Raw genomic sequence first — 72,089 nt, forward strand, 5'->3', positions numbered from 1 at the left:
AAGACAGGAAATGACAGACAAGACAGACAAAACCAGACTAACGTCTGGAGGCTGATGTGACAAATTCAGCCCGATTTGAACTCTTTTCTGCCTGTTCCTCAGTGTTTAGTGTCTTTGTAGATCTGATCCAGAATGCATATGGACAAATGATAAGTTGAGGAATAATATTGTTAAAATTGCACTAAATTTTCTCATGTTTTTAATTTAAATTTCAGTTTTTTCAGGTTTTTTCTTTTTTTGGATAGTTTATAAAAGTGAGTATTTTCATAATTTAATGGGGGTTTTTTTGCACTAAAACAAAGACAAAAATTTGGAGTTGTCACTATTTATAGGTTATTGTGTTATTATTTTTCTGGTTTGGCCCACTTCAGGTTAAATTTAGCTGAATATGGAACTGAACTAAAATGAGTTTGACACCCCTGCATTAGAATATCATCAAAACCTTTTTTTTTTTTTTCTCCAGTAATTCATTTCAAAAGTGAAATACATTTTTGTATATAGACTCATCACACACAGACTGATATATTTCAAGTGTTTATTTCTTTTCATGTTGATGATTATACCTCACAGCTAATGAAAACCCAAAATTCAGTATCTCAGAAAATTAGAATAATGTGAAAAAGTTCAACATCAGTTACTCCTGGTGTCACACTCTAATCAAATAATGAACTTAAAACACCTGCGGAGGTTTCCTGGGCCTTTACGTGGTCTTTCAGTCTGGATCAGTAGGACACACGATCATGGGGAAGACCGCAGACTTGACAGTTGTCCAGAAGACGGTCATTCACATCCTACACAAGGAAGGTAAGACACAAAAGGTCATAGTGAATACAGCTGGCTGTTCACGGAGAGCTGTATCCAAGCACCTTAATGGAAAGTTGAATGGAAGGAAAAAATGTGGCAGAAAAAGGTGCATTTCAGAATTGAAGAGTTACCTCGAACCACTAATCTTGTGGTGTCAGCTGGAATGCCCTCATCATCACCTGGGATCATAACTCGGCACTCAAACACTTTGTTATCCTGTAGTGTGATGGATGTAAGGTTCAGGTTGGCCTTTCCTTCAGCAGTGTCGACATCCACGGTCACTCGATGTTCATACAGATATTTGACATCAGTTACACCCATGGGAGAATAGTGGGTGAGGATCGAGATCTGATAGAAAATAACATCAAAGGAGCAGCATAAGAGGAAGAATGCACTGTTCTTTAGTTGTTGTAATGTCTAAATGAGATAGACCAGTGGTTCTCAATTTTTTTCTGTGGGGCCCCCCTTTGGAGGATGAAAAATCTCCAGGCCCCCCCTCAACCCCACCAACATTGTAACAGTGGTGCAGTTATAACTTTTATTGACAGAAACATCAATATTGTAACAATACTTTTTGCTTTTCCTTGAATAATTTATTGTACAAATTAAAAATAAGTTTAAGATTTTTGCTTGAATAATACAAATAAACTCAACCAGACTGCTCCCTGAGATAATATTTTTCCAAATAAAAACAGGAAATGCACAATTATCTTACAGCTATGACAATAAAGTTACTTTTTTTTAGAACAACAAACACATTTTGGTAACAAAGTTGAACTTTTTAACAATATTAGTGGCTGCAATGAGCCTGTTTACGTTGCACATCTCGGAACATTAAAGTGCAAAGCTGTACAAACTGTACAAAAACACAAACATTGCACAATTTTCTTTTCCAGTCCACTCCTTTTCCATTCTCTAAACCTAAACTCTTTGTCTAGTCACAGATCACCATGGCAGTTAATTTGTTTGTTGTACATCCCTAAAATGAGTCCAGGGTGCTCCAACGCTAAAACATTAGTTTCACCTGCTACGGGGAAAAAAAAACCCACCCAGGAGTGATCCCATGCCCCCCTTGGCTAGCCTTTGCACTCCCCCTAGGGGACCCGCCCCACAGTTTGAGAAACACTGGGATAGATGAACATACATTCATAGAATACAATGGCAGATTAAGAAAAACTGGAGGGGGGGGGGTGATGGGGTCCAGGGTCATAGCCCCGGTGGGGGATTCAAGGGGGTGAAGCGAGGCAAAATTAGCATTAAATCCCAATCACAAAACTTAAAATTTTTTAATCATCATGCACTAAAAAAATGAATAAAAATGAACCACACTAATGTGACCACTTTTGGAACAAAGCAAAGAGCTGGCTTTAATAAGACTGGATTCAGTTATGGCGTTGGATTCCACTGTATTCCAAATCATTTAAAATTAGAAACAACAGGATACAGTAGATCTATAGGCCTACTGTATGTTTGACAACTTTTGGTGCAAGAGATATTTTTTTCAATATCTTACTTGGGGGTGGGGTTAAATCCGTCATTGTCAATATACTGACCTCTGTCTCAGCCACAACAGACCACGATATAATGACTAATGAAGGTTTTGTCAGCCTGGTCTGAAAGCTGCAGGGCAGTGTAATGTTGTCTCCACAGGCAAATTCATACTCCTCTTGTGGAATGGTCACTCTGAGGCAACCAACACCTGATACAAACACTGTCATGGGTTTAAAAACAGAGACATATGGTCATATTGGTTACTACAGTTGAACACAGTCGGACGTATCACATATACAGTATATGGACAAAAGTATTCGAACACGGTGAATTCATGTGTTTCTTTTCTATATTATTATATATATTTTCTGTATTATATCTTGAATCAGCATGAACAGCACAACTTATGAGCTGGAGTCATGATGTGTCCCAATATTTTTGTCCATATAGTTTATAAACATCAAATAATGGCAGAAAATTAATATTTACAGTCAGAGAACAAAAAAAATATTTCAGATATTTAGCAGTAGAACATTTAAAATCCTAGTCATGGATTTAAAAAAAAAAAAAATCTGTGTGGATAGAAATGAAGTAAAAACCATCTCTGACGTATTTTGGAAGCAACAACAACAAAAACAGAGACATATGGTCATATTAATGATAATGATACACTTTATTTTGAGCATAAGTTGGAATAACATATAAAGTTGAACAAAAAGCAAAAAGAAATTACAAATTTAAACAGAATACTCCAGAATACTGAAGGTAGTAAGTTGACCAAAAAAAAGGAAAGAAATGTCACACAATGTACAGCTATTTCACTGTGGGTCTTTAACAACACTTCATGTCCAAATGGAATAGGAAGAAGCCGAGCTTATATTGTTCTGGCCCAGTTTTACATGATTTGGCTACTCAGCTAATGTGTACAGTCCATATAAAAAAGAATAGGTCAGTTATTAAATTATTGAAAAAGGAGAACAAATAATAACATTCCATTAATAACTATCTCCGTTGTACTCCAGTTCATTGATACTATACCTCTTGAAAATAAGGTTTTTATACCTCTTCTTAAATTTGATGATGTTTTCAGACTGATATTTTGTTCCATTGTATTCCACAAATCCCCTCCACAACATGAAATGCACATCTTTTTAAGAACACCTGAACGCCAAAGGTAGCTCAGAGGAGAAAAATGTAAATATTGCCAACTTACCTAAGCACAGAAGAGACAATGCAAAAATACGCCTTTCCATAGTCACGACCTTTATTTTCTTGATCTAACCTTTGCTGATTTGTGGTTTTGTAGATGTGCTACTAAAATTAAACAGGGAAACGGAGCCGTCCAAACATATAAGGATCAAAACCCTGTATGGTGCAATCAAAACGACGATGCAGGTAACACTGTTGTTCCACCAGAATGACTTGTTCCAGCCTGTCTTATCATCTGATAATATACCTGCAGGTTCAGAGACACTGTGTCCTGGAGTGAGACAATGTTTAACAGCAAATAGACATTTGCAAATAGATGCAGCTTTTCGTGGTTTTCAATATTTCTGGATTTAACCAAACAGCGTAAACCTTTTCTTTGGCTCCAAATTGTATTTATTCATTTACTTCTATCAAAACCCACACAATTAGAAATAAAAGGTTATATTACAGTGTCTGTCTTTGTTCAGCATTAACAAATATCTTTATGTTGCAATAGAAACAGAAAGAAAAGAGGCATTAGTAGTGACTAAACCAAACACTTGTAGGGGTGGTGTAGCTAAAACTGATGTGAACTGTTGGAACAAAAAAAGCGTTTTCCCCCGTCGAACTGGTTTGATGGGAATTTATAACCCAGGGCATCCATGCAAATAACTGAATGAAATTTTTATTTATTTTGCACCAAATCATAACAAAAGTTATCTCATGACACTTTAGCTGGTCAAGACCAGACTCTTAATAAGCAAATTCACAGAAACCCAACCAAGTCCTCCAGGAGGAAACACTTGATGACAGTGATGAGGAAAAACTAGGTCTTTTTTGTTATTTTTCTTTTAGCTGTTACAGTTAACTGTTAATACTACTACTCCAAGAACTATCAGAACCAACAATAGAAATCTCTACCATTTACTCAACTATATATTATAAACACTTTGCAGGAATCAACCGTAAACTGCAGAAATGCAGTCTATAACACTTTGAAACAGCATTAAACGGTCGATCAGATGATTAAGTTGTTCATGAAGAAAGTACGTACATTTGTGTTTCTTTCATCACACTCCTGCACATTTTGCTGTGTTTACCTCCATATTGCCGATGCCGATTTCAAATAGAATTATGGGAGATGTCTCATATGGTCCTGAAAAATCTCCATTTCGAGGGCCAAACAGCCCCCCCCCCCCCCGACCCTTCCCCTCTGACTCATTGAGAATCGGGACGCCCCTACCCCTTCACATGAACGTGCAAAATGGAGGGGTAGGGGTAAAGGGGAGGGCCAAGGGGGAGGGCCAAGGGGTGAATTGGGATTAGGCCTAAGAGTTGAGCAGGTTACAGATTCACTTATATCCGGGGTATTCAAATCTGGTCCTCGAGGGCCAGTCTCCTGCATGTTTTAGACATTTCCCTCTTCCAGCACACCTCGAAGCCATTACATTGTTATCAGGCTTCTGCAGAGCATGATGATGAGCTGATCATTAATTGAACCAGGTGTACTGGAAGAGGGAAATCTGTAAAACATGTCGGATACCAGCCTTCAAGGACCGGATTTAAATAGTTTATACTGTACTGTAAAGGTCAGACTACCAAGCCTCCAGAATTTTAACTTCCACTTAGGCATTTTCATCTGTTTGCTTGTTTGTTTGTTTGTTGGTTTGTTTGTCTCTCACCAACATCATACAAAAACTATCATACCGATTTTCATATTATGAACGTTTTGGCAGATCCACAAAAAGGTGGCAGACCCTGTATTTTTTCCTCCTACTTTTTCTAGTTATATTGATTTAGAAGACTGATTTAGAAGGCAGACATTGGTTGTTGTTGTCCTTATTTTATTTAATCTATTTTTTAAACAAGAAAGAGTTGAGGTTTTTACATTTAAATGGCAGTAAGAAACTTCAGCTGTAGCCTGACATCTTCCTCATCTGTCTGACACTCATACCAGCCTCATGATCTAAATAAAATATCATGCTTACATATTACTCAATAAATAAATTTAGATGTATAAATTGAGCCATGGCTCAAATGGTAGAGCGGGTCGTCCAATAACCAAAGGGTTGGTGGTTCGAATTCCGCTCTGTCCATGTGCTGTTGTGTCCTTGGGCAAGACACTTCACCCACCTCGCCTCCAGTGCTGCTACTCACACTGGTGTATGAATGTGTGTGAATGTTCGGTGGTGGTCGGAGGGGCCGTAGGCGCAGACTGGCAGCCACGCTTCTGTCAGTCTGCCCCAGGACAGCTGTGGATACTGGAAAGTCAAACTGGTTTTAATTCACTGTGGGAAAAACATGGAGAAAAGAAAAAAAGTCTGTGAGATTCAGAGGCCACAGTGCAGGTCAGTTCAGTCAGGACCATAGTGAGTTCAGCTGTGCGCTGTGTCATCATGCACACTGCTGAAAGGCTGCAGGTGTCTCCAATCAGACAGCAGCAGCAACTGATAAAAGGGCGGAGCAGACGCCGCTGCGGCTCCTATGTAAACTTCAGACTGCTGAGCAACAGATGTTTGGAAACTGTGGAGGGGCGGCCGGTGAGACTATTTATGAAATGTTTGGTTTATGTGCTGCACTAGAACTGCGATTATTTAATCATAATGATAGTCTCACATTAATGTGCTGTTGTGTGTGAGCGCGCCAGAGCGCAAATGGGGTTTAAAGGGTTAAACTTAAAGCTGCCTGTTTGTAACTGCAGTGGTGGGGGTTTTTTGTTAATCAGTAAGGTTATTTGTGATTTATATTAAATATGATTATGTATTTTAAATGTAAATTGCCTGGGTACAGGATTTCAGCTGTCTAATTATGTCAATTAATTATAGTTAAAGTAGTGACTTTGTTGGGTCTAAATATTGTTGAGTGTAATTAATTGGATTTTTTGTTTCTGCTTATTCTATTTATTCAGATGTATTAAATATATTATATATTATAAATTATTATATATTTATTGTTAATCAATTTAAATTAAACAATTTTTGTACTGTATCTTATCTATATGTAAATATCTATTTTTCTATATAATGGTGATTTTGTATTTATAGCATTTTGTACTTATTGGTCAATTAATTTTTTGTTTCTGTGTTGTTTATTGTTAAAGGTTTTCCACCTAAAGATTAAAGAGCATTACGGCATTCAGTGTATGTGCATCCAAATGACCTGTGCCTCTGAACTTTAATAAAAGAGGAAAAAAAAAAAGAGGAAAAGTCGTCCTGGGAATCTTTTGAGTGAAGTCCAGTTGCCCAAACCTCCTCCAGACGTTTGCGCCTTTTTCCAAGTTCGGGCAAACAGCAAGAAAAAAAATAAATGAATAAATCAAACAAATCAGAACAACTTGACAGATACACATGTAGTTTACAACCACCAGAGGGAAAATGTGAGAGTGAATGAATAATGGATCCTCTGTACCAGTGGCGGCTGCTCGTCTTTCAGACAGGGGAAGCTCATTGTCGGCTTACATCAAAACAAAACAAAACAAAAAAAGTCAAGTTATTTAAACATACTTTCGGCCCTCCGTTTCTTTTTAAGAAAATGCTCAGTAACCTTATCGTACCAAGTAGGCGTCTTTTCCAGGGACTGGACCAGTGTCCTCTCCGCTTAGATTGCCTTGGCCCAGTGTGTTGTGGGTGGAAGACTTCAGCCTTTTTAAACAAGAGATGCTCCTTTCACTGTGACCTAGCTGACAGTTTGATTGATTTAACTATCTACAAAACGATATTAAACTCGAACAAGAAATGATTAAGTAGAGCCCAGAAAGTCAGCACCAGAATTTTGAAATGAAAATGATCTAAAATAGGGAGCCAGTGGAGTGAATCTAGTGATGTATCAGAAACTTCCTCTTCCACGCACTCCTCGTCCTGGCAATCAGAAAAAGAATCATGCAATGGTGGTGATGCTAATTTCGTTGTTTTCACAATACTTGGTATTGTTGTTCTTTTGTTACGCTCTACTGCACTCTTTTATGTTTACCTTTTAGACTCTTCTATGTTATTTGCACTTTATGTTTACTTGCACTGTGGGGCCTTAGAGTTCAGTAATTTCAGTTCTCTCTGTATACAATGTACATGGCAGAACTGACAATAAAGATGACTCTGACTTTGACTAAAATCACTTAGGGTGTGAGGTGTATGTCTGCGACTCTTATGAGACTTAAACGTTCCATAAACATTGGTTTGAAAACTACAGCCAACAAACATGCAAGAAATATTTTCATTTCTCCTCAGATGTGTGTTGATATGAACAAAGTACTCCCTTTCGTTAGCTAAATTCTTGCATGCACATAAGTGACAGCTGAAAGAAGTCAATTCTTTTTGAAAGTGACTAACCTGTGTGGAATGCATTCTACTTTGATGTACAATTAAAGCATTCCATGTCTTAAATGCGCATGGACATTTGGAATATGTACATGGGTGGTGTGTCCAAAATGTGGATGTTTGAGTTTTCACCAACAGAGCCCTCCATCCCTCAGACAGCAACCAACCCCAAAAATCCCAGCCTGTTGTACTATATGCAGTGTTTTCCTCATGTAGGACTCGTCTAAGATGATCAAGTTGGTTGTGGACATCCGACATGTTGGCAGTAATATCAGGTACGTAAGTACAGCACTGGTCTCCAATTAGGTGACAGACACCTCCCTTTTCGGCCAACAGGAGATCTAAGGCTGCCCTATTCTGTAAAGAGATTGTGCGGAGGGCCTTCATCTCACTCGTAAGAGTATCAAACCCTTGTTCAACTGAAGCAGTGAGATTTTCCAACTCAACAGAAAGTTCTTCTATATACCAAGCTAAACGGGCAGGGCCATACAGGGGAATGATACTGATCGCAAACTTATGGTCTCCTGAAATCCGGTCCCGTTTAACACGGGTGTGAGGTGGTGACATTAATGGACTAATGGTCAATTTGGAAACAGCAGGAATCAGATAAGAGAGATGACACGTACCTGCCCACCGTGCCGGGAGGTACAGATATGAGTGTTGACCACACGTCCACACCATATCTGTGGGACAGCCATACCCATAATCAGAAGGGGTGAGAGCTACGGTGGCATTATATGTGGTAGTAACATTAGTTTTAGCATCAAAGTGTGTCAATGGGGATGGTGTACCTAGCAATGCAGTGATGTTATAGAGGACCAAAAATGGAGAAGGGGAGAATGTCCCTGTCGTAGGAAAGGTAAATTTATCAGTCCTATTTTCGCAATTTGCTAACCCGCAGGCTACCTTAAGAGTAATGTTCCACCCTGATGTGTGTCCCAGATGATACCGTGTGTGTTCTGTGACTGGGGAATGGAAGCACAGCTGTGGAATGAAAAAAGGATTAGAGAGATTTCTGAGCCTAAAAACAACATTTTTCTGTACCATAGAAGTATTAGTGTCTCTGGAAAAATTTCTTGGGTCTCTGACGATCATGTTGGGTTTCCACCCCAGCCAGGGGTATATTGATGTGATGTTCGGCCAATCTCCCACTGTCCACTTTATCAGTGTCAATAAAATGTGATTGATCGGGAGCGGATAAGGAACAAACAGAGTACCTTCGTGTGAGCTGTGTGGCATCAAACTGCACACATAGCATGACTGGTTAGTGACACGCCGTGTCAGATCACGTGTCACCCGCCACCACGTATTATCATTATATTCGTGGTGATCAATGATGTGGAGGTCACGTCCGTGACGTCTCCGAGGTTCTTCTGTCCCTTGCTGTCTTCCGACAGACCAGGGCGCAACTGGAGTGTGATGCGTTGAAGAAGGATCAGTTACCTGACAGAATGTGCCATGGTACCATATGTACAGACACATGAAGATGACCGCTGACCCTTTGATCACCTCCATCGTCGTCGAATCAGTGTATGTGTGGGGCAGGGGTCTTCAGTCACTCGCCAGCGACCAGGCAAAGGATAGTGTGTATGAGACGTCACTGGGGTCGTTATCACCGCTAGGTTTCAACCAGTGAGTCTTGTGAGTGTGGGTGCGTGATGCAGGGTCTCCAGCTCCGGGGTCTATGCTGTCGATCGACGGTCCGGCCCGTCCTCGGCTGCAGCAGTCGGCGGTTCTCCCAGAAACCGCTTACAGTGGGTCGCGTGGAGCCACGTGGCACGTTGGGTAACCTTGGCCGCTGTGTGCGTCGTCAGGAGCACCTGGAAGGGGCCTCGCCGCCTGCGCTGCTTCCAGTGCTTCTGTCTGAAGTCCCGGACCAAGATCCAATCCCCCGGCTGTAATGAGTGAAGCGGCCCCTCTGCAGGAACTGGTAACGCTGATCTCACCAATACCTGCACTTGAGATAGTTCAGAGGAGAGTTTTTTGCAATAAGACAACATGTCATCCTCCAACAACGATGTCAAGTTGGTGCTCGGTTGAGGGGCCTGGAGACCTGTATATGGGGGTCTCCCAAACATAATCTCAAACAGACTCAGCCCACTTCGACTCCTATGTCTCATTCTCATTTGCATGAGAACCAGAGGTAGGGCCTTGACCCAGTTAAGCCCTGTTTCCTCGCAGCACTTAGCCAGTTTTGATTTTAGGGTGCTATTTTCTCTTTCAATAGCCCCCCCCGATTGTGGATGGTATGCACAGTGTGTTTTGAGGTCAAAACCTAGCATACTGCCTAACTCAGTTAGTGCTGCGTTCACAAAGTGGGACCCACTGTCTGATGAAATCCTTTTTGGGATCCCCCAACGAGGCAAGATTTCAGTTACCAAAGCCTTAGCCACTGTGGAGCTGTCTGCATGTTTAGCTGGAAAACATTCAACCCATTTTGACCACATATCTACCATCACCAGACAATACTTTTTACCCTCGGCTGGAGACAGTTCCACGAAGTCCATCATTAGATGGTCAAACGGGAAATTTGGTTGGTCATGACCTGCTGAGCGACAAGGGAAAGACTTTGCCGTGTTATGAGCGGCACAGATAAGACATTTCTTGAAAAATTTCTCTGCAACCACTGTAAACCCCTTTGTAAACCAGTGTTGTGCAATAGCCTCTAACATTCCTCCCTTAGACACATGATCTACGCCATGTGTCAGCTTAGCAAACCAGGGGAAGAAATGTTTGGGCAGACAAGGTCGTCCATCAGCTGCCTGCCACGCAGAAGAAGAATCCACTGCACAGCCACAAGAAGCCCAGACGCACCTTTCATCAGGAGTGGCAAATGACTGCGTGTCGGGAAGGGAGGCGGGAGGAGCCCCAGACAACGGCTGAGACAAAAAGGAGGAGGCAGGCTCCATAGAAGCAGCAGCCCTGGCAGCTGCGTCCGCTCAGGAGTTCCCCTGTGTGACCTCAGAGTCATCCTTCTGATGTGCCTGACATTTCACAACTGCAACAGCAGAGGGAAGAAGAACAGCATCCAACAAATTTGCCACAAGAGATGCATTAAGGATCGGCTTACCGTCTGACTTCAAGAATTTGCGGTGTTTCCACAGGGCCCCAAAGTCATGAACCACGCCAAAGGCATACCTGGAATCAGTATAGATAGTGACAGAACAGCCCTCAGCCAGCTTACAGGCCTCAGTCAAAGCGACGAGCTCAGCCGCCTGTGCTGAATAATGTGAGGGCAGGGGGCCTGAGGAGACCGTGTCAACGAACGTGCACACCGCAAAACCAACCCTATTTGTTCCCGAAGTGTCCTTAAAAGAGGAACCATCTGTGAAGAAAACAAAGTCAGGGTTTGAAAAAGGCACATCAGTGGTATCAGGGCGGGGGGAACATGTCTGTTCCAAAGCGGTCTCACAACAATGAGGGTGTCCATCCTCAGCAGTGGGAAGAAGTGTGGCGGGGCTGAGCATGGTACAGCGCTTCACGGTGACGTTTGGCATGTCTAGAAGAACGGTGGTGTACCTACGCCACCGGGCCACGGACAGGTGCGAGGTCTTTTGCTGTAAAAGAATGATAGAGACAGAATGTGGAACCAACACAGTCAAAGGGTTATACCCGATACTGTCACGTGACGCAGCCACAGCCTTTTCACATGCAGCGACGGCACAGAGACAAGAAGGAAGACCAGCAGCCACGGAGTCAAGTTTAGTGGAGAAATACGCCACCAGACGCAAGCGGTCACCGTGAGCCTGCAACAGAACAGAAGACATGAAACCTCGCTTTTCATCCACAGTCTGAGTGAAAGGTTTGGTTGGATCAGGGAGGGCCAAGACAGGGGCAGAACACAAGGCCAAAAATAAAATGCATGGTGTCCAGCTGAGTGGACATTTTTGTAACTCCATGAAAAGTAGGTTCATTAAAAAAAAAAAAAATCAATCACATTGTTTTTTTTTTTATTCATGCCTAAAGAAGAATAAAAACACTCTGGAAAAAAAAATCTTGATTAAAATTCTCATAATTCATGCATGAAAGGGTTAAAAATCCAGAGGTCCCAGTGTTCCTCCTCCATGTTAACAGTCAGCTGGTCCGTCCTCTCACTGTCAGTAAACAGTCTATGTCAGGGGTCAGCAACCCTGGTCCTACAGAGCCACTATCCTGCATGTTTTAGATGGTTCCCTCTTCCAGCACACCTGACGGTCATTATCAGGCTTCTGCAGAGCTTGATGATAGGCTTATCATTTGAATCAGCTGTGTTGGAAGAGGGACACATCTAAAACATGCAGGATAGTGGCTCTCTAGGACCAGGGTTGCTGACCCCTGGTCTATGTCATGGCACAGCGACCTAACCTCCGGAAAAATGGAGAACTGACCCGCCAGCTTAACAGTAAACGGCTAAAATTTGCTTGGAGGTCTTATTTCTGTCTTTGTGCATAAGAAATCAATATAAGTGAATCCCCAAAGGAACTTTGTGTTGGTAAATGAAAGTTCTGCAAATGCACAGGATTTCACTTCTGTTCAACATGTTGATGGTCATATGAACTATGTTTTCAGCTCAAAAATGTCCAGTTTCATCACAATTAATGCTATATTTTCAGGTCACAAATGGCCAAGTTATATTTTAACTGAATTTACCTGAAAAACAAATATTCTATTCTTTTAGACACATTTAGTGTGTTTGTGTCAGCTGTTATTGTTTTAGATCCACAATACTAACATGTATGAATAAGAGGAGAATTAACAATAGTAAGTCCGTAAGTTTATTACTAATGAAGTACTGGTACTGACCAGATCATCATGGGTAATGTCACGTCCGTCCACCAGCAAAAGTTTTCACATACACCTGCTATTACAATCCAATATTTATGAAAATATAGGTTCCACTGTCAAATAATATCAGTAGTCTGTGCATAAATGGATTAGCATTATTTCAACACAGTTCTATGCATTTCTTCCAACTTTCTTTTGACAAAAATGACCACTCATTTGACCCCCTAAGGAAATTTCAGCCGTAATGTAAATGTACAGAATGATGTTTACCGAGAACCATCATGTTAGCTCTCCTCTGCCAGGCCAAGCCACTGCACCGCTTCCAACTGCCTCTGCCCCACTAAACTAAGCTCAGTTGTCAACAGCCCTCTTGAAAGCACACACTTTAGACTGAAGTCGACACAAAACATACGCTGTGTGTACATTTCAGTAAATATGACCGCATATAAAATAATACTCGCCAACACTCGTGTAGCTAACGTAAGTGGTAGCTTAAGCTAACCTTAGCATTGACACTGACAGATTCATGTTGCTCGGTGCTAATAGCATAGAACAGCTTGGCTCTGTGAAAACAGTGCATAAAGTCATTCTGAATAACGTTGCATAAGATTGAATTCATCCTTACCTTGTACAGAGTGGTCCAAAGCAGCATTATTCTAAGAGTCCCAGCGAAAAAATGTCCGAGTGCAGATGAGGTTTTCCTCCTAAAGCAGGAGCCCAGGAGTGTTTGGAAGAAGTCAACAGGACTGACATATGTTAGGAAGAAGAACAGAATTAAACTGTGTTGTATATGTTATGAATTCAATTGTGCTGTATATGCCAAGTACATATTGGAAAAGTGAACAACCCTCCCTTTCCCCTTTTTTCAGTGTGTTTACATTTGTTTCTGTTTCCTTCCTTCTGGAGGTTCAACTGACGGAAAACCGTCCGTCAGATCAGAGCAAATCACTCTATTCTAAAACTAATTCACTGGAACTGAATACTAAGTCCTGTTCCTAATAGAAGTTAAAAAACTCACACTTGGACTCAAAAAAGAAGAGTTGGGTCAGCCCGTCTTCAGCAGCCTTTTCCATGGGTTTCTTCATGAAGTAAACACACGGGTCGGTTCTCCGGAGAAGAGCCGACAAGCTTTTCTCCCCTTTTTCCATCCTTCTAGAAGGTTCGGGCTGTTTTTCCACTGGCAGAAATTATCTTATGATTTCTATCCCTTCAGAAGCTCTTGTTTTCTTATTCAAATGATCTTTGGTCAGGCACATGTGTGTTGTTTACCCTACTTGCTCCATACACACACACTAGGTCATTTTCGGTCTTCTTGTCACTTATTTTGTTTCTTCTCAGTTAGGTAGTGCAGCTAACAGCGGACCTGCGGCTAACAGCTGTGCGGACACCTGGGGCAGACTGTCTGTGGCCTTGGGCACACTGCCAACGGTTCCATAAGCTGGCACCTGCAGGGCCCACTCCATGAAGAAAACAAACAGAGGATCCTTCTACAAAACAGTGTCAAAATGACTGAATATGTGAATCCCTGTGGTGGTGCATCCATGAAATAAAGGTATCCCTCCGTTTTGCAAATGTTTCCCAGTTTAATAGAGTACTTTGGATTGAGCTAAAACTAGAGCTGCACAATTAATCAAACGTAAACTTACAAGAAATATTGCTTTGATATTTACCCTAAAAATTATTGACAACTTGGCATTTATGTCAGTCACAATATGTCAAATAACATGAAATGTCAAGTTCTACAAGCTGTACATGTGTCATGATATTGTTATATGTCTATTTAAAAAAAAGGAAAAAGATAGAAAATAATTATTTAATATAATTATAAATATAATATATATATATATAATATATACTTATAAATTTAATATAATATAATTATAAATTTAATATAATATAAAATAATTATAAATTTAATATCATATAATTTATTTGGTTTAAACATACAAAAAAGGGGTGTGGGCCCTCCCATGCATTCATCCATTCACCCCTATTAAGGCGTCTGCACAGCATAAAAGAAAAAGCATTCTCTCCCCCTATTAAAATATAGAATATTTAACATTCTATGGATGACGTAATTTTGACGTCAGCCAAGCCACACCCAAAAGGGCGGCACGCCAGCTCAGCGACCCTCACCCATGCTCACCCACCCTTACTCACACACCCTCCCTCCACACCCTACTGGAGTCGACACGCCTCTAGGGGCGGGTGAACTTTGTCATCCTACCAACCACCTCAACAAAGCCCATTGGCCCCACCCCCTTCGACGTGTGCCCCTGGCAACCCACTAGCACCACATCCCACACACCGGCCACACTACACCAGCCCGGCCTGCACAGCACTGGACCAGGGATGATTACGTTCTTCCAGGCGTGGGCGGAACTTACCACCCTACCAGCCACCTCAGTAAGCCCGTTGGCCCCACGCCCTTCCGCTCGCACCCTGAGCACTATGCCGACCAGGTGACGCAGCCCAGCTTTCCGCCACTACAGTGCTAGTACGTTAGCCGTAGGGATTCCCATTCACACATCAACTCGCCCTGGGCGCGAACCCACGACATCCGCTCAATGAGACATGAGCTTAGACCACTTCACCAACGTGCCACCCCAACTAATGGAAGCTTTGGTTTGTATTTAACCCTTATACAAATTACGTCATTACGTTAACTACGTCAGTTACGTCCCCCAAAGTTCCAACTGAACGTTCTAAAAAAAAAAAAAAAAAAAACACTATTGACAGCCTGCCTTGAAATGAGTAAACGCCCCAGATCAAGTCAAATAAAGATAATAATAAATAAAAATAAACAAAATACATAAAAATAAATAAAATAAATAAAGATTGAAGTAGCCAATCGCGGAAAAGCCTTTCTAGCCAATCAGAGGCAAGAAAGGCAGTACGTGCAAATTCATGTCTGTGCAGAACGGGAGGAAATACCAGATTTAGACAAAAGAAACTTTCTCATTTTCATCAACACTTACTTTTATGTTGGTCCTTGGTATATAAGCAGAACTTTTCCCCTCACAAATGTTAGATATGGAATAATCAGAATATATGTTTCAAACGTAAGTCATTGTTTTTAAAGAATTGGGTTGATTACAGAACACTGCTTGTCTGTCAGTTGTTTAACAAGGAAGGTCAGTTATTTACTTATAGTGAATTATTGTTAGAATATAAAATTCCGGTACTCCCTAGAGAATATGCAATTGTGTTTGATGCTATCTTCTACTATTAGTCCTTCAACAACCATTACCCCTCAAATTGCGCAATCAGAATTATACACAGGAAATTTACATCCATTCTCGAGTAAAAAAATAAATAAATAAATACATTAGAGAAGTGATTCAAAGGGATACAGTTTGTAAGCCAGCTTCCATCTTTTTTTGGAGTAATTTATATTCTGATGTGGAATGGGAAAAGGTATGGTTATTACCAAGGAAGTTTTTTATTTCCAATAAAGTGAGAGAGGTATCTTTAAAACTGTTACATAGGTGTTATCCAACTAATTCAGCTCTGATTAAGTAGACCATTTTTGCTCATTTTGTCATCATTCGGATGAAACATTAACTCATTTGTTTTGGGAATGTGCCTTTTGTCAAATTTTTTGGTGTGATATCAATCTTTTTTTTAAATAGAAAGCTGGATATTTCTTTTAACTTCAAAATTGAAGATATTTTATTTGGTTTCTTTATTACTGATTTGCCTGTTCGGGAATTGTTCATTCTTAATCTCATTTCCTTATTAGCTAAATTTCATATACATACAAGCAAATTTGCCAATCAGAAACCCAGCTTTGTGGTCCTTAAATGTTATTTGAAATCCTATCTAGACACACTTAACTTTTGCACTAACCCTAAAGCTGTGAAGACTAAAGCCTTATGAGAAGAATTTAAGTTGTAATTTACTTTCATTTTATTTTTTTCTCTTCTTGTTGATTCCTTTACTGTTATTTTATTCAATTTACTTACCTATTTATGTAATTGTATTTAATTTCTTCCTGCCTCACCTCGAGCATTGTTTTTTTTTTTCTCCCTGCCATGTTCTGGTCTATGTGTATACAGTATTTTGTAAGTAAAGTATGAAAAAAAAGGAGAAAAAAATAAAAAAATAAAAATCATACCAAAGTGTCTTTCATTTTGAGGTCAACAATTAACTAATAAACCTACACCAAACCTAATGCCACTGGAATAAACCTACCTTTTACATGACTGTAACCAAATATTTCATATCAGTTTGGGCTTTGATCCAACTTCATGACCGGTGCTTCTGTTTGGCTACAATAACGGTTTACGAGGGCCTTAAGATCTGCCTGCTGGCTCAAAGGGATTAACAACATCAACTCAACATTTTCAGTATAAAAAATAATAATAATGGAAAACCAAATTTACAGCAGCCTTGAACTAAATAATTCAGGCTTTTATGTACATTACAATAAACAGCATTAGATTTAAGTCCAAATTAGAAATATTATTGCATCTTTTTAAAAAACAAACATCTGATTGGGTTTGAATTCATGTTTTGACACTTAAATCTAATGGTATGATTGTTCATTTCCATATTTTGAAGTTTAACATGAGACTGAACTCCAACATAATAATTAGTTTACTATTTCAACAAAAACTTCCCAAGGCTTAAGGCAATAATTAAATCAGTGGTATCTGGTGGCAAATATTTGATCCACAAGCACCAGGCTCATTGATTCCAAAGTAATTAACTATACAATAAATATACAATAGATGTAAACGATGTGGAAAACCAAAAAAGTAGGGCATACCTCTGCAGAAAGTCATTTAATTCAATCAAAATCTTGCAATGAGAAAAAAAAAAAGTCGTATCCAATTTGTACATGTCTGCTCCATAAACTACTGGGTTCATCCATGGTCGACGCTCTACGCTTCATCCAGGTTTCATGAATATATGTGCAGTGGATATTCAGAGAAATAAATGAACAAGCAAATGGAGGAGAGAAAATAACATCTTCAGAGGACTTAACAAAAATATAGCAGACAAAACCAGATTTAACATGAACAAAACATGATGATGGGCGACACGGTGGTGCAGTGGTTAGCACTGGTGCCTCACAGACAGAAGGTCCTGGGTTCCATTCCAACACCGTCGATGGGGGGTGGGACCTTTCTGTGTGGAGTTTACCTGTTCTCCCTGTGTCTGCGTGGGTTCTCTCCAGGTACTCCGACTTCCTCCCACCATCCAAAGACATGCACCGATAGGTTAATTGGTTCATCTAAATTGCCCACAGGTGTGAATGTGACAGTGATTGTTTGTCTCTATATGTTCAGCCCTGCGATGAACTGGAGACTTGTCCAGGGTGAACCCCGCCTTCGCCCCTATGTAGCTGGGATAGGCTCCAGCGACCCTAGTGAGGATAAAGCAGGTTCAGAAAATGAATGAATGAAAACATTATGATGGGCCATGAAGGCCACAATTTCATCTCATTTATATTCAGGAATGAATATAAGCAAAATTTAGCAAAATTGTGTAAAAGTTATTCTTAAAGCAGCGAGCTAATAATTAAAAACCATTTCACGATACAGTCTGAAACCACAGACGTCAACAGGGTAACTGCTGATCCAACTAAATAATCTGCTACAGTGCTGTGTAAAAAGTTGGATATTAAATTGTATCACCAAAAGATATGACACAATTAAAGAAAAGCAGTTTCTGTGAATTACAGGCTTGTTATTTTGACCAGAATAAAAACCAGGGATTGTAGCTTTGTCCTCCGTGAAGCTGTGGCAGCAGTTCAGTCAATGTGAAACCGCAGAGAAGTTGTTCATCTGTTTGACTTTTCCTTCAGTTCATCAGCATGAGCTTCTCCTCGCAGACAGATGGGAAAGCACCACATTCTTCTTTATATACCTTCGAGGGACTCTTAAAAACTCACTTTTATAAACAAGCATTTCATTAAATCAGGACAGTGTAGTGTGTGTGTGCGTGTGCATATATTTGCGTATGGAGGTTTGTTTCCATCTATATTGTGTCTGTGTATTGGTGTATTAAGTGTTGGTTATGGGTCTGTCTTAGGGGTTGTTTGTGACATATGTGGCCATGGTGTTCGTTCAGTGTGTGTTGCTTGTGCCAGAAAGTTAGTATCTGCATGTTGAAACTGTTTTCTTATTCTTGTCTTTCCTATTTGTTCTTATCTATGTCTCCTTTATGTGAAGCACTTTGTAACATGTTGTTTTAAAAAGTGCGATATAAATAAAGCTGTACTTACTGACTTACTTACTACAGTGTTGACCATTCAAAAAAAAAAAAACCAGACACTATTGTGGTTGCATGTCATGTCAGTTTAGCCAGTCCAGATCATCGTCTTCGTCGTCGTCACTCAACAGAGGGGCAGGTGGACAATGCCACTTCAAGCTTTGAACACAAACAAGAGAGAAAAAAGAAATCAAATATGAGTGATGTATGAGGAAAGATCTGGTACAACGCTGTCTGACTGAACACATAAGACGGAACACAAGGCAGGGGTCGGGGTTTGAAGCGGTGTTTCCCACCAAATCTGAGAGCTCAGTCTGGACTGTACAGAGGGTTTCTGACCAGTTCCTCCTTCTCTTCCTACTCGCTGGCCGGCGCAGGGGGTTTGGCAGGAGTTGTGGTCTGGAAAAATGGCCCCTCTCCATTTTCCTCACCCATTCCCCCAGTCAGACTGAGAGAATAGTAAAAGAAGAAGGGATGACAGAGACATGAAGCGAAGGAAGGGGGTTAGAAAGGCAGTTCGTTACACATGCAGAGAACAGAGCGGAGGGAGAAGATTCAACATTCCTTTTATTGTCACTGTATACACAGAGCATACACAATGAAATTCTGATGTGCTTGTTAAAAACGAGTCAGTGTATCTTTTGGTAATTGGATTTTCTTTTCAGAAACAAAAGAAAAACTAGTGGGTAATTGATTTTCATTTTAAAATAGACAAATTAAAATTGAATTTCAAGGTGTTTTTCTTTTTCAGTGTCAAAACAGATAAACCAAATTTTAAAAAACATTGATTTTCATTTTTTTCTAGTAACAAAAAAGAAAGTCTATAAGTGTCTAACGATATTAATTTTCCTAATTTCATTGTACACACAATGACAATAAAGGCTATTCTATTCTATTCTATTCTATTTGTTCATCTGGCTGTTTCTAATCTGTCTGTACATTTCAAAACCAGCAAAACATCCGTTTCACATCAGTTGCTCTACTGTACTGTATCTTGGTTGCTTCCCAGACAAACTGGATTAAACAATGTTTATCTCCTAAAGATTCTGTTGACATCAGCTAAAAGAGTCACAACAAAATGTTGGCTACAGAAAGAGCCACCCGCAACAGGCTTTTTTATTTCTATCACAGAAAACATTTGACTGATGGAACAGCTGACTTTTACCCTGCGGCTCCAGGAGGAGCCCTGAAAAAGGCGCTGGAGAAAATGGACAGACTTTACAAACAGTGGCAGTACTAGTTAATAAAAGCATTTGATGTTGTATGCATGTTTGATGTTATAATCGCCATATCTAGACCTCAATTTCATGTTCTTGTTTTGTAAAACTAAAATGTTTATAAATAAAGTGTCAAAAAAAAAAAACACCAAAAAAAAACATTTTTGGGTTTGTGCTCACCGTTAACATAAAGCCTGGGTGGATCTTGGCAGCGGCCACTTGTTTCTGATGGCTCAGATACAGAAGCAGTTTGTACTGAAGAAAAGAAGAGATGCATTATTCATATAAATCAAAAGTTAATGTCAAACAAGTGACGGTGTAGCAAAGCCCCCACCTCACCTCTTTTGTTGTGTGGCCTCCCAGTCCGGCTGCTCCCAGCTTCCCTTGGTTCACATACTGTTGGTTAATGCTGCACCAGACACAACAATCTTTTAACTGGACTTCATTATGAGATGATTTGGTGGATTGTGACTTGATTGAAGTTAAAAAAAGTGACATCAAAGCTCCTGACTGAAATGTAAAGTGGAGTACTCACTACCTGAAGGCTTGAACTTCTGTGGCAAACAGTAGAGGGTCTGCGCGTGATGTCACTGCTAGCGGAAGTCACCGCAGTTCCGCCCACTGAGTGGCAGAAAGAGGGAGATGAGTGACAGTGTTGGCTTCAATACTGTCTAAACTGAAGAACAATATTTAATAAAAAATGGGGAAAGAGCTGTTGTGAGATTGATTGTATGAACAGGTTTGAAAAGCAGTCGGAGCTATTGTTTTACAGACGCTGAAAGACACAGAAAAGAGAAGTAGATGGATCCACAAATCCAGGAAACCAAACCTAGATCTGTGGATCCTGTTTGGTGTCAGCTAACATTAATTTATGATGGATTTTTGGGTAAAATTATACCTTACATGACCTATTGTTTTGGCTAACGTTCCTTCTTAGTACAGCTCTTGGTTTCATGATCAGATCTTTCATGGTTTTTGTCTTCATTTTGTGACTCTGAACCTTGTGTTCCTACATGATTAGTAAACTAACTGAAACTGAGGCTAACCTAGTTTTTCAAATACGGGGGTAGTGGAGCATAAAGCTATGACGGAGTATTAGGACCACATAAGAAAATAAAACACTTGTGACTACGAGTATAAAGTCATAAAACATCAATATAAAACCCGTAATTTTATGATAATAAAGTTGAATACAGAAAAAAATCACAATGTTATGACAATAAAGTTGTAGTTACAAAAAGAACTCATAAAAATATCATTCGTTTATGAGATTAAAGTCGTCATATTCCAACAATAAAACTATAATATTACACGAATAATATCGCAATTTAAAAACAGGTGGTTTAAATCTGCTAATTTCCCAGAATCCAGTGGTGCCCTGCTGGTCCACAGTAGTATCTGTGTTGGATAAAGGACTGGATCTGAACTAGACTCAGTAAATCTCCTCAGTCCCAGTAGATCATGCATATATTCACTGGGGTCAGTCCACGGTCTACTGGAAATGCACTTTGGATCAGCTGGTTCTGGGCCCTAGTTTTGGAGCCTGGTTGTCAGTAATGATGAAACCATGTATATTTGCTTCATGTAAAAATAGCGCTGATCCCCTCCACCCTGGATGTCCGGATCCTCCATTTGTGTCCACATGTCAGTGTTCATGGACCACTTGTTCTTTGGTCGCTCGTACAGATCCATGTCCAGTCCAATTGTCCTTCATTTAATTTCAGATTTCACATTTTCCCTTTTCTCTGGCTGTGTTTACTGCTATACTCCGTCATGTTGAGCAGGTTGGTTTAAGACACTCACTCTGACTTAGAGGGGCGTGGCCCGGGGGAGAAGTGATGTATGTGCATCCCCTCTATACTGTAGGAGCTCCAGGTGGTGGCGCTGGTGTCGGTGCTACAAAGAACCATAATGCTGTTCATTTATTGTTACTTCTTTGATGTTCGTTTTCTCTTTCTAGTAACAAAAAAGAAAGTTATTACCTGACAGAAATGGAAAAATGGACCAAAAATGCCTGTCGTTTTCATTTTCTGAGACCGGATGTTGTCATTTTCAAGGAAAGAGCGCTAATACCCAGGTCACAAAGATTCTTAAAAACGATGGGTTTGTACAAAATCTGGACATCGTAGACATGCCCCCTCCACGAATGTCTACAAACTCCAGATTTCATATGACCTGGAAAATTTGTACATTGTGTAGCTGTGTTTACTCTCATTTTTGAACAGTGGAATGACTTTTGCTATTTTCATTTTATTTGGGAAATGGCCTGAATGGAAGGATAAGTTACAGATATGGGTTAGAGGTTTTGCAAAGTTATTTATGACTTATTTTTAACAATCATGTCAATATCATGACAGTCAGTGGATAGCTTTCTTTTGCACTTTACAACAGTGTTTATCACCTCCTGCTCATTTGTTGCACACAGAAAAATTGAACATGGATTCCTTTTAATGGTTTCATTACACTGGTCATCACCTTGGTTGGGAATATCTGCAGCCAACTCCAGGCACACATTTACAAAAAAACTATTAAAACGGTTGACTATGTTATTCATGCTGTGATTTTCACTATTTTTATCAATAAAGTAGTCAGAATATGTTGCTTTAGTAGGTCCTTGTTTAATTAAGTTGTTCAATATATCCCAAGTTCCTTTTATATTATTCTTACTTTCATATAATAATTTATTATAATATTGCTTTTTGGTAGTTCTGATTATGTTTGTTAATTTATTTCAGTAAGTCTTATATCTTTGTTCTGCTTCTTTAGTTTTTAACTTAATGAACGATTTATGGAGATTATTTTTCCTTTTACAAGCATTTATTATTTCTTTAATAAGCCATGAGTGTTTTTATTTTCTTTTTCTTTATGCAGAGTTCTTTGGCAGGGCAGTGTGTGTTATACAGAGAAATAAATACATCTAAGAAATTACCATATGCACTCTCCACATCTGATTCCCTGTAGACTGTACTCCAATCCTGGAGCATTAGACTGTTGTTAAAGGCATTGATCGTTTCTTCAGTTCTTATTGGTTTACAGATAATTTTCATGTCTTCTTTACTTTTCTTTATGTCTCAGTCAAACAGAGTGATATTGAGAGTAGATATTGTCTAGAATTGTGGCACTGTGTGATGTTATTCTGTTTGGTTTAGTTATTAATGGATAAAGGGACATACTGTACATTATGTCCAAGAAGTCATCTATAGTTTTTAGTTTAGTTTCTTTTACAGGAGAAAACTGTTTCTCCATCCATTCACTGAAAAGTTCAATACTTGAACCAGGTGATCGATATACACAGCTTAGAATTACATTTTTCTTCTTTTCATTGTGGATCTCTACAGTCACACATTCCATCGTTTCATCTATTTCTAATGTCATCTCTGTTAAGACCATACATTTTTCTGATTTATGAATATATAGCGCGGCCCCACCCCCATTTTCTTTTTTCTGTTCATATATCTTAATTCATAATCGTCTAGACAAAAGTCAATACCTTTATCAATGTTAAACCAGGTTTCTGAAATGACAATGAAACTGAATGGTTAAGTGTTGTTGTAAATATTCTTTGATGGAATTAAAAATTTTTTACATACTTCTGCTGTTAAAATATATTATTGAATACTTATCTACTGATTTGATATCATTTTCATACTGCTCTTGGGTGAAATAATTGCAATCCGTTGCTATGGTAGAAAGAAAGTTATTATCAGGATCCATCTCTGGATGTGGATCCATTGTAGTTTCAATGTAGGCCAGTGTTTTTTTGGCGTTGGCATTAGTTCTCTTCTTTTTATCTAAACAGCATCTGTGTGGTCCTCGTTAATATAGATTTTCGTACCTCGGAGGCATTTGGCTCTCTGTAGTATCTCAGATTTATCCTTGAACTTCTGAAGTCGGACTACAATGGGCCTTGGTCTGTCTCCTTCAGGTTTTCCAGCACGGTGAGCCCTCTCCATCTCAACATCCTTCTGGAACTGGAACTTCTCACTTCAAAGCTTTTTCACTTTTAGTTCTGTGTCCGTCCAGCTTTCTCCAGGTGACTCTGTAACACCATCTATCAGGTTGTTTCTCCTGGACTGAGACTCCAGATACTCTATTTTATCAGACACGACTACTATGATGATGTCAACAAAAGTTAGTGAAATTATTTGGATCCGGATCTGATTCTGGATTTGGTGCGACTTTGAAAAATTTCCCCATCATAAGAGATAGGAAGTGGATCGATATAATAACTCAGTAAATATAAATGATATCCAGTGTAAATTTCTACAGTCCAGTCATGATGGGGAGATGACCAAAACATAATGTCCACATGATGATCAGGATCTTCTTCTGGATCCGGGAACTTACAGAAAATTTAACATGGGCTCTTATGGGGAAAACAGTTCAATCGTCTTTTTCTCTCAAACTCCAGTTCTGATTGACTTCAAACCTGGTATACAGCTTCTGTATGATGATGTCAGCACAAGGGATTGAAATTATTTCGATCCAGATCTGATTCTGGATTTGGTTCGACTTTGAAAAATGTTCCCATTATAACAGATAGGAAGTGGATTAATACAATAAATCAGTAAGTTTCAATGATATCAAATTGGAATTTGAATTTTTTACAGATCTGATTGGAATATGAGCAAAACATGGGCTATTTTTGTAATATAATAAATACACAGAACTGGGTGAGAATAAATGGCATCTGGATACATTTCCCAAAGTTTTTAATTTGTCCGATAAGCTACAGGAGCATTGGTCCTATTTTTAGCTTTTGCAGCTCCCTTGTAAGTTATCCGTTGTAGTGTTTGCTTTACCCATAACTGTATTGATAAATCCCTGAAAAATGTCTTTGTTTTGTGTTAGCAGTTGATCAAACATTTCCTTTTCCTTCTGAAGCAGTCCACTTACCTGTGCAGTGACACAGACTCATCCTCAGGTCAGCTTCTGCTCTGTTCTTCGGGGGTATTTTAGCTAACACTAGCTGTGGTTGTAGCCCGGCTGGCGGTGATGTTGTCCCGGCTAGCAATGGTTCAATCCCGGCTAACGGCGATGTATTCCCGGTTTGCGGTGTTTATAACCCGGCTGGCGGTGGTGTTATCCCAGCTAGCTGTGATTACCGCCCGGCTAGGTGCGGTGCTATCACGGTTAGCTGTGGTTGTAGCTCGGCTACCGGTGGTGTTATCCCAGCTAGCGGAGGGTGTAGTCCGGTGTGACATAATTGTTTTTTTTACCCTGTAAGAATTGTGCGCATGCTCCCATCCGACTGCGGTCAAACCAGCGGACGTTCGTTTTTCCGTGGTCAAAACAGCGGACACTAAAGTTAGCACACCAGCGCATCCTAAACATTCAGGAAATGCATTCAAACGGTCCCGAACCGGCGAACAGGCAGTCTGACTTCCGGTTTTCAAAATAAGATGTTAGAAGCAGTAAATGAAGAATATGTGCTATCCAGTGGCGGCTGCTCGTCTTTCAGACAGGGGAAGCTCATTGTCGGCTTACATCAAAAAAAAAAAAAAAAAAAAAGTCAAGTTATTTAAACATACATTCGTCCCTCCGTTCCTTTTTAAGAAAATGCTCAGTGACCTTATCGTACACAGTAGGCGTCTTTTCCAGGGACTGGACCAGTGTCCTCTCTGCTCAGATTGCTTTGGCCCAGTGCATTGTGGGTGTCAGACTTCAGCCTTTTTAAACAGATGCTCCTTTCACTGTGACCTAGCCGACAGTTTGACTGATTTAACTATCTACAAAACCATATTAAACTCGAACAAGAAATGATTAAATTATGCAACTGAAACAAGAAAACAGTGAAATTATGTTAAATTGAAACAAAAAAAAAAGTACAATGAGTGTGTTTTATTTACAGGGCAAGAAATTAACGAATAATTTCGTAGTGGTTTCTCTCTCTCTTTCCCAGCAGAATGTGTGACGGTATTAAACTGAACTGTGTCAGTGAAGGAGCAGATCTGAAAACAGCTGTCAATCAAACGGGATTCAGCCTTTCGACTGATCCTCCAATCAGCACGTGGGATTCTTGCGTCCAGCCCGGCCGAGCTCCGCCCACAGCTCCATTCACCCCCAGAGACGGCCGGCGTCCGGGGGCGGGACAACATCGTGGCATTTATCCAATTATCGTCCAGTTTAGAGGCAATGAAAAAACCAGTTCCACTCAGTCCCACTGAAGCCCAGAGACGGACACAGTCTACGGACAAATGCACTGAGCAGAGATGGAGGAGAAAACACAGACACGGGAATGGAGGAGAAGTGAACAACATCGCGTCCGCTGATTTGTGATAAAGCTGATTTGAACAAACTCATCTTTAAGATGAACGTGTTCTAACACATTTGTAGTCAATAAAATGTCAACACAACAGTACATATTTAACCATTTAATTTTCGTAATTTTAAGGGAAGCCGGGCCTCCCTTGCAGTCTATGAGAAATCGCCACTGTTCTGTACGTGCTTTGAGTATGCGTTAATAGAAAAGTGCTATATAAATCTAATCCATTATTATTATTATTATTATTATTATTATTATTATTATTATCATTATTATTATCATGATTATTATTATTATTATTATTATTTTCATTATTATTATTATTATTATTAATGTGAAATTATCAGTCGGTGCAGGATGGTGGTCAGACTGATGGACTGCCACTGGTGCTTCAGTTTATCTCTTCAGTGTGGCTTCAGATATGGGAAACCAGACCAAATGTCACCAACAGACCTAGTCTTAGCTCATCCAGGGACAGCCGGTCACTGATGTTTTCCCTTCTGTCCGGTATGTCTCCTGGTGGTGGAGCACTGGCAGACACTTTTTTCTGTCATCCCCTGGTGAGACTCTGGTGTATCTGGGGCTTTAACTCCTGAGCCTCCTCCTCAGCTCTTTCGGCAGCTTTTGGTTTTTACCCAGAAATGGCAGAAGGGGTATTGTAATTGTTTTGTTGTCTGTCTGTCTGTCCATTCAACTACATAATCGCATTATCTGAAGAATGCATTGAGATATCTGCATCAAATTTATCCTGTGGATGCATCTTTACATGAAGCAGAAGACTATTGAAAATATGTGACCTTGACCTACTTTTTCAAGGTCCAATGGCCTTGTGCAGTTATAATTAGGGATGCACCGATCCGATACCAGTATCTGGCATCGGCTCCGATACTCAGGATGTGTACTCGTATTCGCACTCATAAAAGTAATCCGATACAAATGCACTGATACCACTTATGGCCGTGTGACATTCACAGTTCAGTGCAGCAGGTACGAGGAGGAGGAATAATGTGTGTGGAGTGTGAAGAGTGTGGAGATTTTTTTTTTAAAAATGATGGTGATAAAAGTAACGCAGACTGCAAGTAACGTTACAGACACAGACAGATACAGACGCAGCGTTCTGTCTGTCCTCTGTATACATTCCATCCGTTTTCCAGGTGCTTGCGGATGCGTACCCAGATGGAGAATACCAGCAGGAACCGTGGAGGTAGAGGATCTGTTCAAAGAGCCACTGTGTAAGTTAGAGAAAAACTACTGACACATTTTGGACAACTACCCAGGGCTGGGCCGGGGGAACGGAGCAGTGTGGACCGCCACCAGCAGAAGTGAAAACGAGACTCATCGCTCATTTATCTTTTCCCTACCTCCTGAAGCTTCACTTTTAAACCTTACTAGCGAAAACGCAGCAATATTAGTATCACATTAGTCGTCTCCATGTTTGTTATTACTGACTTTCTTCTTCTCAAAAAACTTTACTTTTCTTTGTGGTATTTGTCCAGTTTGGTTAATTAAGGTGGATGAATTGACAAACGCTCATTCCAACACATTAAATGTCAGTAGCAGCTCTTTGTTCCAGTCAGACTAATGACAATAATGCACACTTACAAAAGGAACTAAGAACTGGAATGGATTATTAAGTACTCGTATCAGTACTCGGTATCAGCAAGTACTCAAATGTAAGTACTCGTACTCGGTCTGGAAAAAAGTGGTATCGGTGCATCCTTCATTATAATAACTGAGTACTTTCAAATATAAATATGTATGTAATCAGTTTTGCACAGAGACAATCCAATCTAAATTATAGGGCAGTAACTTTCAACAGAATCTTACTCGATATTTGGCCAAGGGGGATTAAAAGTGTGCAGCACCTAATGTTCTGCCTCTGTAACACCCACATCACAGAGCTGTCAAGAGACTGAGGAGCAGATGAAGCACTGGCCTGGACACATAACAGGCCTCCAGCTAGAGAAAAATCTGTTTTTGGCAACTAGGTAATTGTAGTTACACAGTAATTTTGTAAATATTTCTAACATACCTATAGCAGTTTGCATGGATAGTTTGTTTTTCATACTCCCAGTGATCCTTACTTTGTTCATTGAGAGTGCAGGTAAAATAATAGTATTAGTATTCAATCTTAGTGTCCCTCGCAATTGTAAGCTAGAGCTGCAACAATCAATTATTTTTGTAATCAATCATTCTATAGATAATTTTCTTGAATTCAATTAAATGAAAGGGCAAAAAAAATTGTAAAAATTTGATAGACGTGTCTAAATAGAACAAACAACTTGTCTTTTATTCCAAAACCAGCTGAAACAACCACAAAAAGTATAAATGTTGAAGAATATATGTATAAAAAAAATTATATATACAAATAACAGCAATAATGACAATATTAAAGTGCACATAAAAATATGTATAGATATAAACAACAAACAAGTTAAATAACTTGTGCACTGTAGTCCTCGACATATTTGTATCCAACTTACTAACAACTTCAGATGGACCTGACATACAACTTAAAAAAACACAAAACAACTAGAAGCACTCGGAGAGCGCAGACCTCCGCCAAGGCTGATCAGTGGGCCCCCCCGTGGGCCCCCCCACCCCCGATCACCCCCAAAAGGTAATCATTTCTTCCTTATCCCATTTCCAACAAACCCTGAAAATTTCATCCAAATCTGTCCATAACTTTTTGAGTTATGTTGCACACTAACAGACAGACAAACAAACAGACAAACAAACCCTGGCAAAAACATAACCTCCTTGGCGGAGGTAAATATTTTTAATGTTTGTGTGTAAGCTTAAAAGTGTAAAGGAGTAAGTGATGGTTACAATAAGGAAAAGTGAGCATACAGAGTAGACATTTTCTGCCTTTTTGTCCTGTTAGTTAGTGTTGATCCTGGCGTCATGTACATCACAATAAGTGTGTGTATGAAACACAACAGTGGAACCAATGTTTACCAGCAGTGAAATTAAGGAAACAAAGCTTTGATTCTGGAAAACTGTAATCAATTTTTTAAAATTAATTGATCAATCTTTTAATTTCTGTATCAATTTGAGTTGAGGAGGCAGACAGTTGTACCTGCAGCATCAGCAGTTTGATCCCCGGCTCCTCCCACTAATTAAAGTCTGACCCTTTGACAGAATGAAAAGTCCTTTTTCCAGTGAGGATTAAAAGTGTAGAGGTACAGTCTATTACACTGGTCAACAACAAATTTATTGTTTAAGTTTTTTGAGCTGATTTAGGATCATTTTGGTGCTGAATCCAAAAATCCCATTCATTTTGCTCAGTCAGGTCAACTTTCTGAACTATGCTACATATTGGCTTGTTAACATTTTTGCTTACATTTATGGGCATTTTCACATCATATGATACAAAATTCTTTCATATTTCTCGCAGTAAATGAGTTCTGAAGATTTTACTTTTGCCAATTTATGATTAATGTTTTTTTTTAATATTACAGGTGAATGAAATGGCTTCGACTAGAAGATCTTGCAAAAATAAGCCTGATGTATTCTGCTCCATCTGCGGTGAATACACCATTGTACCTAACAGGAATCAAGTCACAAGTTTCATAAAGTGTGCTTACCAATCTTATTTTGGTATTAATTATTATATTTTGTGAGAAGATCAAATTTTTCAAAATCAAATTAGCAAAAAAAACCTGACCTGATTTAGAAAAACAGATGTCATTTTGGATTTAGCGGTGCAAAATGGTCCTAATTCAGTTGAAAAAACCCAGACAACTTGCAAAAAACACTTTTTTGTAACCCAGTGTAATCTATGCGGTCTGTTTGTTTCAGCAAGGCAAGGTAAGTTTATTTGTATAGCACATTTCATGCACAGGACAATTCAAAGTTCTTCACATAAAACAAAAAAGCATCACAGGAGAGGCATAAAAACATTAAAATTAAAATAGACATTAAAATCATCAGCAAAACTAGAAGCACTCGGAGAGCGCAGACCTCCGCCAAGGCTGATCAGTGGCCCCCCCCCGTGGGCCCCCCCACCCCCGATCACCACCAAAATTTAATCATTTCTTCCTTATCCCATTTCCAACAAACCCTGAAAATTTCATCCAAATCTGTCCATAACTTTTTGAGTTATGTTGCACACTAACGGACAGACAAACAAACAAACCCTGGCAAAAACATAACCTCCTTGGCGGAGGTAAAAATGTGATTTTAAAGTTCATTTAAAAGACATTATTTAAGAGTTTAAGGGAAATCTGCAGTAAACAATGTTTTCAGGCTGGATTTAAATGAGCTGACAGTTTGAGCAGACCTCATGTATTCAGTATTCAAAACAAAGTAATACTTTTGCAACATTTTTTGCACATCTATATGATAACCCAAACACTTAAATAATAATTTTGAGATAGTATCTTTCCTTCAAGATAACAGAATAACTTTGTCTGATAGGATGCATGTTTGTGTAAGAGGACATTTTGGCTTTTCACTGTGCACAAAAACACAGGTATGAAAAGAACTGTGTTGGTAATTAACCCCAGATGCTTCGCTCTACAGTTCTGGTCCTAGTGCAAGCTCTTTGTCCCATTGTTCTTGTGACACTTGGCTAAAGCAGATCTATCATTAAGGTCTATTACTTTATCATGTTGTGTAAGTCAAAATGCCAGCTGTGAAAAACTAATTATAAAAAGTCTGTTATAATCAAAATTTAATTAGTAATATAATTCATATTAGTCATGACTCACAATGCCTTTGTACTATTTCATGTATCTTAATTGAGACTGACTTTTGTTTGTCTTTTTTTTTTTGACAATTGTTATTGCTGTCTGAAAACCATGCATCACTTTGCCCAAATGATAAACTGGTATGAAAATTAGGGGTATTGTGCCAGAGAATATGGCATCTATTAATCTCGAGAGGCAAATCTAGGTCATACAATGACTTTGTGTTCTGCTTGACTCTGCTCAGACTGTCTTTTGCATAGAGTTCTGTATGTGCATGTGACCTGTTTGCATGTGTTGAGATTAAGTAATGAGGATGGAATAAATGACCCAAGCGGCGTCACAATTTTCACAACACAGCTCAGCACTTTTTGTAGTATCACAAACTTTTACCCTTTCATGCATAGTGGTCACTCCAGTGGACAGTTCTTCTCCAGCTGTTCTCTTGTATATTCATGTTAGGACAGATAGTACGAGTACTGGACCCAGATGCAAGACCCTCAGACAGGAGTACAATTAAAAGGGATTTATTAGAAATAGTCAGAGTAACAGGTTCACACAGAGTGGTAATGAATATATCTTCAGCTGGACTGAGATGGGGAATCGTCTCGGCTTCGGATCTTAAGTGAACCATGTTACGGCCCAGGTCGGGAGCACACGAGGGGAACCCGACTAGGAGAGAGCAAAGGAGAATCAGAGGGCAGACCAGGTCATACACGGACAGACAATCAGACAGGCAAACGTACATAGGGTCAGGCAGGCTCACGTACCAATAGTCCAGGCAGGGGTCAAACCAGGAAAAGGCACCAAGGCGGAGGAACAGACAGGGGTCAGGCGTATACTCAGGTGTGATGGACAAACCAGGTCGAAGACAGACGAGCAGGCAGACGAGGAACAGGCAGAGTCAGAGGTCGATGGGCAAAACAGGTCACAACAGGCAGGATCAAAAAACGCTGGTAAGTTATCACACCAAGGGTTGAAAATGAACTGGCAACGAACAGGGGGAAACACAGGGTTTAAATACACAAGAGGGTGAGAAGACAATTGGACACAGGTGGAGACAATCAGGGAGGAGTCAGGTAATCAGGGCAAAGGTGAAGACAAAGAGGAAGTAAAGACACCAGACAAGACACATGAGGGAAACTAACAAAATAAAACACAAAACAAACAAAACAAGAAAAAATCCAGGGACTGATATGACAATTCATGGGTTTTGTTGTTTTAGTTCCATATCAGCCGACACAGTGGACACTTACACACCATCCCATACACTGACATTCAGACCATTACTGTAAATTTGTTGTTCTTCATAAACCTGATCTGCACTAACATGTTCAAACGTAAATCAATTGCTTGTTATTGTTATTAGGCTGTAACTAAACAAAAAGTTTCAAACAAAAAGTTGTTTTGTTTTGCATATTATTTCCATGAAGTCAGTAATGACTAGTATTAGTGTAAGTTAAAATGTGAGAAAACATCCGACTAGCTGCATTTAAAATGTTTATATTTCATACTTTTCACACTCTTTATCACTAAATACCTTTCTTTGCTTCAAAAATTAAATGCATGATGTCTAGCAGAGTGGACAGTTTTGCAACTCCATGAAAAATGCACTGTTTTTTTTGCCTTTTGCACAGCCTATATTCCACTGTGTACACATCTTACATTTTTACTGTCTATATTCTCTATTTTTATTCTGTTATTTTATACTGTAGCAAGCAAATGCAACAACATTTTGTTCTTATACGCTTGTACATCTGAATGACAATAAAGTCTGTCTAAATTTAAGTCTAAAATAGGTTCATAAAATAAATTTAATCACTTTGTTTTTTAATGCCTGGAGGAATAAAAACACTCATAATAACACTCTCATAATTCATGCATGAAAGGGTTAAGTAATTACATCTACAAGAAAACTATTAATTATTGTGATTTTAATTATATTGATGATAATCCAGTAGGCCAGTGTTTCCTAAACGTTTTTGCTCAAGACCCAGAACATAAATTTTGTGTCATGTTGACAAATTTATTATGCGCTACCATAATATTTCCAAACTTTTACCCAATGCACATCATAGCTTAGTGTATTTTACTCTTTAATAGGAAAAATTAACAGTATTTATAAACAGTATTTTTCTCTTTTCACTGTGAAGGTTTTATCTTTTATCCATAGAACCTGTTGCATTGACGGTTCCATTTTTACAGCCTTACGTTCCCCACTCTACGTTGATTCACCAGCATTAAGAGGACATTGTTTGACATAAGTATAAAGATAACTGAGCCGTGCATTTCTGCTGCAACATATGGTATTTACTGTCTGATCATTACGAGAGCGTCGCATCATTTTCATGATATTTTGTGCTTCACCAGGACCTTTTTCTTATATTAATGTTGCATTATTGTATTTCACAGCCACAATTCATTAGAACCATCAAAAGATGCTCAAATATTTATTGTGTGCATTTGTGTTTTTTTCAGCACATGTGCAAGTCAGAATGTTTATGCCTGTACTTCTATGTCTTCTTTTAACCTCTACATTTCCTTTTCTGTCTGACTTCGCCTCCTTTTCCTTCTCTTCTGCACTGTTACCAATTTCATCCTTTATTCACTCAGGGGTCTTATCTCATTTCCACATGTTGACTCCAAACCCACAAAGCCTTTTTTTCTACTTCAGATCATTTAAGCACACTTAATTGTCTCGCAGCTCTTGACAACCTTGGAGATAAACATGGATTAAGGATACTCCTTTGTCTGTGCATATTACACTCTGCTGGATTGCTTTTCCATCATTGTTTCTGTGTTTTTATCTGTAAAAAAAATATAAAAAAATCTTTCAGTGCATCACCCGTGAGGGGTCTTTCACGGATACTGTTGCCTCGAGTGCCTGCTGGTGGCTTGTTAGCGGTCTTTCAGCTCTGGCCCCAGGATACTTGTCAGAGGCAGAATAGCACAATGAGGAGCCATGGAGAGATCAGGTGAATCTGACCAGTCAGACTGTGAATAGGATCATCACCCTCTGGTCGAGTGCATCAGAACTGCTTTTAGATGAGACGGGCCATGGTTTCTGATGCCAAATGTGAACTGAGCTCACATTATAGCACATTATTTAAAAGGTCAAAAGAACAATCTGTGATGGTATGGGAAAGGTTATGTTTTGGGCAGAGTTTGTCTGCCAGTCCAGCCTAACAGCTATTCAACATTTACCTGGCATAGTTAGGATGTTACCTCCAAAATCTGGTGGTCCTCATTGTCTTTCTTTGGTTGAGATGAACTCTGTATAAGGTACTCAACAATAAGGTATAAAAAGTAACAGAGACACTCTATCTTTTACAGTGTGCTTCTGTTACCTGCGTGCTTATTTTCGTCTGCATTGTGTGGTTTCCCGGTTGTGTCCCACAGGATGAAAGAAGGAGGTGGCACAGGTCTCACTTATGGCGGATTTATTCTGAACATACAGAACAAAGGTTTGTAATGGGTCAGTCACGGTAGGCAGCGGCTCGGTCTCAGCTACAAAAGAGTTAGCACAATTAGCTTAGCACATTACAACGTCGCTAAACGTATGATCCAGCAATATCAACTATAACAAATGTACTTCAAAGCGATCACTACACAATATTATATGTGCTGAAAAAGCTCTTTTCCAATTACAATTGGAATTTATGATTAATAAACTTTGTTCCTGTAGCGGACCAAGCATATACACCGACCCCTGAGCATCCCTCGTCAGCTGACTGACTTCCATTTCCACTAGCCAGAAGAAGGAGCCCCTGAATGACCACCCATACAACTGATATGTGGAGGGCAAGTGGAAGCAGAACTCTGTTACACTTCTAAATTAAAAAATAAACAAATATCACTGTTAAACAGTATATTCTTATTGGTAAATTTTATTAACTATTTGACTTTGACAAAATTGGATAAGTTGATTCCAAATCTGGAGTCATATCTCCAGCACAGCAGAATTTAGAGTTAAATACTCATGTAAACTAGAAGCACTCGGAGAGCGCAGACCTCCGCCAAGGCAGATCAGTGCTCCAGATCTGGATGAAAATTTCAGAAATGTTGATACTGGCACAAGGAACAAATGATTAAATTTTGGTGGTGATTGGGGGTGGGGGGGCCACTGATCTGCCTGACGGAGGTCTGCGGTGTCTTTTCTAGAAAAGCACTCGTAGAGCGCAGACCTCCACCAAGGCAGATCAGTGCCCCCCACCCCCCCCACCCCCAATCACCACCGAAATTTAATCATTTGTTCCTTGTGCCAGAATCAACATTTCCTGAAATTTTCATCCAAATCCGTCCATAACTTTTTGAGTTATCTGGCACACAAACAGACAGACAAACCAACGCAGACAAAAACAGAACCTCCTTGGCGGAGGTAAAAAAAACACAACTGTTCCAGTCTTTTACCAATGCATTTCATTGTGTATTCACAGTCTGAAGATGAGGTGCTACATTTACTTATGGATATGAACATAAAGCCCAGATGAAGAATGAAAGTGTTAGAGTCCTTCAGCTTGGCTCTAAATTGTTCCAAAACGTCTCAGACTGTCTCCTGTTTTTGTGGCTGTGACAGTTTACTGCTGTAAAACCAACTGTATCACTATCATGTTTGGGTTGAAGCCCCTTGGTACCTGGCTTCCATGTCAGAAACATCTGGATGATCATCACTTACATCCAGAGATGAGGAGATGAGTGACTTGAGATTTGACTTGGACTGAATCCCAATTCATCCCTTGGCCCTCCCCCTCTATTTTGCGCGCTCACATGAAGGGGTATGGGTGTCCCGATTCTTGATGAGTTGGAGGGGAAGGGCTAAGGGGGAGGGCTGTTTGGCCCCTGAGACTTTTCAGGACCAGACTACAAAGGAAGGGGTATGAGAAATCACCCATAATTCTGTTTGAATCATCGGCAAGATGGAAGTAAACACAGCAAAAGCAGTGCAGCAGTGTGATTATGGTTGATAGCCACAAAAAGACGACCAAAGCCCATGCGACACAGACGGTTACGGCTGCTGACTGCATGGTGAATTCTTTTGTAAACGAAGCTGTTGCATTTGTTTCTATATCGATGACTGCTGATGACATAACAGGTCTCAAAGGGTTGTCCCATTTCAGAGGAGAATGTTTCAACCCCTAACCTTTGCAGCTCCGTTTCAAGGGGTAGTGCCAAGTGCAAGGGCCAAGGGGGAGGGGTAAGGGGGCGGGCCAAGGGGTGAATTGGGATTGGGCCTTGGACTCATGATTTGGGACTGATGAACAATCTTTATCATGATCTTCCTGTATCCATTTGCATTCCTACATATATACGTGACCACAGAAATAACATCAACAATAGCGGTGAACTCGGCTGCAACCGTTGCCTTTTGTTTTAATTTTCAGCTACAGTAGCTACACTCAAGGGACAAATAAAAGCATTGCCAACTGCAAGTCAAAGATGCTGGATCCATCACATCTTATTTTGTCCTGTACCTGAGAACACACCCAGATAGGTCACTTATTTTGTCCAACCCATGCATTCATATGTTTCTGTTCAACCCCTCAAATAGTTGATCCTAATTTAAGACTTTATAGTTGCACACGACATTTTGCGCCTCTTGTTGAAATGAATCCCAGTCTGTATATTGTAGAAAGCTGAGGTTTGAGGGGAATATGGGACTTTTGACATTTAGAGTTCAGCTGAAATTTAGAGTTCACTTTGGACTACACCACAACTTTTTGAGATATTGAAATCCATGTGAATTTTGATCATTTAGGATACCGGTGTGATATGTAGCTAATGGCTATATATTGACTTGTGCATAGCTCAAAATCCTGAAATGCTGGAGAAATTGTGATTTCAAATTTGGAATTTATGTGTCTGAAAAAATAAATAAATCAATTAAAAAAAAAAAAAAAAAAAAAAACACCTGTGAGGTAAGTGTTGCTATTTGCACTTTAAGAGTTCAACAGCATTGACTTTGAAATTCTTATCAACAAACTTCCACATCATGGGTTCAGGGGCATAATTCACAGTTGGTTTAGAAGTCAATTGTATGAAAAGGAGCAATATTTATTGTCACAAATCGTCACAAATCTCAAAATAAAATCTTCAAATCTGGAGTCCCCCAGGGGTCAGTTGTAGGACTGCTCCTCTTCATACTACACTAATGACTTTGTAAATTCTTCTGAAACCCTAAAGTATTCAAAGATGATAAAAAAAAAAAAAAAAATCCCTCTTATTACAGAAAAATATAGATGATTTATAAAACAACCTTCATGAGAAAATGGTTAAAGTGAATACATAGTTTAAATTTGGTAAAAAATCTTTACATATAAGCAAGAAAAGGTTTGTCCGTCACTCACATAAAAAATTAAAGGATAGTGAACATGTCTGCACCAAAATGAACAACTGAGTAAATGAAACTTGTTGCTTTCTCTTGGTACATTTTTGTGTGGTACAGTTTTCTTTTCTTTTCTTTTTTTTTTTTTTGGTTAAAGTTGTGAAACTCTTGTCCTCAAATGCGGACAGAAAACCCATAGCTGGGTCTTAGGCAGTTAAAGAACCCGTTAATAAACAACATCCAAGTATGGCCCTGGTAATCCTTGATGCAGCAAAGGGATTTGACAGTCTGCTGGCCTTTCCTCCACAGAAGGCAGAAAAGGTTGGCCTTTAATGATCTGTTCATTACATGTATGCAGGCTTTACATAGTGACCCAGCTGCAAAGAAAACCATAAATAGACATTTTACAGAAAGCATTTCACCTTATAGAAGCATACACCAAGGCTTTAACCTCGCTCTCTTTGCACCATTTATCAAACATCTAGCTCAAGAAATCAGACAACATAATGAACTGAAGGGGCTTATTGGAGTAAAGGAAGAACATAAACTAGGGTGCCTATAGAAGGTATTCAGATATTTCCCCCTTTTTATTCTTTAATCCTTTTGTTGTTCACTTCTTATCAAAGTGAAAATTTGTTTTCACTTCAACATTTATTTATTATTCCTACTTTTGGAAGCAATGAGAGGGGAAAACATCTGAGTTGGAACAAAGGGAAGACAATACTAGTTTGGGAGAATCACTTAAAATATCACATGAAATTGTCAAGGAATATAATTAAAAAATGACAGCAAACCTCTAATATGACTTTCCCAATTTCCTAAATTTGGTCCCATTTACTCAGATTAAACATTACTGACTGAGGAGGAAACCTTAAAATTTGACAGGTATGTCTATAGATACATACAATTGAGAATTTTTTAGACAAAGAGATTAAAAAACATTTATTAGCAGAGGGTGTAGACTCTTTCTAAATTGTCTAATTTCTGTTTTGTTCCATTCTACTCATATTTACATATTTGAGGGAAGAAAATAAGTGTAAATTCCAGCCTTCTCCTTTGTCTTTTTCTTTGTTTTGTTGGAGAGCGTGTTTGTAATATTTACTTGGAAGATAGATAGATAGATAGATAGATAGATAGATAGATAGATAGATAGATAGATAGATAGATAGATAGATAGATAGATAGATAGATAGATAGATAGATAGATAGATAGATAGATAGATAGATAGATAGATAGATAGATAGATTTAAGGATTTGTCATACAATACTGTCAAAAGTAATCACCTCCATTCAACATGTGCAGAAATGAAAGACAAAAAAAAAAGAAAAAAATAGAAGCACTGGGAGAGCGCAGACCTCCGCCAAGGCAGATCATTGCCCCAGATTTGGATGAAAATTTCATGAAATGTTGATACTGGCACAAGGAACAAATGATAAAATTTTGGTGGTGATCAGGGGTGGGGGTGCCACGGGGGCCCACTGATCTGCCTTGGCGGAGGTCTGCGCTCTCCGAATGCTTTTCTAGAAAAGTGACCAAAATTTAATCATTTGTTCCTTGTGCCAGTATCGACATTTCCTGAAATTTTCATCTAAATCCTTCCATAACTTTTTGAGTTATCTTGCACATGGACTGATCGGCCTTGGCGGAGGTCTGCGCTCTCCGAGTGCTTTTCTAGAAAAGACAGCGCAGACCTCCACCAAGGCAGATCAGTGGGCCCCCATGGCCCCCCATCCCTGATCACCACTAAAATTTAATAATTTGTTCCTTGTGCCAGTATCAACATTTCCTGAAATTTTCATCCAAATTCGTCCTTAACTTTTTGAGTTATCTTGCACACAGACAAACAAACAGACAAACAAACCAACGCCAACAAAAACATAAGCTCCTTGGCGGAGGTAAAAACACAAAAACAATGAATATTGTCCATGCTGTTTTTTTTTACCAACCTTTAAAATCCCTTAAATGATTAACAATAATTCTCCAGTAACCCTTATCTTATCACTCTGCTACTTTCTGTCTTTAATTCAAACAGCACAGAGCCACATATTGATTATTCTTTATCTTGTGCTTATTGTACCATTGGCTGGAATGGACGGTAGCCCTTAGTGGAGCCACACACTCTTAACCTGAGTATACACTCTCAAAAACAGAGGTACAAGATCAGAACATTTATGTACCTATAAGTACATTTTTAAAGAATATTCTCTCAAAAGTACAATATTGGTCTTTAGGAGGCCAGAATTGCACCTTTAGACTATGAAAAAGGCTCCAAAGTTCTGTAAAGTACAAATGTGTACTATAAGGTACCCTGCAGCATTAAAAACTGTGTGTAGACCATGAGAATAGGCTATAGGCTAGGAGAACTGAACAGTAGGACGAATTAGAGTTTAAACATTAGGCTTAGCACATTATTTATTATATATCATACTGTAATTAGTCTATATTATATTTAATAATAATTTGTGTTTTAATTTAATAGCCCAATTAGCTTAAAGATAATAGCCTAATAATTTATTTATCTTATTAGAACCTCTGATTATTGCCATAATCTCTGTTTTATCCAGTTTTCATTCACACCTCCATGTCTTGATGTCGTAGCTTGCCTATGCCGTTTTTTTTGTTTTTTTTTCCTCAATTAGGCCACCAGTTCAAACTTTAAACATCATGGCATTATCAACTATTTGAGAGTTTTCTTTCTATGTAAAGTACTAAAGGTACAGAAATGTCTCTCAAAAAAGTACACCCCCAGCGACAAGCATTTGTACCCTTTGAAGTACAAGCTGGTACACTGTTAGACCAAATAAGTTGAGTTTACTTTGAAAATTTGAGTTAACCGGTTGCCTTAAAAAATTTAAGTAATGAGTGATGAAAACTTGAGTGTATTAAACTTAAATGCATGATCTGAATGGATTTGCTACTTTAAGTACAACACACTAAATGCCAAGTTAATTTAACTTGAAATTTGTTGCAACGTCAGTTACTTCGTAGAATCATTAGACTGAATATCATCAGTTCATTCAGCTCATTTCCAAGGTAACTGAAACTAAATTATTTTGCTAAATGTATCACTCCATATACTTAGTCAATGTTAGATATTATTATGTAGATGTAAGCCAGGCAGGAAGAATCATAATTCTCAATTGCAATTCAGGATACACTTCCCACATGTTAAATAGTTTGGATATGTTAGAACTGAGACCAAGTAGAAATGAACGGGAAAGCCATAGTTCTTCCTCTGGCTCTGACTCATGGTGCAGCTCTACAAAAACACAAAAACAAATGCAAAAAGTCAAACAAACACTGCCATACACACCTGAAGTCTAAATTAACACTAACACCACAACCCCACTGAACCCCTGCACATAAAAATAACACATTTTCAACAACATGCCCAATACCCACAATGCAAAGTCAAGATAAAAAGGTGTGGTCATGACTAAAACTTAGTGATTTTAATCCATTCAACTTAAAAATTTTTGTACTTTCGACTATGTCTACAAATTAGTAGAATATACTGAACATTTTATAGTCATGTAATAAAGCTTAAAGCATTTAAGTACATTGTAATTAAAGCATTTTCGTAAATACACATTCCAGGCTTACAGTGTACCTGTGTTTTTCAGAGTGTAGGACACGACACACAACCTCAAAGTTGGACCAAACATTCACCAAACTACGAACACAGTGTGAGTCTTCAGTCTGCGCCTGCACACATCTCTCTGGTGACCACTTTCTTTGGCTGAAGGCAGATGGAGCGTGTGTACCCAAACGCGTCGCGCTGCGTCACTGCGCACCAAAGCTCTGCACGGACGATGTGGTTCACCGGTGTGGCCATCGCTTCGGTTTACGGTGTGATCAGTGTTTTGGGTCTAATCGGCAACATCACGCTTATTAAGACATTTTGCTCTGCCAAGTCCATCCGTAATGTGCCCAACCTGTTCATGTCCAGCCTGGCGCTCGGGGACGTTCTGCTGCTGGTGACCTGCGCTCCGGTGGACGCCAGCCGGTACCTGTCAGAGGAGTGGCTGTTCGGCAGAGTGGGCTGCAAAGTCATCCCCTTCATCCAGCTTACCTCTGTCGGAGTGTCTGTGTTCACCCTCACAGCTTTGTCTGCTGACAGGTACGGATGCTTTTTGGGTCTGATCCTGTACCTTATGTATCAGACTGTTTATCACATACATCAGACTGTTTATCACATACATCAGACTGTTTATCACATACATCAGACTGTTTATCACATACATCAGACTGTTTATCACATACATCAGACTGCTATTTCTGAGAATTTTGCGCATGAACATCTCACCTACCTCAGGCAGTTTTGCACATGCTGTGTTAAATTTACATCTGACAGTGTGAATAACTACCAGATATTGCACATTTATGTAAATATATATTTTTCTCTTAGTAATAGTAGTTTATATTTTTATGCTCTTTTTCTCTTGCACGCCATTTTTAAATGCCACTTTGTTTTGGTTGTGTGACTTCCTTGTTAAATTGTTCTATTCCAATTTTTTATACTTATACTTTTACACTTACCTTAAATTCCTGTGGCATTCAGTGTGGATGACAAAGTAAGATTTTCATTGCACAGGAAAATCTGTTTCTTTACTGGACACTCAATGCTTTGAGTCTTTAACATCTCACCTACCTCAGGCAGTTTTGCACATGCTGTATGACATTTACCTCTGACAGTGTGCATAATTACCAGATGTTGCACATTTATGTAAATATATATTTTTCTCTTAGTAATAGTAGCTTATATTTTTATGCTCTTTTTCTTTTGCACACCATTTTTAAATGCCACTTTGTTTTGGTTGTGTAACTTCCTTGTTAAATTATTCTATTCCAATTTTTTATACTTATACTTTTACACTTATCTTAAATTCTTGTGGCATTCAGTGTGGATGACAAAGTAAGATTTTCATTGTACAGGAAAATCTGTTTCTTTACTGTACACACAATGCTTTGAATCTTGAATCATTATCAAACCCCATACATATATATATATATATATATATATATATATATATATATATATATATATATATATATATATATATATATATGCCAGTGCAGTCAAAATACACCAATATCACCTTATTTTGTCTTTAAATGCTATAACTGGCATGTGTCCAAAGTTTTCACCTATGCTGTTCCACCATAATAGAAAGCAAATGTTTAACCGTATTGATTATGTAGGATTATTGGACTATAATTGCCGACATGCACCTGTTATGTGTCCTCCTTTTAACAGCAGGGAAAATCCCACAAAATCAAATATGGCTTTATTTCTAACCAATGCATTTGTTTTCATTAACATTAACCCTTGCATCCAGGTGATATAGTACATAATATTTTCTTTTTAAATCAGTGCAGTGGAAAATCTGAGGTGTCTGTCAATGGCATGATGTGCTTCTAACTCCAGAAAACAGCTGAAAATATCACAGTCTTTTTTTTTAATTACTATGATTTTAGTCATTTGTGTGTGGGTGAGAGGTTTAAATATGCATGAATGAAAGCTCAAGCGCTAACATCTATTATCCCCTTGTCTCTGGTCTCTCTCAGTTCTACATTTCTGCATAAGCTTTTCAGCGCCTGTATGTGATCTGGAAACAGGAACCATTTAGCTGTCCTCACCCTCAGGTTTTGTGTAACTTGCAGTAAAATGAGTACTTTATTGATAACTCCTGCCCCCTCAGTGTAAATTTGTATCATAAACAACCAACTGAGCTGCAAAAACTACACTGGAAGTTAAGTTACCCCTCACATGTCATGCAGGACAAATATTACTTGACTTGGCTGCTTGAAAAAAGGCTGCATGCAGAATTATGTTGTTTGATTTCTGTCAGTTTCGGCCCCAATAAACTAAGTTTTAGTTAGATGTCATGTTTTAGCAAAAAGTTCTAAAAATGGGATAAATAGTATTAACCCTTTCATGCATACTGGTCACTCCAGTGGACAGTTCTTCTCCAGCTGTTCTCTTGTATATTCACTGGTTTTGTTGTTTTAGTTCCATTTCAGCCAACACAGTGGACGCTAATGCACCATCCCATACACTGATATTCAGACCATTACTGTAATTTTGCTGTTTTTGATAATCCTGATCTGCACTAACATGTTTTAGTGTAAATCAGCTGCTAACTGCAATTAGACCATAAGAAAAACAGTTTACTTATTTTTTTTTTTTGCATATTATCTCCATGAAGTGAGTAACAACTAGTCACATCAGATTAGCTGCATTGAAAATGTTTTATTTTATAACTGTCACACAGTACATCACTTTCTGATATACATGTTTCTTTGTTTCATGGTTTTTCTAACTTCGCGAAAAATACATTCATTAAAAACAGTTCAATCGCATTGTTTTTTTTTTTTGTTTTTTTTTCTGTCATGCCTAAAGAGGAATGAAAACAATCAGGTAAAAAAAATCTTGACTAAGGTTCTCATAATTCATGCATGAAAGGGTTAAAATAATTATTTTGAATATCAAAAAACCAAAAACAGCAAGGACAAGTAAAAAAAACAACAAAAAAAACAAACATTGTGGGGTGGCCATGGCTCAGGAGGTAGAGCAGGTTGTCCAGTGACCGAAGGGTTGGCAGTTTGAATCCTGCTCTGTCCCAGTCTGTTGTGTCCTTAGACAAGACACTTCACCCTCTTTGCCTGTATGAACGTTTGGTGGTTGGAGGGTCCATAGGTGTGAAATGGCAGCCACGCTTCTGTCAGATGTAGTTTACCACCACCAGAGGGAGAATGTGAGAGCGAATTAATTATGGGTCAATGATGTAAAGCACTTTGACTGTCCCAAAAAGCACAATAGAAATCTAATTCATCATTATTATTATTATTATTATTATTATTATTATTATTATTTGAAAAGGAGCAGGATGAAGTACAACTTACTGTATATACTCCCACCCCCTCAGCCCATCTTTTTCTATTCGTCACAATATCTGAATGAATGTCTGTGGTTCTTGAATTATCCTTTAATTGTATCTGAACAATCCTTGATAATAAATAGTTAGCATGATCAATTTTATATCCTGATAATGTTTGATGATGATAAATCCCTTTAAAATACTTTATTAAAAAAAAAAATGTAGCTCTTACATATTTTACTGTTGAACAAATGTCTTCATTGGTACAACCGTTTGGACTATTCTGCCTGTAGATTTGTGAAATATTCTGCTGTTTGGTGTTTATTCTGATAGTAAAGATAACTTTAAATCCACAAATATTTAGCTTGTTGTAACGTTTACATCTTTTCATGTTGTCTCATATCTGGCAGTTAATTTAAAACCTCCACCTGGTTTCTTCCACTCAGGAACAAAAGTCTACCTTTAAACTGAAAATAAATACTGTAATAATCTGACATTTACTGTGATAATTACTGTGAATTATTTAGCCCTGTTTCAACCTGCCACTATAGTTACACCTCTGTCGATCCATGGCAATTCACGGCTGGAATTAGCAACATTTTTTAAGCATTTCTGTAAAATATGCAACACACACATTTGCAGGAATACAAAGGGTAGTTTAGTTTTTTTTTTCTTATCTGCAGTGGTTGGACACATAACTCTATTCAAAGACAGAAGGCAGAAATTACATCTTTTCAAGCTTATTAAATAATATCTTACCTTTTGAGCTATTCTTGTTCAAACCCAATTAACTGTAGCCGCTCACCTCATGAAAACAGCCCAGCTAATGCTATACAGTATGCACAGTCTGCTTCACACTATGAAATAATGCGATTATAGGAAAGGAAATAAGCTACAGGGCTCAAAGGTTTAACTTTATTTTGCTGGACAACCTTCTTTGTGTGCAGAAATCAATCATCCATCATTACACAGTGCAGCAGCAGGAAGGTGTTCAACAAGTGGGTGACGGTTCATTATGTATCAGAGAGGAATCATTTCTGGAGATGTGAGTGCTGATTGGCCGACATTGTCTGCTTGGTATTTCCATTTTTCTGTCACTTGTGCAGTTTGGATTTATATGTCCTCGGTAGGATTTGTCATTTTACTGAACAGTAATGTTTCATAAAAGTGCCTTTAACAAAAACTGCTCTTGCTGATTTTTTTCCACCCTGACCAAAAACAAAAAAAAAAAAAAGAAAATCTCAGATTCAATATTTCATCAAGCCACTGTTAGTTTTTAATTATTGGATGCATTCACCATGGCATCATTTCAATTATCTTATGCAATATCCCCGTGATCATTAAACTAGGCATGATGGGTAATCACTTCATCCCCTTCTCTTCTCACCCTGATATTGCTCACTGCAGTAATCATCCAATAGAACGCTCTGAATTGTCTGTTTAGTTAAATCCAGGTTTGGATGTTCTTTTTTTTTTGTTGCTAGGCAATATAAATCGAGACAGTTCAGGGTTTGTTGACATTTACCTCCTCCAGCATAGAAATGCAAACATGCTGGTCACATCCTCTGAGACCCAAACGTCTTATAAAACACTGAATGATTTTTTGTAACACAGCACTGCCATTTAAAGGAGTGATATTTTGCTTTTTTTTAAATGGAATTATGCATTTTAAAACATTTCCCTGTGGTCTACATAAACTGTAAATGCTCTGCTTGGGTCTGAATTCTTCATTCATTCAACTCCACAGGTCCATCTGCAACCCTATTTCTGAGTAATGACACCGGAAAGGTCATTTTGAGCGCTGGCCCTTTAAATGCAAATGAGCCACGTCATGCCCCGCCCCCTCCAGGTATTTCCAGTTTTTACTACAACCGCTGCTGCTGACAAACAATTATGTCGTACTCTGAGAAATATTCATAGGAAGTCTTGACCTTATAAGTGCAAATGTTGTGACGTAACCAGTTATAGACGTAACAAATTAAGCAGGAATTAAAACAGGTTGTAGAAATCCAATTGATTTTTGCCAAAATGAATATAAAGATAGCTTTGCAGAACCTGGGGGGTTCAAATTCAAACTTTATAAACTGTTTGGGTCTCTATATACCGGTGGCGGCTGCTCGTCTTTCAGACAGGGGAAGCTCATTGTCGGCTTACATCAAAAAAATTCAAGTTATTTAAACATAAATTTGGCCCTCCGTTCCTTTTTAAGAAAATGGTTATATCGTACCAAGTAAACAAGAAAACATTGAAATTATGTTAAATTGAAACAAGGAAGTCCAGTGAGTGTGTTTTATTTACAGTGCAAGAAATGAACGAGTAATTTCGTAGTGGTTTCTCTCTTGATTTCACAGCAGAATGTGTGACGGTATTAAACTGAACTGTCAGTGAAGGAGTAGATCTCAAAATAGCTGTCAATCAAACAGGATTCAGCCTTTTTACTGATCCTCCAATCAGCACGTGGAAGCCCAGCGTCCAGCCCGGCCGAGCTCCGCCCACAGCTCCATTCACCCCCAGAGACGTCGGGCGTCCGGGGGCGGGACAACATCGTGGCATTTATCCATCCAGTTTTACCGTCCAGTTTTGAGGCAATGAAAAAAACTGTTCCACTCAGTCCACTGATTTGTGATGAAGCTGATTCTGAACGAACTCGTCCGTGAGATGAACGTGTTCTAACACATTTGTAGTCAGTGAAATGTCAACACAACTGTACATATTTAACCATTTAATTTTCGTAATTTTAGGGGAAGCCGGGCTTCCCTTGCAGTCTGCGAAAAATCGCCACTGCTATATACACAACAGTGGCGGCTGCTCGTCTTTCAGACAGGGGAAGCTCATTGTCGGCTTACATCAAAAAAAAAAAAAAAGTCAGGTTATTTAAACATACATTCGTCCCTCCGTTCCTTTTTAAGAAAATGCTCAGTGACCTTATCGTACACAGTAGGCGTCTTTTCCAGGGACTGGACCAGTGTCCTCTCTGCTCAGATTGCTTTGGCCCAGTGTGTTGTGGGTGTCAGACTTCAGCCTTTTTAAACAGATGCTCCTTTCACTGTGACCTAGCCGACAGTTTGACTGATTTAACTATCTACAAAACCATATTAAACTCGAACAAGAAATGATTAAATTATGCAACTGAAACAAGAAAACAGTGAAATTATGTTAAATTGAAACAAAAAAAGTACAATGAGTGCGTTTTATTTACAGTGCAAGAAATGAACGAGTAATTTCGTAGTGGTTTCTCTCTCTCTTTCCCAGCAGAATGTGTGACGGTATTAAACTGAACTGTGTCAGTGAAGGAGCAGATCTGAAAACAGCTGTCAATCAAACGGGATTCAGCCTTTCGACTGATCCTCCAATCAGCACGTGGGATTCTTGCGTCCAGCCCGGCCGAGCTCCGCCCACAGCTCCATTCACCCCCAGAGACGGCCGGCGTCCGGGGGCGGGACAACATGGTGTCATTTATCCAATTACCGTCCAGTTTAGAGGCAATGAAAAAAACAGTTCCACTCAGTCCCATTGAAGCCCAGAGACGGACACAGTCTACGGACAAATGCACTGAGCAGAGATGGAGGAGAAAACACAGACACGGGAATGGAGGAGAAGTGAACAACATCGCGTCCGTTGATTTGTGATAAAGCTGATTTGAACAAACTCATCTTTAAGATGAACGTGTTCTAACACATTTGTAGTCAATAAAATGTCAACACAACAGTACATATTTAACCATTTAATTTTCGTAATTTTAAGGGAAGCCGGGCCTCCCTTGCAGTCTATGAGAAATCACCACTGCTATATACACAAATAAATGTACCAAAGACTAATAAAAGTGGGTTTAGCAAAATATGACCCCTTTAAAACTATAAAACCTCAAGAGTGACAAAACATGAACACTAAGCATAAGGAAATATGCAAATATACTCACTTTTGCTGTATTGACTCCCTGTAATAAAATTAGTATTGAACCTGTTTTATTATTTCTTTAGTAATTCAACATTTTCGGAGCGGTCACATCTTTTCAGAGTCTACAGATTACATCAGCTTATCTGCTACCGTATATAAATATTTCTATTATGTTTTCAAAAAGGTGAAGCATCATCCTATGGAGTTTTGTGTTATACTAGAGAGCTATAGATTCATCAAATGAAAAATGTTTCTTTTATTTAGTTTTTTTGTGCTTTTGACAATATGAATGTAAGTAAAATATTGGACTCCAATTTGTCTTTTTTTTACCATATACATACCATATAATGTATGTGTTTGCTTTGCTGGATAATTTTGCACTCATATGTTTGTAAATGAGGAGGAGCTATGTGCTGCTGCTTTTCCTTGGCCATTAAAGGTGTTGCCAAGATACTGCATCTATAGCATGAATAAGTATTACAATCACTGATGCTCAAGTTGCTTTTTTTCTGTTGTTATATCAGTGTAATCACAGGGTTACTCCATAAGTGTCTCTGTGCTGGTGGAGCATCATGCTCTATGCTGATCACATCCACTTAGTAAAACATGCCTGTGGAACGCTGTTGTAGCAAAGAGCTGCCTTTCCTAAGTGATACCCTCATGCTGAAGTTTCTCAAATATTAGGGAAGTCACAGTAGGAGTAGGAAATAAAATGAAGAAGTAAATTAATTATGTAAAAAGACAAAAACAATTTTACAGGGAGCTACTGGTATTCAGTAAACCAAAGGTGCTCATGGAGAGGACATGAACCATCGGAAAATGACAAAATTCCAGGCACTCACTTGGTTGGAAAATTTAAAAAAGCCTTTATTTCATGAGGGCTTGTAGATTAGTTCATAGGAGCTGGAGCACTTTGGACATTTGTTTAACAATAAGTGCTCTAAATAAGAATATTTTTATTTGGAATTTGGGAGAAATGTTGTCAGTAGTTTAGAGACTAAAGCAAAAATGTTCATTTTACTCAAACACACATACCTATAAATGGTAAAATCAGAGAAAGTAATAATTTTGTAGTGGTCTCTAATTTTTTCCCAGAGCTGTATGTTGATAGATTTCCTGTTTGTTTGACACCTGGAGTCATAGCAGACAATCTCTACCTTCACCTGTTACTGTTTCCTCTTTGTTTATAAAACACCTGTGCATGAGCCATAAAAGCAGCTCATCTTTGTCATATTTTCCCAGGTACAGGGCTATCGTGAAGCCGCTGGACATCCAGACATCCAGCACTACCAGCGGCATTGTGCTGCGGGCGGCGCTCATCTGGCTCCTCTCCCTGGTCCTGGCCATCCCTGAGGCCGTCTTCTCTGACCTCCATACGTTCAACGTCACCTCCACCAATGAGACCTTCATCACCTGTGCCCCTTATCCCCATGCTGGTGAAATGCACCCCAAGATTCACTCCATGGCCTCCTTCCTCATTTTCTATGTGATCCCCCTGATGATCATATCTGTATACTACATCTACATCGCCCGTAGCCTGATGAGCAGCGCCTCAGACCTTCCTATGGAGGGGAACGTCCATGCCAGACGACAGGCCAGTGTTTCAGCCGCCGTCACATGTTACAGTGACACAGTTTATTCACTTCATTTCTGTACGTCAACATAGTGGATCAGAAATGAGACAATGAAAATGTGGTTGAAGCGTAAACTTTCAGCTGTAATTTAAAGTTTAATCAAAATATTGCATTAATCCACAGGAATTATGACAAGTTTAAATATAGTCTCTCCATTTAATAATTGGACAATTTAGTAATTGGACACCTTCATGTTGTTACGCCTAGGGGTTCACCAGGGCGAACATAATATGCTCTCTTTTTTGTCCCCTCCCAGCTCCCAAGCACACACGTCAGTCAAAACTAAAATTCACAATATTTATTATTATTACTTTTTTTAAACAACTAAAGGAGGGTTGGGGGAGGACACGGCTAAAACAACAAACAAAATACCTTCTTGGGAGTTCAAACTAAATTACCTACTCCAAAATGAATTCAAGAAATAAAATACAGAAAACTCATCTAAACTCCCTAACCAAAAAATAGGAGAAAACGGGAAAAACAAAAGAGCCTGCCTCCCCTAACAGAAAAAGGTTCAATTTACAAAAAACTATTTACAACTATATACAATCGAATTATCACACGAGCACACGAAGACTGACGGTCACACACAGGAACACAGGGTTGAGAGCTGGCAGGAGGCAAGAGAGAGGACCAACTGAAGCTCCAGGGCCATTTTTAAAGGGGCCGGGCAATCACCCTCCACCAATCCGCTTCCTGTAAAACAAACAGACACAAAAGGGCACAGCACACCTACAGGACAGGGGAGAACACACACACTAAACAGAAAACATATATACGTACATAGATAACTGGACAAATTATGACCAAGGGTCATAACAATGTTCAGAGGTTTCTATGACAAATGAATCAGATAAAAGGTCTGGAGTTGATTCCAAATGTTGAATTTATATTTTGGTAGCTGTTCAATATGAAAAGAGTCAGTGCAAATGAAAGAGGCTCATTCAGCTGGAAAAACAAAATAAATATATTAAAGAGATATTGATAATGTTAGGAATGGCAAAATCAAAAATTTGGTACATTCCACTGGTCTACAAGGAAAATGCTTCCAGAATAAAAGTAATTAAATTTTACAACGAGAGTCACTGATAAAGAAAAATCAAGTCAAAAATGCTGGTTGGCTGAACTTCCAAGATACAGCCTTGGGTCAAAATGTGAAATTCAAGAATTAACGAGAGAATGGGTTTGAGTCAAAAGGAATATTTGTCTCAGAGCAACAACATCTACTTCAAAACACTGTCTGCACATTAGAATACATTCACTTTACAGGTTCTATTTAGTGGAAGATTTATAAAACTATTATATAAATGTACATAAACCAATATATATGTGTAATAACACTTCATCATATACCTTGAAAACATCAGCAAACCGGCACTTTTGTCATTTATTTTCCAATTAATCTTATTAAAATACGTAACATTTAGCACATTTAATCTCTGGAGCAAATCATTTCTAAAAAATTGTAGACCAGTGTAATCAAACAGAGAGAAACTATGAGAAGTCCTTCTGTAGCATGGAGAGACAGATTCAGCAGGTATGGGTAAGAATTCCTATGTCTTTTGGCCTCTCATAAAAAAAAACCAAAACAAAACAAAACAAAAAAAACATTAGTGAGCTCAGCAGCAATTATTTGTCAAAAACCCTTGAATTAAATCTGCAAGTTCACACTTCAGACACAAATTGATGGTTTCATTTCTAATCCACCGTGATGGTGAACAGAGATGACATTACAACATTTGTGTTACTGTCCAAGTACTTATGGACCTGAATTTTATACAGTCTGATGGATGCATGATTAAATTATCCATCCAAAATTCCATACTAATTTCTTCATGCACAAAATCTATATTATACTTCATCATACTTTTGTGTAAATGAATGGTACAGTGCGTGTTCAGGTGTGAATACAGGTTAGTTCTTGAAAGTCTCCATACCAGTTGAAGGCATGTTGCCTTGGTACAACTACATTGCATTGTGGGATATTTATGCTGGCGAAGTGTCAGGAGCTTGGACACAATAATATTAATCTGTAAATAGTACTTCTGTTTTAGCTGAATAATTAACATGTTGGAATGGAATTCTTGACACTGCTTATATTTTTATATATGACTTTTATGAATAACATTCTCTATTCTACGCCTTTTCTCTTTCAGATTGAATCCAGAAAGCGTTTGGCCAAGACAGTTCTGGTGTTTGTTGGTCTGTTTGCTGTGTGTTGGCTGCCCAATCACATCATCTACTTATACCGGTCATATCATTACTCACAGGTAAATAATAGGAAAAAAAAAAAGAACAGTGGTCCCCCCCCCCCCACTCCCCCCACCACACACACACACACACACACACACACACACACGCACACCTACACACACACACACACACACACACACACACACACACACACACACACGCACACCTACACACACACACACACACACACACACACACACACACACACACACACACACACACACACAATACATACATTCATTATACATGACTTTCCCTAAACAATGTTGAATTAAATGCATGTTTTTTGTCTTGTTAGGTATGTTTTGGGTAAATTTTCACATTTTTTCTTGCTGTATCAATGTCATATTTTTATCATTTTTTTTAACCTTTTTTCCCCCTTGTTGCATGATTTACATCATTTTGTCTTATTGCATCTTTACAATTCAGGCCACTCCTCTGTTTTTGATATGGCTTTGGTGGAATCAAATGATATAAAATAGTTTAGAGAATAAGAAAATTAGGAAAAATCATTCACGTATCATAATATGGTACCCTATATGTACTGTACTCTGAAAACTGGCAACCCAGTAAAAACAACTTGACAAGTCTAAGACTATGTTCAGACTACAGGTAAATGTGGCCCACATCTGATTTTTTTGCCCATATGTGACCTGTATCTGACCTGTTAAAGACAGTGTGAACAGTACAAATCCGATTTTTTCAAATCCGACCCAGGCTACAATCATATGTGGTCCTAAATCTGACATGTATCTGATATTTTGCAATGCGACTTCAGTCTGAACAGCCAGGTCGCATTTGTCTGACCTTTACATCATTGAAATGCGACAAATGTCACAATCCTGCGTCCCAGGAGGAGGAGCAGCGGGAAAAATCTATTTACTTCCGGGAGCGCAGTGCGTGCTGCGTGGTCATGTATTACGTCAGGACCTCTTTTGCACATGCAGGTCACTTCAGAGTCACATTCAGTTCATACTCAAAACTGATAGAAGTTGCATTTAATGTGTAATATGAACGAGCACACGAAAAAAAAAAAGGATTTCACCAAAAAATCGGAATTGTGCATTAAGACCTGCTGTCCGAGCGTAGCCTAAGTTGAGAGGTATTTCTAGAAGATATTCCTTTATTTGTTCCTGTTGAACACTTTGGTCGTAGGTGTTACACAGGGTTTAGATGCACAGACTTGAAGACCTGAACATATAATTCACACCATCCTCCATCAGTACATCTCTACTGGTCTTTCTCTTATAATAGTATATGCACTCCAACTCAACAAAGCACACTCAGGCACATAACACAGACTGAATCCATTATGTAGACAAAAGGAAATGCTAATGTTGCTTTCTTGAAAACCTCATTAAAGCATTTTTGTAGTGCCTCTGTCTCTCACTTTATATTAGAGACATTTAATCCCTGTGAATTTCCATCAATTATTCTTGCTTCTTGCTCTGCTCTGCTTCCACTTTTTTTGAAAATGTAAAATTTTGCAGCTATACACAAAACATTAAGGTGCACATATTGGTGTAAAAAGAAAAAATCCACAGCAGAGAACACAGATGGTAAAGTTATAGAAAGACAGAACCTGCCAACATGACAGCAGGTGTAACATCCAGCACAGTCCAGCATGAAAGCAGATGAGTCTGAGCTGACATTATGTGTCTGCTCTGTGAAAACAACAACAACCTTATTATCATAATGATGTTGTTGTGAGACTCGTCATTAGACCATTCACTTATCTTTACCTGCTTCACACAGATCAGCGACTGCATAACTGTTGTCATCATGTCTGCTATCGGATAACAAATCTTTCAATTACATTTGCATAGATTTCCCTGAAGTAAAAATAGCCCACCCATATAAATCTTACATAAGATTACCTGTTTGTCACATTGGGAACCAGAGGAAACTGAGGAAAGGGCTTTGATTGTCCGCAATTTTTTTTTAGATTTTCCTCTGTATCCTGGCCTGGAGATATTAAACTGAATTTCAAAACTTTCAACACTGTTTTTCCTGTTCTAAGAAAACAACAATCATCAACCCTTTCAGACCTAAACAGCCATTGGACCAAAAGCATCTACGGATCTGAAATGTTTAATAACTTTTGATCCACTAATCCTTTTTTATAATTCAGGTAAATTGCAGTCTCTCAACATTTCAGCAGCATCAGATATGACCTATCTGGATGTTTAGAGATTCTGTAGTGAATGTGGAAACACTGTCATCTTCAAGAAAATTGACACGTAAAACCCATTTAGTTTGAGAAATGACAGTGGTTGTGGATACTTACTTTTTTTGTTCAGTTAATTGTGTGTTTTGCTGAGGAAGTAAATTTTTCCTACAGTTTTTCCAATATAATAAGCTTTGAAATTACTCTGAACATTTATGAACATCTCCAAAAATGCCAGGTTTTCTCTGAAAAATGTAACATGTGGGATAATATCATAATCAATGGTGATAAATCACATAATAAAGGTTAGATGCAGTTGTAGGTCTTTAAGGGTTAACAATTCTTCTCAAAAGATTATTAGTTACATAATCAATGCAATTTGAGAAAACAGATCACAAAAGTTTGTGCATTTGGATATTGTGTAAAACAAAAGTGTGCACTTTTCTTCAGTACAAGTTGGCGCTTTTATCACAAGTGAAATTCACAGTAGTCGCTTTTCCACTGACCCTCAAATTGCGCAAATATAACTTGTGCATAAAAATTTACCTAATGGAAAAACGACAATTTCGCCAAAAGTCTCATTTTATTATTAAAAGTTTTTGCACTGGCAAGAGGTGGTTTTTCAGGCGTAGCGCAAATGGTATATCACGCAAAACTGCAATGGAAAGACCTTTTTTCATAACTAGAGTCAGGAGAATTAAAAAAAACGGATGTTGACGTACATTACAACAAGCGAAGAAGAAGAAGAAACATGTTGCGGTATGTGTGGACACACCAGGAAACCCAATAATTTTTTAATTTAGTATGAGATAGAGGGGTAATATACACTGAACAAAAATATAAACACACCACTTTTGTTTTTGCTCCCATTTGTCATGAGCTGAACTCAAAGATCTAAAACTTTTTCTACGACCACAAAAGGCCTATTTCTCTCAAATATCGTTCATAAATTTGTCTAAATCTGTGTTAGTGAGCACTTCTCCTTTGTCCTTTGCTGAGATAATCCATCCATCTCACAGGTGTGGCAGATCCAAATGCTGATTAGACAGCAGGATTATTGCACAGGTGTGACTTAGGCTGGCCACAATAAAAGGCCACTCTAAAATGTGCACTTTTACTGTATTGGGTGGTCCAGGGGGGTCAGAAAACCAGTCAGTATTTGGTGTGACCACCATTTTCCTCGCACAGTCTTCTTCATGAATTCTCTGAAACAGCTTTGGAGATGGCTTATGGTAGAGAAATGAACATTCAATTCACAGGCAAAAGCTCTGGTGGAGATTCCTGAAGTCACATGACCAGTGCATATTCCCTCAAAACTTGTGACATCTGTGGTATTGTGCTGTGTGATAAAACTGCACATTTTGGAGTGGCCTTTTATTGTGGCCAGCCTAAGGCACACCAGTGCAAAAATCCTGCTGTCTAATCAGCATCTTGATATGCCACAGCTGTGAGGTGGATGGATTATCTCAGCAAAGAAGAAGTGTTCACTAACACAAATTTAGACAGATTTGTGAACAATATTTGAGAGAAATAAACCTTGTGTGTACACAGAAAAAGTTTTAGATCTTTGAGTTCAGCTCATGACAAATGGGAGCAAAAACAAAAGTGGTGCGTTTATATTTTTGTTGAGTGTATAATAATAATAATGAATATATCTGTAAAGCAACACCATATTTATGTTCATTGCCATGTTTATGGAATGACTTCTCGTGTCAATAAACAAATCATCGCATTTGTGATTTAATAGAAAAACCGACATTACACACTTCTGTTTTTTCGACATTTAGTAAATATCGGTAAAGTTTTGTGCAGATATCCAATGGAAAAGCGACAGTAAAGACTATTCTATTCTATTCTATTCTATTCTATTCTATTCTATTCTATTCTATTCTATTCGTTTGAATAACAGAAACAGAAAACAACATGAGAATAAATTGACTGAAGTCATAAGAAATGTGAATATTGCAACAAAGAACCTGTGTGATCTGTCTGGTTTCTGTAGTTGGAAGGATTCATGGACAATATGTAACAGTTCTCCTTTAAAATATCTAAAGTCATATAGGCCCATGTCATACAGCTGCTGGCTTATGTTTTTATTATTGGCTTAAATTAAATCCCAGCAGAAGAAATGACACTGTGTGTGTTTAATGTGACCAAAGTTTAAAGCAAACATTACTACTGGTCTCATGTGTCCTGTGTCACTCATACAACTACATCACAACTATTTGCTTGGCTGTCTTTTCTTTTTTTTTTGTCTTTTTTTTTTTTATTTGGTTATGTTTTCTACAGTGTTCTTGCGATTTATTTTCTGTATTACTGTCTCATGTTGCACTTTTTGTTAACTGTAGTATCTATGTCTTTACTGGTCCAGACCACAACCTCAGGGGTATCAGTTCAACATCAATACTGTGAACTGATGCAAATCAGAAAAAGTGGAAGGAATAATTCAAAGATCATTGAGATTTCTGTGATATAGTAGGATATTAATTAGTTCAACAATACAGTACCATCTTAATCCTTTTTTTTCTATTGAAGAACTTATCTCCAGTGCCCTAGCTGAGTGACTGGTCTTGGTTTAATAGAACAGTTTTATTTAACTTTAGAGTTACACCAATGCATTTCAGCTTGTGGCCTCCATCCAGGACTGACTAACGTTAGATCAACCAAGATGTGTTGGTCTAATTTTAGAGTTCAGTAAAGTTGTTCTGTACCACACGGCAGCTGGAGTTCTTGACCTTTTGCTAGTTTTTGTCCGTGCACGCTGGAAGATGGTGAAGTTGTGCTTTTACTTTGATTGATTTGATCTCAGGAGTCGGGGTCGGCAACCTTTACAATCTAAAGAGCCACTTTTAATCTGTGGTTTGGAGTCACAGACATGATTTAAGTCCCTTTACATTTCACCACAAGCTGTTTTCTCTGTGGTAGCTTATGTATAAATATGTGGTACAATGATGCCTTTTTTGGCACTTTAATAAAACTATACGACACGGTGGTGCAGTGGTTAGCACTCGTGCCTCACAGCAAGAAGGTCCTGGGTTCGATTCCAACACCAGTCGACGGGGGGCGGGACCTTTCTGTGCGGAGTTTGCATGTTCTCCCCGTGTCTGCGTGGGTTCTCTCCAGGTACTCCGGCTTCCTCCCACCATCCAAACACATGCACTGATAGGTTAACTGGTTAATCTAAATTACCCATAGGTGTGAATGTGAGAGTGATAGTTTGTCTCTATATGTTCAGCCCTGCAATGAACTGGCAACTTGTCCAGGGTGTACCGCACCTTTGCCCCTATGTAGCTGGGATAGGCTCCAAGAGACCCCCGTGACCCTAGTGAGGATAAAGCGGGTTCAGAAAATGAATGAATGAATGATTGAATAAGACTATACAATTACAATAAAGGAACTAGCTGAGACTTTTATTTTTTGTCATTCGGGGGGGTGCTAGATGCTACTTGCAAAGCACAAAACTGATTGATGTTGTGATGGAGGAAGAAATCCAGTGGCCTGTGTGATTTACTTTGAGACCGGCCGACTACGAACAATTGCAAAAGCACCAAGTCATGATGTACAGTAGTATAGAACACACCTTTTCACTGGAGCAATATGAGAACATGCTTTTATTCTGTGGATAAACAGTACAGTTTTACAGTTGGTCATTATAAGAATGGCTTTAGGTCTACAACAATGATAACAAAAGGCTAAAATGGTCAGTAATACTAAATTTGATGTAGTCTTTGTGTTGATCTGACACAGTCACAGGGAACCAGAGGCTAAAGACAAACCTGTTCTGCAGAATCTGGTTTAGATGGTCTTGACCACAGTGCCATCACTGACTACAGCCTCTTACCATAAATATAGTATTTAATACACAGCATTTTCTGTTGTGATTTTTCTACTCAGCTGATTTCATGTTGTATTTCCTTTAGGTGGACACCTCTCTGGTTCACTTTGTGTGCAGCGTCGTAGCTCGGATCTTGGCCTTCACCAACTCCTGCCTCAACCCATTTGCCCTTTACCTGCTGAGCAAGACCTTTCAGAAGCAGTTCAACCAACAGCTGTGTTGCTGCTGTCGTATGATCCTGAAACGGTCCTCACAAAGCCCGACGCATTATAATACCCGTGTGACCTCAGTCCGCAGCACACATCACTCCATGGCAAGTCTCACCATGATCAACGGGAGACACATGTGCCAGGAAGACTGTGTGTAAAAGTAAAACTAAAATAATACATTCAGTCCATTCATCTTTGGGTGAAACTTGTGTTTTAAACAGTTAGTTGTTACATTTATGAAATATTGTGAGTTTTAATGTAAAATCACCAGGAACATTTAATGCATTGGTTTTGCCTTTTATGGACTGCAATGTGTCTGCATGCTACCTTAAAAAAAAATCTACCTTTATTTACATATGATCTAAGTGAACTTATACATCCTTATTTTGTGTAATTTTTCTCAAATCAAACTTTGTCGCACATACCTGACACTGGACCACAAACCCTGTAGCTCTTCTGATGCATGACATACAGGGGCAGTTGGCGTTAAATAACACTGAAGGGTGCAAGAGAATATGAACTCAACAAAAAAAAGGACTTCAGACCCAAATCTCTGATGTGTCAAAACGGTGAAAACTGAAAGTAACTTGTTTAGAAATGAAAAATCCATGGGGGGCATACCGGTTTTCTCAGGTGTAAACGCAGGACTGAATCCATTCACCCACATCAGTGTTTTGAGCGTGTGCTTTGGTTCAATAACTGAGTAGCTGTGTGGTTACTTGCATGACATTCTGTTAACAGCACAGCCTCATCGAGGTGGAGTGGATGTGATATTTGACGCAGGTTAACATTCTGCTTTATGTTCAATTTGATGTCCTCAAAAGGTAACCCAGTGAGAACTATCCAATCACAAGAGGATAAAAGGTAAAAACAACTCCCCTGTACTCTTAATGAAAGTGTTTGTGGAGCTTCCAATGAGAGTGCAGCCTCAGGTCAGCTGATAATCCATAGTTTAACACATGAACTCGTACAGGAAGTGAACATAGTCTTTATACAGTACTACAGTCAACTCTGATGTTCTTAAAATGCTTTGTAAATAAATTGGATTGAATTAAATAAGAGAAATTAACCCATAAAGACCTAAACATCCACTGGCAATTAAAATCATCTACTGATCTAAACTGTTTAATATCTGTTGATCCACTAACTCTATTAATACATGCAAATAATCTGTGTAAAATGCAGTTCGTCATCTTTTCATGGTCATCTGATATGACCCATTTGGACTTTCAGAGGCTTCGTAGTGAACGTGAAAACACCGTCATCTTCTACAACATTGATTCACCAGTAAAACCCATGGAGTTGGATCAATGACAGTGGATGGACACACTTGTTTTTATGTTATGTTGTTTTATTGGAGTTGTGGATGGAAATACTGGGGTTATGTTCAGTTAATGACATATTTTACTGAAAAAGTCACTTTCTTCTGCAGTTTTCTCTGTCTTTCATACAATAACCTTCAACACTAATCTGAGCTTTTATGAATATGTACATGATCAGTGAATTAAATACAGGAAAATACTTGATTTGTACTGGTAAAATGCAAAATACAGAGGATAATATTACAATAAATGGTGATAAATCACTTAAGAAAGGTTAGATATGGAGAAAATTTCATATAGGGAACTGACACAAAAGTAGTGCTGGGTCTTTATGGGTTAAGCAAATAAAAGTTAGATAAATGTTTACATGAGACATTTTAATGATATTTAATGTTTAACATGAATGTTAAGTAGCCTTTCTTCTCTGAGTATTTTTAAACGAGGTTGTTCCCCTCTGGTGGACAACCTGCCACTTATGTGCTTATCTAATGTCTGCTCTAATTTTTGCATTTTTTTCCCAATACTAAATGTGTTTTTCCTGCTTTTTTGGCTTTACTGTTGTTACTATATTGCAAAAGATAAAATGTGAATTGACATTTTGCTTTATTCCATTAGAACATCTGCTAAACACTCATTCATGTTACTCAGCCTGTACCTAATTGCTGTATATGCAGTACTTGTATTTGTTAAAATCAAATGTTGTAACTAGATGTAAACATGCAGAAATGTGTTTTATCTGGTTGTAAATGGTGCACTGAGCCATGTTTTAGTTTTGTACAGGGTCAAAAAATAAACAGCAAGTGTACATGCATGTGTTATTGGATTGAATTGCATTATGTAATATGTGTTTATAAGGCAGCTGCACTGATGCATCTTCACATGCAGCTCTTAAGGAAATGAAATAGTCAGCTGGTTAAAACAGTACTTCTCAGCTTAAATAAATTTCTTACATAAGGGAGAAAACTCACCTAAAACAGAGTAATAATATGTACTATCCTGCTGTCTGCATGACGTTAAAGCTCAAATTGTGCAATGAAAGCAGAGTTCACAGACTTCTGATGGACGAACACTTTACTGAGATGCTTTCTGTTGTTTCTTCTTTTCTTTAATTCGTCACCTGTGTCTGGTTTATAGTGTGCACCGCTGCTTTCACGGCACATGGTTATTCTACGCTGTCACATGCTAGATTTACAGTCACTGTATCACACCGCAATGTCCTAATTTGGTGTTCAACAGTGGGAGAGTATCATGCCTTGCTTGTGATGAGTGTCTGTATAATTCAGTCTGGGTAGTGTTTGTGTAATTGTAGTGGGCGCACCTTGCCAAATTTCTGTCCTGCACGGTGTCAACCTTCTACTTAACCTGCCATCTTTATGGCCTGGTAAGATGTGTGTGTAAATTTTAGAATGTAAATAAGGATCAGTTGCAATGTTTCCAACTCGAGGAATGAAGAAAACATCAATAAAAGTAATAGTTTTAACCAATTAAAGCTCAATAAAAGCTTAAGGTTAACATTTGTTTGAAACCATGACAGTGTTTTATGAAACATGGAACATGGCAGTGTAACTTTTCCCTCTATGTCTTTCGTTGCTACCACTTCAACCTGCAGGAATATAAACAACAGGATGATATCAAATCATTTAGATGTACATATAGGATTCACAAGTTAAAGACGTACACTATTCTTGGATATATTGGCCATAGGCACTTGCCCATTAAACCACACAGTTATTTTAAAAGGCATAATATATACACAGAGACATTACTATTATTGACTTAGAGGCATGATAAGATAAACAGGAATCAATATGTGAATCCATATAAAGTAATAGCACAATATAAAATATAGATAAACTGAAGACCCTGGTGCTAAAAAGTACTGAAGTCACATAAAAAAGTCTGTTGAAAATATTTACAAATACAACATGTTTATATGCTCAACTTGAATTGTTCAAAAATGTGACTTCAGTACTTTTAGCAGCAGGGTCTTCATACTTCTTAAAAAACATCACAGTAATCCAACTGATAAAACAGTGCAACAAGACATTAACACACAGACATCTCTGCTGTTGGTCATTACATTACATCCTCCAGTCCTGTAAGCACAAACATCACATATAATATCATGAAAAAACAAACAAACTAAACTTTAATTAAAATAATATGCACTTTCAATGCAAAGGCAGTCTATAGAAAGAACAAAGTGTGATACTGGTTTTAAAGATTAGATAGATAGATAGATAGATAGATAGATAGATAGATAGATAGATAGATAGATAGATAGATAGATAGATAGATAGATAGATAGATAGATAGATAGATAGATAGATAGATAGATAGATAGATAGATAGATAGATAGATAGATAGATAGATAGATAGATAGATAGATAGATAGATAGATAGATAGGGAAAACTGGGAAACTGCAGAATATTTATTAGGAAATGAACTACAACAGAAAATAGATGAAGACAAGTCAAAGAAAACCAGCCTTTTACTGACTGTTTAATGGGTTTATTTAAAATCTCAGTATTATGTCACGTCAGTTCAGAAAACCTGTAGAACATAAACACAACTATAATATATCACTTAACCTCCAGTAAAGTCATTTTATTAACTGCAGCTCTCCTACACCTCAGTGGAAGCAGTGTCTTTTTCTTGCATTTCTAAAAATATTGATGATATTTTTAGTGAATGGTACGATGTCAGACCCTTGACAGCTGTCCAGTCCTTCATTTGATGTCTTTCCTTCTCCCTGTTAGTGTATGAACAGCACCGTGAAACTGCTCAAGTGTCTCAGCAGGGTGAAAGACCCTGGATGCAACAAATAGTCGTGTCCTCCTGCAACTTCAATCAGTCTCACTAAAGGTCAGTGGTCATTGCAGGTGTTGTACCTGTTCCATCAGCAGTGTATTGATCCATATGCACTCCTGTCATATTAATGTGCTAAAAATCAAATGAGACTGTGAAGCTATCAACGGATGTCTGAGGTGTAAAATGTCAAGAATTAGTTCTCACTGTTAGAACATTGTGTTCGTTTCTACATAAATGCCTTTTCATTACCTGTAAATGTCTTCTAGAGCAGTAATGCAAGAATAGCACCTGACTCTCAGAGGCTTTGTGTCAAATATGACTCCTAACATGACGTTATGATTAGCTTCCATGTGGTGCTGAGGAGGGTCATAGGCCGGTAGTTGGATGGTGTTATTCCCTTCTGGGGGTCCTTCATTATTATTACATATATATATATATATATATATATATATATGTATATATATATATATATATATATATATATATATATATATATATATATATATTCACTATTATGTTATAATGAAGGGTGAGCCATAATTTTCATCAGTCATATGCCAGTTTCTTTTCTTCCACTATGCTCATAATTGAGGTAGAAATTCTGAGAAGTTCATGCATGACAAGCACACGGAGAACCCAAACGCAGCACCACAGGATTAGGTCTTTTAACTGATTTATTAACCCTTTCATGCACATTGGTCACTACAGTGGACAGCTATTCTACAGCTGTTCTCTTGTATATTCATGGATTTTGTTGTTCTTTTCGTTGTTGTTTTTTTGTTTTGTTTTGTTTTGTTTTTTACACATATCTTTATTAAAGTTTTAAGACACTACATATCTTTTCTGACATGAATTGGTAACATTATGTAGATCTCTCCTGAGCATAAACCCCCAGAATCACAAGCCCTCCCCATAGTTTTCACACAATAAGTAAATACATGTTTCTGTGCATCAAAAATTAAACGTGTGGTGTCCAGCTGAGTGGACACTTTTGGAACTTCATGAAAAATAGGTTCATGAGAATTTTTTTTTTTCATTATTTTTTTTTTTTTTATGTATTTTTTTTATTTATTTTTAAAATTATTTTATTTATTTATTTATTTTTCATTTTTCAGAAGAAAATTTTCCAGCGCATTGTTTTTTTCTATGCCTAAAGAGGAATAAAAACACTCAGGAAAAAATTTTGATTAAGGTTCTTATAATTCGTGCAAGAAAGGGTTAACAAGCAAACAAGACTCAGACAAGGGGCAGACGATGGGACGGTCAGGGCAGGTGGGGTCAAGAACCGGGGAATCCAGACGAATCCAGTGGGACAGACAGAGCCGTGGTCAGTGGTTGGAAGGGGGGTCCGGTATCCAGGGCTGAGACGAACAGGCTTGGTCAGACAAAGGTGGTTTGGTACCGAGGGCTGAGGACAGGTAGGTGTAGTCGGACAAGCGGGGTTCAAGGATTCCAGACAGGTGGGTCAGGTCGATGCAGAACAGGTTCAGGAACAGCGATTCAGACTGGGTACGCTGGATAGTAACACTGGGTTAACAATCTGACATACACATGCAAAGGGAGAGGTTAAGTAGGCCCAGGCCTAAAGACGGCAGCTGGGAACAACTGGTGAACGGAGTTGAATAATTAGGGGAAAGGTCAGAGAAATGAGGAGAGAGAGAGAGAGAGAGAGAGAGAGAGAGAGAGAGAGAGCAGGTAGGGATGTGACAATGCAGTTGATGACCTGCGGTTACAGTTGATATTTGGAAGAAACTGGATGACGCACAATATGTGTGAAAAATTGTATGATCAAAAGTGTGTTTTTTTTTGTTTTTATTTTTTGCTTCCATCTGATGCCTTTTACTCAGTGTGGTGAGTGATCATCTATTTTTCCATCATAACTCCATAGCATGTACACAAAATTACAAATACTCGATTTAACTCTCCTCTCCAAGCTTTGTATTCTATTCAACTTCTGAAATGCTGACGGATGGAGGATAGGGCTCAAACCAAATGTCAGCGCCCAATATTATCCCATAAAGACCCAAACTGCCACTGTTGATCAGCACCATCTACTGATCTAAACTGTTTAACACCTGTTGAACCACTAATCCTATTGATACATGTGAAAAATTGGTGTAAAATGCAGTTTGTCATCTTTTCATGGTCATCACATATGACCCATTTGGATGTTCAAAGGCTCCGTAGTTACCATGGAAACACTGTCATCTTCCACAACATCGACTCACCAGTAAAACCCATGGAATTTGGATCAATGACAGTGACTGGACACACTTGGATTATGTTCAGTTAATGGTATATTTTTACAGAAAAAGTCACGCTTTCTTCATTTTTCTCTGTATCTAACATTACAACAATCAACTTTAATGTGAGCTTTTAAGAACATCTACATGATCAGTAAATTAAATTTAGAAAAATGCCTGATTTTCATTGAAAAAATTTTAAATACAGAGGATAATATTATAATAAATGGTGATAACTCACTTAAGAAAGGTCAAATATGGAGAAAAATGTATTTGGGAACAGCCACAAAAGTAGGGGTGTTAGAAAATCTTGGTTCTGCAATATATCGCAATATTTCATTTCACAATACTCTATCGATATTAAAAAGTACTGTATCAATATTTTTAGGTATTTATTCAAATGCAGATATGGTGGAGGTTCATTTTTGTTTTTTGTTTTTCTTTATTGTTTACATTTTATTTATTATTATTTTCTTTTCGACCATGGAAAATTCAGACTTGTATGTGCTTGAAGATAGATTCTGTCCATTTCAATGTTTATTTTTGTTTTATTTTGTTTTTTGTTTTGTTTTGATTTTGTTTCTTTGCATTTTCGAAATTTATTTATTTATTTATTTATTCATTTATTTAACACCGTTTTATTAAATAATGGTTATTTGAAGCATCCTAAAAGCACTTTTTACTGTCTGACAGAGGCAGATGTTAGTTCCTTGTCTGGCATTGCACAAAATAATGTTATGATGCTAGTTATGAAGGAATAGAATATGAACATTTGAGCAGGATCTTATTCTGTAATGTCTGTAAAACATAGTCTAAGTTTTAACACAGGAACATTTTGTGATATAGCATCAGATCCTGTTCTGCTTAAATAAAAATGTGTTTAGTATTTGTGCAGATTTCTGGTGTAATTCAATCTTTCCAGGAAATAATTATTTCTAAAAAAGAAACAAAAAATTGCATTTTTAACAGTATCATGATATATCGTGATATATTGTATTGTGATCCTTGTATCGTGATTTGTATTGTATCGCCAGATTCTTGCCAATACACAAATACACAGCCCTACACAAAAGTAGCACTGGGTCTTTATGGGTTAAAGTAGAAATAAAGGATTACATCTAAAAAGTAAAAAAAAAAAAAAAAAAAAAAAAAAGAAAAGAAAAGAAAAGAAAATCCCCTCCTATCTACTTTTCTCAACCAGTTTTCTTTAATGTTGATGGAAAACATTGATGAGGTCAAGGACAGAGACTTAAAGGAGGCTAAAAAGGATTTAGGAAAGGACTCATCAGCGTTGAGAACATCTGCTGCCTTTACACTAGATGGAGGTCATGTGGGCCCATGTGGTGAAACTACATTATTCTGAAGATGGACTACAAAAGATGCATGTGGGATCCTTCCCCCTGTGTGTTCTTGTGTAGTTTAATGTCCGTTATATACAATGACACCCCAGGAGGATTCAGTTTACTGTTCACAGTTCAATAATAAGGATGATGCAATGATGTTACATGTGAAATGAATGATTAAATAACTGGCTCTGAAGGATGGAGAACACATGGATGAAAGGATGAATGGAGGATTGATGATGTGGAGGTGGACTTCTGGGACCTTCTTTCCACCCTCCAAATAAGAAAACAGGAGGATCTTCACAGTCTGCTGTTCCCTGATTTGTTTTTGAAGTGTCTGTCCTTGTTCCTCATCTCCCCCTGAGTATTTCCACCTTCCTGGCTCCTCCATCACCCACCTCCAGTTTTATCCCATTAGTCTGTCATGTTTTGTACATTTTCCCAAAGAAGTAAGTGCACATAAAGGAAATAGAAAAAAAAAAAAAAAAACTTTCACAAAAAATTCTATATTACAGAGAAAATCTGATAATGTCCAAAAACATGTTTGGTAGAACACATGAGTGTGTTAGCTGAATTGTTCCTCAGTCTAATCTACACTGTGAGCCCGGAATTTGTATTTACTAAAATGCTTTAATTACAATGCACTTAAATGATTCAAGTTTTATGATGTTACTATAATATGTTAAGTAAATTTTTACTAATTTGTAGACATAGTTGAAAGTACGAAAAAGTTTAAGTTGAATGGAATTAAATCACTAAGTTTTAGTCATGACCACACCTTTTTATCTTCGCATTGCATTGTGGGTATTGGGCATGTTGTTGAAAATGTGTTATTTTTCTGTGCGGGGGTTCAGCGGGGTTGTGGTGTTAGTGTTAATTTGGATTTAATGTGTGTATGGCAGTGTTTATTGGCCTTTTTGTGTTTGTTTTTGTATTTTTGTAGAGCTGCACCATGAGTCAGAGCCAGAGGAAGAACTATGGATTTACTGCTCATCTATGACAATAACTGTACAGCAAATTTTATAATGCCTTATAAACTTAAAAGCATTTCCTGCACTGGTGAATGACTTCGCATGTATTACTGTTTGCGCTACATTATAGTAACATGACTATTCCTATAACTGTGATGGTCTGCAATAGAATTATGAGTTTAAATATCTTATAAGAAGTTATTTAATCAATGATAAATTAATCTGGCTGCACCTGAGAAAATTAGTCAGTGTAACCTGAAATGCTGAGTTGAATGGTTGGATAGTGGGAGGATCTATGGTATCTGCACCCCCTTTTTGCACGCAGTGTGGTAGGTCTGAAGTGTGGGGAGCACCCTTAGTAGTGTGTAGGTCTGCCTCAGTTGTTGCAGTGTTATTTTGCAGTGAGTTGCAGTGATCAGTGTGTGCACGTGGTGGTTGCTATTGGGTTTTGCGATAACGACTCCCCGAGGTGAGTACCCTGCCTAATTTCTTTTCCACCAGCAGATGGTGTTTTACACATCCTGCTGGTCCTAATCTATTATAATCTGTTGTAGCAGTTACTTTGTAGTTTTTAAATACTTATAAATCATGTGGTATTAAAAATACTGTTAAAATCAATTCTGGTTTTTCCCCTTTTTCATCAGGCCATCATGTATTGGCATAATTTTTTCATAATAAATATTATTTGGACTTGAATGTCTCCGGCTCTCCTTGTACCTGGGTTAAATTTGTTTGTTGGGTTTCTGCAGAGACCCTCATACTGGGGAACATCACAGTATGAAGGAACAAATCAGTCAGAACAGGTACAGGGTCTTTCTCATAACTTTTTAATCAGCTCCAATGCACAACACAGACCAACTCGACTCTGTCTTTCCCCTTATCCCCCATCTTCCCAAACAGTGCCCCCCCAGGCAGAATTCCTCACAACAGAGTATCGACTTAACATCACTGTAAACTTACATATGTAAACATCATGCAGTAATTATGTAAGAACATTATAAAACCATGTCTGTATAACATCATCATAAACATGTCTTTATTACTGTGCTTATGTTTACCCCAGAATATTTGCTTATTATTAACATTTCTCATTTCACTCTTACAATATTGCCAACCTTTAGTTAACCAGATAAAATCCCATTGAGATCAAAATTTCTTTTACAAGGCTGACCTGGCCAAAATGTCAAGCAGCATACAGCATAACATAATGAAAAACAGCTTAAAAGATCGTTGATAACAATAAATAAATAAAAAATTTTAAAAAAAGGCAATAGTTTAGTAATAACACAAAACAATAACAAGAGTTTCACACAAATTTTTAAAGTGCAATGTAGTTTAGATCACCAGCAACTTTTAAAGTGCAAAATCTGGTCGAAATCAGCAATTACAAAACACAGGCACTGTCCAAAGGATTTTCACTGTCTAGTCAGTAAAATGGTATGAAAAGCTTGTAGTGAGATGAGTTCTGGTATTTTCAGATCTGACTGAAGAGTATTCCAGGCTGAGGAGGGAAAACTGAAGGCTCACTTCCCCATTTCAGTGCAAACCCTGTGAACTTTCAGATGATAAATATCACATGTTCATAGGGCATAAGGGCCGTTGGTTCTTTGAAGAAGAGGAGATAAATATGATACCAACCATAGAAGAGCTTTGTAGATCAGAGACAACCAATGGGTGAACCTTCAGGAGCTCACTGAAGGCCACTCAGCTTTGGTGTACAATTCACAGTGGTGAGTGAGGCGACTACAACCAGTGATAAATCGTAAAGCTTATTGACAAACAGTATTTAAAGACTGCAGACATTTGTTTGAGGCACTCATTTACAGAACATCACCAGAATCAAGCATTGGAGTTAAAAAAAAAAAAAAAGTAGCTGACAAAAGGTATTTACATGCTCTGAGGGAGAAGCAGGATTTGTTTCAAAAATGCAGCTTTTACCTCGAGACTAAGATCATCACTTCACACTTTGAAAAACAGGATCCTTTCTGTGAAGTGGAAATTGCAAAAATAATCTTTCATTACCACATTTTTGCACCCAGTCCTTAATTTTGACATTAGTTCTAGATGAAGTTCAACAAGAAAGGCCACATGTCGTGTAATCTCATTTCTGATGCGTACCCTTATCGACAGGTGGAACACCATGTGTGCAGGGATGGCATGGCAAAAGATGGTACAAGTAAACTCCCAACCGGCAAAGGGATTTATTAACAGAAAACCAAGGGAATACAAAAGAATGGCCCAACTTAAGGAAACCAAAAAACAGGGGTCCAAAAACACAGAAGGGCTGAGATCAGAGGTAAAACTGGAGGTGAGTGATGGAGTGACCAGGAAGGTGGAAAATACTCAGGGGGAGACGAGCAAGTGCACAAGGATGATTACTTCAGAAATGAATAAGGGAACAACAGACTATGAAGATCCTCCTCTTCTGTTTTCTCATTTGGGGAGTGAGGAGAAGGTCCCAGAAGTCCACCTCCACATCATCAATCCTCCATTCATCCTTTCATCCATGACTTCTCCATCCTTCAGAGCCTGTTATTTAATCATTCATTTCACATGTAACATCATTGCATCATCCATGTTATTGAATTGTTATTCATGTTCAATCTCAATGTTTTCATCATACATGGTTTAGAGCAGGGCTGTCAAACTCATTTTAGTTCAGGGGCCACATTCAGCTAAATTTGACCTGTAGTTGGCCGAACCAGTAAAATTATAATATAATAATATATAAAGAATGTCAACTCCAAACTTTTCTCTATGTTTTCGAGTGAAAGAAAGTAAAATTACATTATGAAGGTGTTTGCATCTACAAACTATCCTCTAAACAATGTGAATAATATGAACAAATTGAAAAAAAATGTGTAATTTTAACAATATTCTGCTTCAGTTTATCATTTACACATGTACATTATAACGTACAGATCACAGTGGATCTACAAACACACAAAACATTTTGTTACAGGTGAAATATTATTAAAATTGCACTTACTTCTCTTAAGACATTTCAGTTTGTTCATATTTGTTCAGGTTATTCAGATATTTTTGCAATATTATACTTGGTTTTAGTGTAAATACATGAAACATTTACATTTTCAAAGAGAAAAATTTGGAGTTGTGAGTGTTTATACTTTATTATCACCTACCTGTCAAGCACAGTACCTAGCTCCAACAAATCCCCTATTCATCAAATTTAATGCTCTAAAACTACACGATCTGACTGACCTCAATACTCTTATTATAATGTATAAAGCCCATGAACATATGCCCCTCTATAGTCTACAGGAGATGTTTGAACCCAGGCAAAGTAATTATAATTTAAGGGAAACTGAAATCAACAAGAAAATGAAGTGTAGAACAAACATAAAAAGCCAGTGTATCGCTGTTAGAGGGGTCCATCTGTGGAAAAACTGAAAAATGTCTTCTTCAATCTGTGCATTTAAAAGGATGCATAAATCCACTATAATAACAAAACATAGAACATTAGAAGTACGCATAAAACAAGATATTATAGTTAATCGGTTATCATGATAGGAAGATACTATCATATTTATTGATCATTGTATTTGGAGTAAATATTCGAGGTGGATATGTATATTATAGTTTATATTGAAGACGGTTGATTATTGCAAATCTGATTGTGTATGAGGTGACTAAAAAAAAAGTGTATATGAATGGTTTTTATGGACGTTTTGTGTTGTTGTAAAAAAATATACAGAGGAAAAAAATGTGTGTTAACAAAGCAAAGGAGGTGGATCTAGTTTGATTATTAGTTTGTAAAAAGGGGGTGGGAGTCAATAAGTTATACTTCTTCCCACTCCTTTTCGAGAGCAAAAAAATTGTATTTATTTATTTGTTTTGACCATGTTGTATGATTCTTTGCTATCTGATGATTCTATGGGCTCGAAATAAACTACTACTACTACTACTACCTGAGACTGAATTGATCTGAATGTGGAACCTGAATTAAAATGATTGTTAACATCTTAATGTAATTTTTGCATTTCACAAATTCATCCCAAGGGCCAGACTGGACCCTTTGGTGGGTCGGATTTGGCCTCCGGGCCGCATGTTTGACACCTGTGATTTAGAGTCATGCGGAAAAAGAATATGGTAAATCAGAACCTTTTGTGGACATTAATCAAAAGGAAACTGCAACTAGTAAACAGCAGTACACAAACAGTGCAGCAAGGGGGAGACAAAAGCCTTTTAGCATTTTTCATCATGATATAAGTTAGAATGGAATGTATTTTTGTTTCAGTTCCATAAAGACAGGATTATAGTTGAAAGCGGTGTCCTGTTTGATGCCTGGAAAGTGACAGTGGTGTGAACCTGTGATCACCACCTGTTAACTTTTACTCAGATGTTAGTAACAGGCATCATGGATCCCAGGGGCCATGTGTGGTAGTCATCCCAGAAAAATGAGGCTGTTTAATATTCCTATCAGACAAACATCCACAGCAGAGCTTGTCACAAACACAGTAATTCGCATCAGGAGATCAGAGCCGCCTTGATATTTCCAGCTCTGCAAGACACGATGTCATTAAAACCCCATGGCAACTTGTCAGTTTATGGACGTCTGAAAAAAATCAATTCTATTGTCAACAAAAGTGAGGAAGACCATTTACATTTAAATGCATTTATGGATCAGTAGCAGCAGTGTCGATAAGATGGAGCTGGAAATCAATACATTCACCAAGCAATTACAGTAATGGGTGTCCTGTGGTTTCCCTCTGCTCAATGTTGTCAAACATTATTGGAAAATATGGAGCTTCACATAGTAGCTGTAACGATGCACAAAATGCTGAGATGTAGATTTCTGATATAGACGATTTGGATTTACAGAAAGGACACAAAAACAGTGCAAAAAAAACCCCTTCTTGTCTCATATCACTGAACTTTGAGAAGAATTTGTTTGCACAGTTGAGTTTTGTACTTTCATTCATTCATTCATTCATTCATTTTCTGAACCCGCTTTATCTTCACTGGGGTCGTGGGGGTCACTGGTGCCTATCCCAGCTACTTATGGGTGAAGGCGGGGGTACACCTGGACATGTCGCCAGTTCATCGCATGGCTGACATATTGACGCTTTGCACCGACGTCACAGTCATCACTTGACTAGGGGTGCAGTGCCATGGTGGACGGCAAAAGCGACACAACAAACAAACGAATGAGAGATGGATTATGGCTACCAGCGCTGAAAATAATGTTTTGGAGTTGTCCTTCGAAGTGACTCACCTTACTGGATGA

At 38.2% G+C, this 72,089-nt stretch overlaps 1 protein-coding gene across 1 annotated transcript; it reads left to right on the forward strand.

The window, feature by feature from the left end:
* Positions 1 to 25,009: 25,009 nt before the first annotated feature.
* On the forward strand, positions 25,010 to 58,327 carry LOC115417201 (gastrin-releasing peptide receptor-like). Its single transcript, XM_030131209.1, has 5 exons — positions 25,010 to 25,191; positions 41,019 to 41,393; positions 49,294 to 49,645; positions 51,842 to 51,955; positions 58,026 to 58,327. Exons 1-5 carry the CDS (start codon positions 25,010 to 25,012, stop codon positions 58,305 to 58,307), a joined length of 1,305 nt encoding a protein of 434 aa, XP_029987069.1. The 3' UTR covers positions 58,308 to 58,327.
* The last annotated feature ends 13,762 nt before the right edge of the window (positions 58,328 to 72,089 follow it).

This window comes from Sphaeramia orbicularis, chromosome 3 (genome assembly GCF_902148855.1).
Source record: "Sphaeramia orbicularis chromosome 3, fSphaOr1.1, whole genome shotgun sequence".
In the NCBI taxonomy this organism is placed as follows: Eukaryota; Metazoa; Chordata; class Actinopteri; order Kurtiformes; family Apogonidae; genus Sphaeramia; species Sphaeramia orbicularis.

Coding starts and splice junctions, on each gene's coding strand:
- LOC115417201 (XM_030131209.1), top strand. CDS start 25,010: ATGGTTCAATCCCGGCTAACGGCGATGTATTCCCGGTTTGCGGTGTTT. Junction 41,394..49,293: donor ACAGCTTTGTCTGCTGACAG/GTACGGATGCTT, acceptor ATATTTTCCCAG/GTACAGGGCTATCGTGAAGC. Junction 51,956..58,025: donor GGTCATATCATTACTCACAG/GTAAATAATAGG, acceptor TATTTCCTTTAG/GTGGACACCTCTCTGGTTCA.